Source organism: Rhea americana, unplaced genomic scaffold (assembly GCF_003343005.1).
Source record: "Rhea americana isolate MKP2758 unplaced genomic scaffold, rheAme1 scaffold_435, whole genome shotgun sequence".
Taxonomy (NCBI): Eukaryota; Metazoa; Chordata; class Aves; order Rheiformes; family Rheidae; genus Rhea; species Rhea americana.
Window position 1 is genome coordinate 292843 of NW_028186574.1, and position 65666 is coordinate 358508.

General features: G+C 45.4%; 5 protein-coding genes across 6 annotated transcripts; all 5 read right to left on the reverse strand.

Moving 5' to 3' along the window:
- Positions 1 to 7182: 7182 nt before the first annotated feature.
- Positions 7183 to 13795, reverse strand: LOC146589768 (keratin, type II cytoskeletal 6A-like). The gene is made up of 9 exons (XM_085315707.1): positions 13205 to 13795; positions 12378 to 12592; positions 10488 to 10548; positions 9880 to 9975; positions 9400 to 9564; positions 8622 to 8747; positions 8085 to 8305; positions 7701 to 7735; positions 7183 to 7576 (listed from the first exon to the last, which is right to left on the reverse strand). The coding sequence occupies exons 1-9, from the start codon at positions 13787 to 13789 to the stop codon at positions 7260 to 7262; spliced, it is 1821 nt and encodes a 606-aa protein (XP_085171833.1). The 5' UTR covers positions 13790 to 13795; the 3' UTR covers positions 7183 to 7259.
- Positions 13796 to 18940: 5145 nt separating this feature from the next.
- LOC146589769 (keratin, type II cytoskeletal cochleal-like) lies at positions 18941 to 23774 on the reverse strand. Of its 2 annotated transcripts, XM_085315706.1 has the most exons (10): positions 23076 to 23774; positions 22060 to 22280; positions 21431 to 21491; positions 20943 to 21038; positions 20662 to 20826; positions 20406 to 20531; positions 19810 to 20030; positions 19672 to 19706; positions 19135 to 19422; positions 18941 to 19089 (listed from the first exon to the last, which is right to left on the reverse strand). In XM_085315706.1, exons 1-10 carry the CDS (start codon positions 23772 to 23774, stop codon positions 18941 to 18943), a joined length of 2061 nt encoding a protein of 686 aa, XP_085171832.1. The 2 variants fall into 2 exon arrangements, with proteins under 2 accessions (XP_085171832.1, XP_085171830.1); XM_085315704.1 differs by having other exon boundaries at positions 18941 to 19422.
- A 4020-nt stretch (positions 23775 to 27794) lies between these two features.
- LOC146589770 (keratin, type II cytoskeletal 4-like) lies at positions 27795 to 34427 on the reverse strand. Its single transcript, XM_085315679.1, has 9 exons — positions 33876 to 34427; positions 32421 to 32635; positions 31249 to 31309; positions 30811 to 30906; positions 29935 to 30099; positions 29395 to 29520; positions 28729 to 28949; positions 28315 to 28343; positions 27795 to 28186 (listed from the first exon to the last, which is right to left on the reverse strand). Exons 1-9 carry the CDS (start codon positions 34425 to 34427, stop codon positions 27795 to 27797), a joined length of 1857 nt encoding a protein of 618 aa, XP_085171805.1.
- Positions 34428 to 44200: 9773 nt separating this feature from the next.
- On the reverse strand, positions 44201 to 49589 carry LOC146589771 (keratin, type II cytoskeletal 73-like). Its single transcript, XM_085315680.1, has 9 exons — positions 49131 to 49589; positions 48147 to 48361; positions 47764 to 47824; positions 47001 to 47096; positions 46246 to 46410; positions 46034 to 46159; positions 45551 to 45771; positions 45201 to 45229; positions 44201 to 44679 (listed from the first exon to the last, which is right to left on the reverse strand). Exons 1-9 carry the CDS (start codon positions 49587 to 49589, stop codon positions 44201 to 44203), a joined length of 1851 nt encoding a protein of 616 aa, XP_085171806.1.
- Positions 49590 to 55002: 5413 nt separating this feature from the next.
- On the reverse strand, positions 55003 to 59298 carry LOC146589772 (keratin, type II cytoskeletal 8-like). The gene is made up of 9 exons (XM_085315676.1): positions 58864 to 59298; positions 57998 to 58209; positions 57743 to 57803; positions 57218 to 57313; positions 56816 to 56980; positions 56370 to 56495; positions 55460 to 55680; positions 55311 to 55329; positions 55003 to 55161 (listed from the first exon to the last, which is right to left on the reverse strand). Exons 1-9 carry the CDS (start codon positions 59296 to 59298, stop codon positions 55003 to 55005), a joined length of 1494 nt encoding a protein of 497 aa, XP_085171802.1.
- Positions 59299 to 65666: the final 6368 nt, after the last annotated feature.

Genomic DNA, 65666 nt, shown 5'->3' on the forward strand with positions numbered 1-65666 from the left:
ACAGAAAGTTTTAACRAAGTCCTTCATTCACATGTGGATTTTGGCAGCAACGTTCGTAGCTACTGTTCAACGCTATCGCAAATACATGTGCTTTGGAGGTTTCAGCTTTGGTATTTTAGGAGGACGGAAACAAACAAACAAAATGAGGAAAAGAAAAAAAAAAAGAAGGAGGAGGAAAGATTGTGGGAATAGGAACGCTTTGAATCCGCTGGCTCTGTGGAAACGGAGTGTGCCGAGGTTGTTCCCCATCCACAGTTTATAAACCCGACYGTAGTGTAGTTTCCCAAAGATTTAGGCTTGCTTCAGGCAAGCTCCACGTATCTGGAAGTGTGACCCTGAGTGCTTGGATTCACTAGAGAAGTGCTCTGCAGGATTCCCCCTGCCCRGATCCACGCCAGGAGCAATCCGGACGCCCTGAGACACCCTGGAGCTTCCCTTTCTGAGCCTCGGGTACCTTTGCAGCCCTTCGTTTTGCATTTAGCATTGCAGGCAGATCAAGTGGAAAATGTGGAAAATAACTTCATTTTGAGGGGTGGCAAGCGTTTTTGGTCCTCATTGKGCTTCAGGTAGTTCAGGAAAAGATGATTCATACATACTTTGTTTATAGAAGCGGGATGAAATTACAAACACTTCCCCCCGAACAGCTTCCTCCCCTGTTATCTGCAAGTCTGAGCAGGTGCTGGCTGCAGCGCAGGTATAATGTAATATCGAGGAATCACCACGGTGGAGGGGCGTTATGCTTTGAACTACCTCTGTCTGGCAAGGCAGCATGGTTAATTAAACCCCCAGAAGTGCTTTGTGTCCCTATTGTTTTCACGGCTGCTTTCTTTCAGATGCGTTCCATTTATAATTTACTTTTAAAGAGGAGGAGGGGAATAAATAGCAATTATTTATTTTGGTGTCAATTAGAAGACCGGGCTTTTATTGTAAGCAAGGGCTGACTCCTGCAATTTTTGCTCAGCAGGGCTGTCTCACTGGATCCGTGGGAACTGGAAGTAAATGGATTGCGACCAATGGATCTGCRCCCGAAAGGTAGGGGATTACTGACCAGTGTTGGGCTTTGCCCACCAATTGACATATGTCATGACYTGCATGCATGAGCTTGACCTTTCCCTCCCACCTCCCCGTGGTGTGCTTGATTCACAGGAGAAATAAGTCGCAGACAGCAAAATACTTGGAAGTGGATGCAAGCTGCCAGCTTTCTCCTTAAATGCCTATGGCTCCTTTGGGAATTACTCTCTTGCATACTTTGGCTATCTGAAAAGATTTCTGCTCTCCACATAGTCAGTGGAGATCGCCACCAAATGATAAAGCCTCCCAAACTAAGAGGGATGGAAGGAAAGCCTCTGGGGACTGCTCTCCATCGCCAGCGCTGTGCGGGTAGACCAGGTGTCTGACTCAGGGTGTATAAAGTTAGCCAGCCCGAAACCCACCCTTGGTTACTAACAGCGTGATGCGTCAGGACTTTTCTTTTCCCCTCAGGCTCCTTTTACATATGAAACTTGTCTTTTTGGCCAAAGAATACGCCAACTGCGTTGGAGTCCATTGTTAATGATGGTAATACTACAGCTCCTCCAACCAAGTAAGAAGAAATTAATTTCTTTCCATTTCACACTGGCATTAGGGTGGAGGTGATGAGGTTGTCACTCACCTGGAAGGAATTTGAGAGGAGAGGTAATTACAAAAGGCAGAGAGGTGAGCACAAGGAGCTGTAGCTACAGGTTTGGGGTATGGGGTGATGGCAYGGGGGCCCCCACCCTGCTCTGTTGATGAAACACTGGGTTTCCAGGGAGCTCCTGGGGAATGTCTCCCATGCACTCGGCAGCTCTGGGCATGTAAATGAATTTGCTTCTCAGATGCAGATAACTGCTCTGATACGGAGTTTTCTTCCTCCTGATCGTTCCTTCCAGCATTATCCAGAGGATAATGTTKGCACTCCTTCAAGTAGTTTTTGCTCCTAATTCAAGAGAAGGGAGATGCGTTTGGGCCRGGTTAGAACCCCTCCGACGTGGCCAAGGCCAACGGTGAGGCAGAGCAGGCTCCAAAGCCTCTTTCTTCCTTTACACTCTTCCTTCTTCCTCCCAGGCTGAGCAGAGGGGACGGGCAAGGTTGGGCATGAGTCCCYGACCCAGAGGCAGGAGATGCCACTRCAGCAGGCTGTAAACCTGGAGGTAAGGTCCTGGCTGAGTTTAGTTCTGGYACCATGCTGATGTCAAGGTAATAAATACTCTTTTGAGAGTAAGAAAGCATTTTATGGCTATAGCAGGGCAATAAAGGCAACTCAGTCCCCCCGAGTGAGAAATTTGACCATTTTCTCTGTACCTGGAGAGTGAGCAGATGGTACCACCGACAGTTTTTTATCAGCTTCTCTCTGCCTTCTCTTGGCATCTCTGCTCTTTTCCAACATCTACCCTGGAAGCCCTTGCCTGGATGATGGGTATCCTTTCTCAGACAAGGCTGTTTTAAAGTGCCTCTGTATGTTTTCCTTGCAAAAATACATATATTCATAAAATAAGAGTGTGTCTTGCTAACTTGGGCTGGTTCACCTATGCTACCTAATCTCAGTTTAATTATCAGTAAAGTCAAGGCTATAATTTAGGTTAATTGCTTAAATTAAAGCCTTTGGGTTAAACTTGGGCTGCTAACCTAAATTCAAACCCTGCTTATTTTGACTGCAATTTACCATTTCATCCTGAGTTAACGAAGCTGGTCATCTTGAGTTTCCTCCAGGAGGGACCACACAACTCCGCAGTGTCCCTGTGCTGCGGGGATGGGAACCTCCGAGAGCTCCTGAGCGGGAGGCGAGTGCCCAGGAATCTCATTTCCCGAAGGGATGAATTAGGATGAACTCCTCAGAAGCTTTCCCATAGGTGTTGCCCTGTGATGGGTGTTGCAGTCCTTTGAGCCTGTTCCCAGCAGTATCTGGAGGCCAGTGAGCTATAACTATTAGATGACTTTGAAGTGTAGGCGTGACCTGCTTTCTCCAGATAATTATTTTCTGTGCTAGCACAGAGACACTGATGCAGCCCAGGGTTCTGGAATAACTTCGTATTCATTATTGCTTTTGTTACCAGATGCTTCATGCAGAAAGGGGAGGTTGTATTTCCCCCTATAGCTTGTAGTAAGTTAAAAGAGCCTCTGACCTTAGGTGGGTGTCAGCTGACACCTTCTTCCTCCAGTTCTGATGCTTGAATGCCGGTACCCAAACAAACCTAAATATCCTAAATTACATTGTAACTCTTTGTGAGCCCATCTTTAATCCSTAAGTAGGTCTGCTGAGCTAAGATGCCCACCAAGCTCTGCGTGGAAAGCAGGTCTTTCAACACAGGAGGTTATCACAGCAGTGTTGTAACGTGTCCTCCTTCCTCATGGCCCCAGGGTAAGTCTTTTCTCCTGATAAAGAGCACAAGGCACTGGAGACTGTGATGATGGAAATTCCTGTTGTTTCAGATCAGCTCTGAGCCTGCACGTGTCATATCCCACAGCTCCGTCCTGCATGCAAGCAGGTTTCCAGCATGAGTTTCCTTCCAGAGAGCAGTAGTGTTTGTACAAAGTTTTATTTCTCCTTATTAAAATGAACCAGATCCRCACAACGCCCTTGTTAGAGCATGCACCTGGTAGATAACGAGGATTATCTGTCTATCGTGGAAAATGTATCTGGTCATAGTGCTCCGAGCTGAAGAGACCTCATGGTTATTTACAATACACTGCTAAATGCCACCAGGCACTAGCACTTGGCGCTGCGCAGCGCCTGGCACGTGCTGGACTCCTGTCGCTGTGGACAGCAGGATATTGCAGCCCTGTTTAAATAGCGACGCTCAGACTGGAACATGCCTTGCAGATCRTAGCAGGGAATATTGTTCTGCAGCTGGTTTTGTTGCTTCTTGTGTACCTTCCCTGCAGCCATTTTCRTGCTTTTTCATTTGCAGGCTATGTAAACCATTTAGAAATAATAATTAAAAAAAAAAAAAAGAGTGTAAGCTCTTTGACAAAAATCAACTTTTGAGTCAAAAGCTACAGCATTTCTTGTGGAAATGTTAAAGAGGATGTTTCTATAGGAAATGTTGACATGCAATGTTGACTAAAAAAATATTTTTTAAATACCAGAATATTTGTTTATGTTGTCAGGTAAAATTATTTGCCAAATTTGACTTGAATTTGAGACTTCTCCAGGCTTCTGCAAATCTGAAATATAGAATTGGAAGATGGYTTTTTGCATCTCCTGTCTGCTTTATTGGAGAAGAGGTGACCAGAGCAGACTCTTAAAACACAACCTATGGAAACAGAAAAGAGGCTGACAGTTGCTCACTACATTCTTTTTGTGTTTTGGGGCATTTTTTTTGCCTTACTAGAGCTTACACTGAGCTCCATGCTCCCAGGAAACCCAGCTCCTGAAGAAGGGCGCATCAGTAGCAGAAGAGAATGATGGTGAGATGCTCCAGGAGAGATGGAGACTTCTCTGGGTTGAGGAGGCACAAGAGGTGCTGGGAAAGGCATTTTCATGTTTCTSTTGCTCCTCTTTCTACACCATCAGATTAAAGAGCTGAGAGGCCTCAAGGGATCTGCAGTTGACCACTGTCTCCTAGCTGGGGTTTCTGTATGAGATCCTCGCCCTCGGATTACAGGAGAAGGACACAACTGCAGCCTGTGACATCAGACTGATGGAGGCTGCCGAGGTGTCCAGGTACCACGGGATGGGTAAGGACGTGGCAGATCAGCTTATAACTGGGTTTCACTGCAGGTTCACTGTTGATTGTGATCCACACACATCATGGTACGGCAATGCGTTGTACGCATGTCTGTTTGAAAAAACAAAAACCTCTGATTCTGGAACAAAACAAAAAAATTAATAATAAAGCCCAGTTGGCATGCCCTGCCTGACACAAGGAGAATAGCGTCTGCTTTGCAAGCTGCAGCCCATTTCCTTAAAACAGCCTAAGAAAGATGGTCAGAAGCTTGATGACGCATGATATTTTGCTGATGCAAAATGCTACATGGCTGCAGCCCAGCCTACTCACCCTTGCACAAGACCTTCTCTGGTGTAATCAAGGTGCCTTGACTTTCCTAAGGCATCATTCTCCTGCGCACCAGCACATTACAACCCATGCACTCGCTCCCTTGAGGCCAGGCATCTTCTCCCACATGCTTGATTTAACCCCTAGCCCCACAGCAGGACTGCTGGGGCTTCAAGCCCTTGTAGTGTGCTTTTCCCTTGCTCTGGGCCCCCACCTGCTGGAGACAAGATGCTGAGTTGTCCAGCACATGCATGCCTCTGCTTTGCACTTGGGTGCAGTGGTATCCAGCAGGCACCAGCATTTCCCTGCATCGAGCCATGCAGTGTGTTCTTCATCRTGTGTGGTGTGAGATGCTTTTGCCTTGAAGCCAGACATGGCCAATGCCCCTTTCCTCTCTCCTGGGGATCTGCAGGGATGTATCCGAAATCGGATTTTGAAGGGGCTGAGAGCTTACACCACACCAGGGGATGGTGGCCAACGTGGAGATGGGGCTGCTTTCCCTCTGGGACTGATGTCTCTCATGGGCTGTAGATCTCATCCTCATCTAGTCCCCTGCTGCAATGGCCCCTTTCCCACTCTTGGTTTATGTTCCAGCTGCTGCCTTTGCCTCTAGGTTCCCACTTTGCACCTTGGTTCCTATTACTGCTCCCAGGATTCATGCGTGGTCTGAATTGCTGCAGGGAGCAAGAGTCAGGGGATCCCYACAGATCCACAGGAGGGAGCCTGGAAACAGCAATGGACTGCTCGAAATCCTCCATTAAGGCAGGTCTATAAAACCTCCCTGGTTTTATAGCTCCCTGGAGCTGGGTGGGAATTGGGAGACCGAGTGCTGTGGGCAGCTTGGAAAACCTGAGGTTCATTAAGTGCTATTTAGTGAGACACTTGCATGTACTAGGGTAACTTTGATGCACAAATGTAGCGCGTGGAGGGATATTTGGAGCTTCAGCCTGTGTCAGCCCCTCTTCTGAGTGCTGCCCTCCCTTTCAATTGCTTTTTTTGGTTACAGCAGCACTTGGCTTTCCACTCGCTTCCCCGGGGACTCTGTGTTGGAGCCCCTGTTTGATGCCGTCCTTGCCACAGTGCATATGCCAGACTCAGCTGTACTTGTCTGCCACAGGATTTGTCCCTGTTTGCATCAATACCCAGAGGATGGGCTGGCTGAGTGTCCAAACCGAGCCCCAAAAGTGCTAAACCGTGAATCCTTTGGGAATTACCTTCCTTTTCCCACTCCCCTCTGCTTCCTCACTCCGAAGCCTGCCGTGACTCAGCTTTTGGCTCAGACCTGGGGCAGCTTAGACTCCCCACGCCTCAGTTCTCCATCCATGCAAGCCTCCTTTCCACCCACCCTCAGCCTGTCCTAGGGCCACACCAAAGTCCAAGTCCTAAAATTGAGCTTGATTTCCTCAAGGCAACAGTCCTTTCTTAGGGGCTATTTACAGAGAGCCCCCACTCCAGCTGGGGACAGCACTCATCACTGACTGGGTCCGCGGAGAAGTAAATACAGTCAAAAAGCAGAAGATTTAAAAATGACGAATGCTCTTTATTGGACATACAGTACGGTAGGCCTGAAGTCAAGAGGCTATAGCCATGAGGACAAAGAGTTAGAAATCAGTGTGGCAATTCATATATGCAAAAAGCAATAGACCTTTCCCACAGGAATCTCAGGAAAACAGAAGGGGCTAGAAATATCTTTAGTTGCAAACAAAACATTTGGAGGTTGTAACACACGTTGCAGACWGAGTTTTAGAGCGTCTTGGTGCTATTTTCACTGCTGAGGACTTGGAACTGTGATTTCGCAAGGCTGCCGCTGTGATCTTCTCTGCAGAGCYGTATCCAGGCAGCGGTTAGCAGTGGAAATACCCTCCTGGAAACACCCCAAAATCTGAAGGAATTGGCTGTCCCCATTCAGCAAAGTGCTTCTGCTTCACGTTAAGTACGTGACTCCAGAGGGGACGTGAAGTCGAAATGGAAGAACAAGTACTGTGCTGAAAGAGGGCCACCGCTGGGGACCATCACACGCTCCAAAGTCCTGTCAGTGACAGAGGTTACAACCTATGTTCTAGCCAAAGGTGCTCCAGATTTTTGTGGTGGGTCCTTGTCTCACCCAGTGCCCCTAGGGACGAGGGTGAAGGTTTTGGGAGGGAGAGGATCTAGCACAGCTATTTACACCATTGATTYGTAGGGCAGCACTTGCTTTCAGAAGGTAGGAAACACACTGTCGTTCGAAACTTGGGCTTGCCATCTTTATCTGATGGTCTTTTTGCTAGTAGTGGTCTTGGAAACGATCCTCACRCTGCCTCCTGTGCTTGAGCTGATGCCTCGTCCGCTTCCGGAGCTGAAGCTGCTGCCTCCGCCGTAGCCTAGCCCCCCGCCGAGCGCTCCGCTGGTTCCCATGCCAAATCCGCTGCTGCTGCTCATGCTGTAGCCACTGCTGCCACCGCCGCCACCTCCGCTCATGCCGAGACCCCCGCCCATGCCGAGACCTCCGCCCATGCCGAGACCTCCGCCCATGCCCAGGCTGCTGCTGCCGTAGCCCATTCCGCTCGAGGTGCTCACGACGGCTGCAAGGAAACACAGCGTATACCTGCCTTAGACACTTCTGGTTCCCCAGAGCAAGGGGCACACATGTGGTTGCCCTTGTGGTGGGGAGACGAGTGACGATGGGTACAAGGTGGAGTTACTTACATACGCTCACGGCTCCAACTCCTTCTCCTGCGAGCCTGTTGGGAAAGGAAGAGGGAAAGTAAGTGATAATGCCAAACCACAGATAAGATGTGACATTAGCTGCTAGGACCATCTATGTCTTCTGTGGCCTTCAGTAGGGACTCTCCTCCGGTGGGGTATGYCTGCATCCCAAATGAAGGGTGACGATGCTAATGCTGGGATTCTTTAATGAAAAATGTGCCAAGAGCTGGACAAGCTCAGTCTTTCCTAGAAAGCTCACAGTTTAAAAATATCCTGATTTCTGTTGTCACATTACATCACTTGGCGGTCCAGTCTCTCTGAGCCCAAGGAGATGCACCCCTCTCTAAAGAGCAGTGCACAACGTGACCATACGCTTGAGCTCACCTGCTCTCCTCTCCCTCCAGCAGCTTCCTGTAGGTCGCAATCTCGATGTCCAGGGCCAGTTTGACGTTCATGAGCTCCTGGTACTCGCGGAGCTGCCGAGCGAGGTCTGCCTTGGCTTTCTGCAGGGCATCTTCCAGCTCAGCCAGTTTTGCTTTGGCATCCTTGAGGGCCAGCTCCCCACGTTCCTCTGCCTCAGCGATGGCTGCTTGGAGGTTGGCACACTGTGAGCGAGGGAAATGGAGTTAGTTGTTTACCTGGGTTGCCCCTTACATTTCTTTGCCTTTGCTGAGTTCATTTAATAGCTCATGACTTGCTTCCCCAGCAAGAAACTGGCAATTGCAGTGCATCCTCACACTGTGAGACCTTCTCTGATGTGTAAAGATAGAGAGAGCTGTGCTCCTTCTCATGCTGCCCCTTCCAGCCTTGATCCAAAGCCAGGAGCTGGCTCTTTACCGAGTCCAGGATCACCATCACCTTCTTCCTGCCCTCCACCTTGCAGCAGCTGCTCTACTGCAGGCTGGAGCGTCCCCATCCTACCTGTTTCTTCACACTCTCGATCTCATTCCGCAGCCTCTGGATCATCCGGTTGATCTCTGAAATTTCTATCTTGGTGTTGCGCAGATCGTCACCATGCCGCCCGGCAGAGACTTGGAGCTCCTCATACTGATATACAGAAAGAAGAGTGCTGGTTAGGTACTGCTGGACTCTGGGCCGAGGAAGGGTGAACAGCCTTCAGGGCGCTTGCCCTTTTATTCCCAAACCACCTGATGCTCACAAAGTACTGGTTTGGATTTTGGTTAAGGAGGGCCATCTCCCTCCAAGAAAGCTGTCCCCGGAATAACAGCCTTGGCTCATGGTTATCAATATACAAGTGCATAGGTTCTAGTAAATACAGTTTTCAGGACTCAGTAACATCCCCAAAGCTTCCTTGTATTCTTAACATGATACTGAGAACAAGGCTGTGGCACTGCACAGAGCAGTTATGGGCTGTACATAACCTGATCTGCTACTAAAATGCGGAGAGGGAAAGAGGARTGCTCTGCATCTAAGATCAGATGTCCCAGTGGCTCATTGTGAGCCCTAGGTCAAGGCATTTGGTTTCATCATGGGAAAAGTAAGGCTGTCCCTGTAAAGCATTGCAAGTGTGAGCAGTGGAGATCTGTACTCAAAAGCCTATTGCAACACATGTAGAAAGATAAATTCATCTCTAGAGTAACACTGGGATCCTTCCCCTGTTTGTCCTGCCTGCTGACAGCTAATGTGATGCCAATGAATCACAAAAATTACCTTCCTGCCAGTCGTAGTGGTTACCCACCTTGTTTTGGTACCAAGCCTCAGCCTCTGCCCGGCTCCTGTTGGCAATGTCCTCATACTGCGCTTTGACCTCTGCAATGATGCTGTTGAGGTCCAAGTTTCGGTTGTTGTCCATAGACAGGACCACAGAGGTGTCGGATACTTGCTGCTGCATCTGGGACAATTCCTGCAGAAGATGTGAAAAATTAAGTCAGTTGTTTGGTATCTGGAGTGGAAAACATGTAGACAAAAGAAGTCCTAAGAGTTCTCTTWGTCAAGCTTTTCTGTTGTTCTCTTRCGTTTTTCTCTGCTCTGTCTCTGCCTGTCTGTTCTCTTCTGTCTTACAGCTACATCATAACTTCAAAAAGGCAATTTTACTGCCTGTAAAGCACCTAGCCTGGTGGCCAGAGGTCGGTATTGCCATATAAGAAATTACCAGATATTGTGAGCTATATGTTGGGGAGCTCTAGAGGGTGCTAGCAGGAGGAGGTAGGCTGCTTACCGCTTCGTAGAGGGCTCTCAGGAAGTTAATTTCGTCTGCCAGCGAGTCTGCTTTGGCCTGCAGCTCAACCTTGTTCATAAAAGCACCATCCACGTCCTAAAGAGAAGAAAGCCAAAGACTTCTGGTGATCCCACAAGCCAAAAGGATCTCAGGACACCAGTAGGACCATCGCTCTGCTTCCAAGTCTGTTATTTTTACATTACTGTGGTCAAGGCATTTTTTAGTATAACATTGGGCATGTTGCTTGTGAGCCAAAACTAGGTTCTTGGTCAAAGGGCAAAGCTCTGACTCTTGTGCGTGTGACCAGGAGTTGGAACTGGACTGAGCTATAAAAAGTCAAATGTTTTGCAACTGGAGCCAGAGGACCTATCTTAAGATCACATGTCAGCTCCTCCAACCATGCCATATAGTCATTGTCATGGAGAAGATTATGCCCCTTCAGTGACTTGAAGAGGAGCTGGCACAGCCCGTCCTTGACATCCCAGCATCACATCTTCACACAAGACCTAACTGTGAGGTTGGTGGACCCCAACTCCCGTTGGCTTTGGTTGAACTCTGCATGCTGAATTCCTTTCAGGATCCATCCCCTAACTCCTGGTTTCACTCACCTTCTTGAGGACCACAAACTCATTCTCTGCACCAGTGCGCCGGTTGATCTCATCTTCATATCTGTTAGAATAAACAGATGAGAGGACTTTGGTGAAAATGAAGAGCAAAGCTGGCATGGGAAGYGGGGATGGGACCACCTCAGTCCCATATTATTAGTTGTGGCTCACAGATATATTCCTTACTAAGACTCCCAGTCATTTACAATCCAGAGTAGATGCAGATCAAATGATTATTGATTCTGAACCTACAAACRCTCCACGGTGTGAGTAGTCCCAGCTAAAATCAGCAGATACAAATCAGTGTCCTTAAAATGCAGCTAATGTTGGGGGCAGGTTTAGCTCAGTTGGTTAGAGCATGTACAAATGCATGCAGGATCAGAGCCCGTTCCAGTAGGAAGGCAGGAGCTGGTATTTTTGGTGACCTTTGCTCAAAGCAAAGTTATGCAAAGGCTTCCAGTGAAGCTGTGTTGCAATACCTACAAATAAATAATACTGGAACAATTTGATATTTGATGTTATAATAACGGTAGTAATGGCTCTGAATAACCCGCTGAACCATTTAATTGGAAAAAAAAGTCTGATTCTTGAGCCATGGTTTTGCAAGAGCAGATCATTATGCTTCAGATTATGCTTCTGCAGAACTTTTTATGGCTCTGAGCAATATCTTCTCATCAGATAATGAGGGCAGGGCTTAGCTAGAAAGTAGACAAAACATGTAAGCTGTTGAGGCAGAGACCCAGATTTTAAGGGCAAGTTTATGCCAGTTTTCTAACTAATATTGGCACAGGTATCCCTGCAGATGGATCTCCGAATGGACATAGAAAAAAGAGAAAAAACAGCAGTAGACTGGTAAATGACTGCAGACTTGAAATAAAAAACGATCTCTTCCCAGGTAGTAGCTCCAAAAGCCAGACAATCTCCTTGGTCATTTTTGGCCTGGTCAGTATCTATAAAAGACTATAATATGTATCAAGACCTCAAATGCACCTAGGTACAGTTTACCAGAAGCTAAGACATGGTGTCTGYCCACCATGTCAGCTTTAAATGCTGTTTCCCCCCAAATCCACCTGTTTGCATATTTAACKATGTAATATAAACATATTTCAGGCTTCCAAGGTGTTTTTCTCAAATTTGCACTTGGCCAGATCTGGTTGAATAAGCGAGAGATTTTTCTTGCCAGAATTTAGCCATGTAAAATTAGCTGCCTCACTTTAAAGACAAAGAAAGAAAAAAAAAAGCACCTAAAAGCCCTCTGTGAGCGGTGGAGGCAGACTGTATATCCTTAAAAGGCTCCATCTCACCTGGACCAGCCAGCTTATCGTAAAGTGGGATAAATTGCCTCCCCTGGGGGAAATCTTTTTCTCTGGTTTACTTTAGAGAGAGCCCAGACAAGGGCCTCAGAGGAGCTGAGCATCTTTCGGGTGCCCAGAGTTGAATGAGCCCAAGCACAATGAGCCTGGGTCTCTCTGGAAAGGCTGCAATTTCCTCTGCAAAAAGAGAAAAACATGTTGGTCTTTTGGGGGATTTGGGGAATTGACAGTTTATGGCTTTGTTTCAGCCCTTTTTGCATGCCCCTTATGCTCATGGGCTATGCATTTTGCCTTCTCCAGGTGTTTAGTTTCAGGAAAGTCATGAGATCTGCCTGCGATCCCTGTCACACTGGAGCGGCTTCCYGTGGGTGCATAAATTCTGCGCTAAATGCTGATCCTGTATGTAAGAAATCTGGCAGACAAGAGATGACTCTGAGACTGGGTTTCACTTCTGTATATTCATCTTTGCAAATCGGATAGGGAGTCTAGTGCAAATCCCAGGCATCCTCCCAAGAGATGAACTGCCTGCCCTGATTTTCACAGCTATTAATAATCTAGACTATGGAGCACGATTTCTTACTTGTTCTTAAAGTCTTCCACCATGTCCTGCATGTTCCTSAGCTCCGTGTCCAGCCTTCCCCTCTCTCCCACAAGACTGTCTAGCTGCCGTCTGAGGTTGTTGATATAGGCTTCGAAAAGGGGCTCGAGGGACTTTCTGGTGACTGTGTGACCCTGTTCCTGCAGGAGGGTCCATTTGGTCTCTAGTACTTTGTTCTGCTGCTCCAAAAATCGCACCTGGGAAAATAAAAACAGGCATATGCTTGAATCCACATGAGCAATGCACAAAACCCTCTGCCAGGAAAAGGAARGGTCACTCGATACACAAAGAGGAGAGGTGGAAAGAAACTGGGAATATAGGGTAGAAAAGGCTGGGATCTTCCCACAGGAATTTAGGGTACTAGATTCTCCAAAATATCAAAAGCACCTGAGATGCTTAGTGAGATCTTTTGAGAGCTGCTAAGCAGGCCAAACASCTGCACTTGCAGCTTTAGGCACTCAGCTTGACTGCCTTAATGGTTTAAACTGGTGGTATCCCATTGAGTTCTGCGGAATTTGCCCTTTTACACCAGCAGAAAATCCATCCAGCCCCAGGGCTGTTTGTGTGGAAGGGCAGACAGAGGGGGGGGGGATAAGCGAGATGCTAGAAAAACTCATCCTTGCAAGGAGGAAATTAAAGACAATTCTTAGTTTTCAGCCAGCAGCAATTTCTAATGTCAAATTCATGCTGTTTGTTGACTAGGATTAGCTCAAGCAAGTCCCCAAGTCCAAAGAAAGTTTCTTCTTTTTGTTCTTTCCTGCGGCACCTGAGCATATGCACAGACTGATGGTTTAAGACCAAATTCTCACCTTGTCGATGAAGGAAGCAAATTTGTTGTTGAGGGTCTTGATCTGCTCCCGCTCCTGTGTCCGCACCTTCTGGATTTCAGGATCAATATCCAGCTTGAGGGGTGCCAAGAGGCTCTGGTTGACGGTCACTTCATGGATGCCGCCCGGCGGGCAAACCGGGAACCCGGGACCACCTCGACCACCAAATCCAGGACCTCCCAGCCCAAATCCACTGCCCAGCCCATAGCCACCAGCACCACCTGCTCCTCCTAAGCCAAAACCAGCTCCTGCTCCACCACTGTAGCAAACACCGAATCCTGCTCCTCCACCAAAGCCGTATCCACTACCGGCTCCACTCCGTAGACCTCCACCAACTGAACTGTAGGAAATTCTTTTGCTTCCACCTAGGTTATAGAGACTTCTGCTGCCAAARCCACCACCAGCTCCAAAGCCTCCTCCACCTCCAGCTCTTCCTCCTCCAACTCTGGAGACAGAGACAGAGCTAAAACTGCTTCTGGCACCACTACTACCTCCTACGATAGCAGAACCTGAGCTAAAGCCCCTCATGCCCCCTCCAGTAGATGATCTGAAAGAGATCCGACTCATGGTGGCTCGTTTAACTGGAAATGCAAAGAGCAGGAGAAAAAAAAAAGTGGTGAATAAAAGCTGAGCTGCAGGAAAGAGCAGAGGGCAAYGGAGACAGAAACCCCTGTGATGGGAGAGCTTGGGAGCCTCCTCTTTTATCTGCTTGGAAAACTTGGCACGGGAATGCAGAACTTGACGTGCCTTGCAGCAACTTGCCTTGTCAAACACACCTAGGCTACGGTGAGGCGCTGAAAAATGCATTGTTTGCAGGCAAGAAAGTAACGGAGTGATAGAGCTCCCCCCTTCCTCCCCCCGCCAAAGCCTGCTGCTCTGAGTCACGAAATTAGAATTGAATGGGACGACTCACCAAGGTCCGCGCTCCAGAGCAGGATGCAACATGATTCTCCCGAGTCCTTGGGAGCTGCTTTTCCTTACATGAGCAAGGAGAATAAGTTTTGCGGGCTCGCTCATTTGAGTCAACTTTCTTGTACCAAAACCTTTGCAAGGTTAGGCTTAGGGTTTAGCACACTGGGCAGCTAAAAGGGCAGGATGGGATACGTGCGTAAACAGGGGCTGTGGTTTCCGAGGCCACCTGGTCTGGGACTGGATGTGCATGAACTYCAGTCAGCATTCATGGTCTGAAGCAAAAGGTGATGACTTCTCGGTGCAGATCTTTTGATTTATTTTGGCAAAGGGCTCTAAATGATCACGGAGCGGGGTGACAGCCGTGAGCTGAGTGACAGTTGTCTTGTGGCAGCATTTTCTGAGATCTTACCAAAAAATGATCTTCCYTAATTGCAGGAGAAACAGGACCCGTGAAATTAATTAACATGTCTTTCAGCGACAGCAAGGAAATCGCCTTTCCAAAATAACTCTAAATTATGTTAAGTAGCATTATGGGACTTATAAAATATTGAAGTGATGACTGAAAAGATTGTTTTTTGTCAGGTGCAGTGTTCTAAACCTCRGAAAGAAATCCTATTTTTACCACTCTTTCCTCCACCTCTATATTTACCCTCTAACAAGGAGCTTCCACGTCATCCCTGGCTCTTTGAGGTGCTCTGTGCAGGGGAATTCACCAGTGTTTGTTTTAGCTTCCTCCCACCCCCCTGAGATCGTTCAATCGGAAGATTTTGGGGAGTAACTTTGGCCCTTTGGGCTTGAGCTTTTGAGTGAACCATCTCCCAGGTGTGTCGATCCTCGTGGTGGGGCTGTGTCGTGCTTTAGGACAGCCTAAAGGTAGGAGCGCTGAGACCCTCTCCTCTCGTGTCCATGAAGAGCTGGCCACAGGTTATAAGAGAAGATATCTCCTCCTTCACATCATTCATCATTCAAATCATGTGCCAGACTCTGCCCAGCCTCATCCTTGTGTGACGAGAGCCACTGACCTCCAGCAGGCTACTTSTCAGATAAGATGATAGCGCAGGGCGGAGAGATGAAAGCCCAAGCAACAAAATCAAACAGATTCTTGCAGAATTGGATACGTGAGCAATAAGTGCAGGAACTTAATCCAAAATTAACGGCTTAAGGGTATCTGCAGCATCTCATAGCTTGTTTCTGTTGATACGTTTCCAAACGTCGTTTTTTTTTTTTTTGTGTGTCTGGGAACTTGAAAGAACGTGAGCAGAAGGTGTTCTTTCCCTTATTGCAATCACAAAGGGCAATGTTCACAAATATCCTTCCCTTCCAGCATTCCCATCCCTGTTTATTGCCAATAACGTGAGTCACGGGCACCTGAAGCACGTTCAGCCGAGCTATCGGGAAGCTGATGGTTGGGCGCGATGTTGCAATGCGCTCGCCTTGCTGCGGCGGAGACGTCTCGGCGGTAGCAAGGGGGTGCTCTCGCCTCGGGAGTGGAGACATGGGAATGTGCCGGCTCCTTTGCAACACGCTGCAAATGCGAAGTTTCACAGGAAAATTGCACCCACGCTTGCCTGACCAGTCCRCAAGCTGCTTTGGCTGACAGCAAGCCCCGATTTCACGTCTGATACGCCGAGGCAGGTAACTTCAATAATAGCATCAAATCAGAAGCAATCCCATAAATATTACTGATATTATGTTGATGCTAGAACTAAGTAAATTKTGTCACAAGCAAGGCAGATATGTGGAGATGTGTTTTTTTAAAGCTACTGGTCCTCAGCAGATATGAATTGGCACTTTTGTGCTGAATCCAGCGGAACAGGGCCAGGCATCCCCAGCAGGGGAGCTGCCTTTGACTTCCAAAGAACTATGCAAAGKCACATCTGGGAAAGGGAGCGCAGGCTGAAAATGTTTTAATTACGACAATGAAAAAARATTCCTGTTCGAGGCACTCATTATCTCTGCAGCTCTTCTAGGAAAAGCTGTTGCTGCAGACAACGGTAATTAAGTGGAATATTACAAAGGGTTTTGAAGAGCAAAGCAAAYGATGGCGCAAAACCAAAGTTCTTGCAGTATCTTTCAGCTCTGCAGAGCAAGGGAGGAAGTACGGGGCAAGCTGAGAGACTTATGAAGTTTGTAGGAGCTCAGCTGCCCGTAAGCACTTCTACTTCTCTTTTGGACCCTGTTATTTGCTTTTTTTTCACCCTAATCCGGCAGGAAGGCACTCAAAACCTACACAGTTCATTAAGGTTAGGCAGTCATTATCTAAATTAATTCCTCACACCTGTGTAACTCAGGCCAGTGCAAGAAATCAAGATGACTCAGTTTATTTTTTAATCAGTCGCTAATTTTTGGCTTATCTGTCTGCAATGTCTGCCATGGCAGCAAGGGCCTAGGAGAGCATTTCTCTGGTGTCTTTTACCGCTGCTCCTTGCGTTCCCCGGGTGAAGGTGGAGCTGAGGCTCTGCTGTGTCGCTGCAGCCCGGTTTCAGCACGGCTTTGCCGAAGAGGCTGCGAGCGCGCGACGGGAACCTGCTCGGTCGGCATGTGCTCGCTCGCTCTTTCCCAGTTGCTGCTCTGAGTTATGTAAAGCTGGGATGTGGAGAGGTCAAGGAAGAAGTAAACATCTCGCTCTTTGAAATGCAATAYGGCGTGAGTGTTGTCTGAGGGTTTTTTGGGGTGTTTTTTGGCTATGAGAGCTGACCGAAGTAGCTGCATCGTTTGGTGAGGTGCTCTGCTCTGGCTCACCAAAACGCAACATGAATTTAGATCGTGCTGAYAAAATCCTCCCCCAGAGCCCCTGTAAAGGCTCAATTTGCTTTGCCTTTTTAAGAAAACTTGCGTTTTGCCTGAGCTAGTGAAACCGGCCCAAACCTCCCTGCCGTGGAAGAAAGACTCTTTGGATTAGCCCCACAATATGCAAAGAAATGAATTCGATTCATTTTATTGCTGCTTAGCAGAAAAGTCACCCCCCGCTGCCTCCTCCTTCTCTTTCTCCCCTCTCTTCAATTTGTTCTGGGGTGACACACAGCTGATCTGGAGCTCTGGGTTGTTTTTTTTTTTTTATTTTGAAACTTTTCCCCCAAAGTAAAATGAGGAACTTCTCTAGTTCACTTCGCTCTGCTGAAGATCACTGCAGATTCATACTACTGATTATCTTTTGGAGTAACAAGAAGCAGGAACAAATAAGTTACAATCCAATTTTACTGGACACGCTCCAAAAAGARATAGGAAGGAAAACACAACATCATTTCAATATCACTGAAGTATAAAAAGCTGCAATTTTTTTTAATGATATTTTCACAAAAATTAAAAAGACACGGTGGAGTGCTAGAGGGATAAGTACAGCATTTAGAAATGGAAAAATAGACTTTGGGTGCTTTTATACTGGCACTGGTGTGCCTCTGGGCTCCTGCTCCCGACTGCCGTGTTTCCCAAGTGCTGGATTGAAACACGGCTCCACTTCTCAGCTTACCAATTGCATTTATTTATTTTTGGGGGGGCAAGAAAACCCACACACAGTGAAGAAGCTGGAATACCCCTGGAGCACTATGGACATGGACCTTCAGGCAGTTTGGTCAGAGCAATTTTCACTAGAGTGGACTTTKGCCTTGATTGCTCCTAGCAGCATGGGTCGGGGAGAGGCAATGAGACTTGGGCTGTTGGATGATTTCTGCACTTTTTAAGCCATTCCCACAAAACCTTAGCATAAGACAACAACAGCTCAGTTCAACACCAAACACTAATGCTTTGCCCCAATTATTCCRAAAAGAAAATAGATAATTCAGAGAACAAGCCCTTTTCTAAATGCTTTGGATGAGTYGTATGTGGTTCCTTTGACAAAACACACCCACGAGATTACCTGCAAGCTGGTTGGTGCGTGTTTGCCTGTATTTTGGGTTTTGAGCGAGTGCCACWATGGGGCAAACTTTCATTTAAGAAGAGAAAACAAAGGAACGTGAGTGTAGTTTTGGGTTCTTTTYAGGTAAGCTGTTTGCAAGCTCAAGCTGCATACCTGTGGGTGGTACCGTGTGGATGCAGTTATCTCAAATCACTTTCCTAACACTACGCTCTGAGTCAGTGGCCAGGCTTGTGAGGATGCTGAATCCTGCCTGACTTCAAAGACAGCTGCAGTTGCTCAGCACATCTGGAAGAGATGTAGTTTTAAAAGCTCGGCACTCAAGGTACCTTGAGGTGACTCCTAATGGGCTCCGTGCTCCCACTGTAACAGATGTTTTAAGAGGGGCCTCGTGCTTGCAAACCACTGCCTCGGTTCTTTCAGCAACGTCCCAAGGTGTTTCTACATAGCAGAAAAAAACCCCTRTGTATGATAAAGATGGGTTGCTTAACCTGAAGGAATGAGTGGATCATCCCAGCAGTGAAGACAAAGCAAGTTGGATTAAAGCCAAGTTCCCAGCCCATCCCTGGGCTCCAGTAGACCAGAACTGCAAATGTTAAACTGAGCTAAACCCCCAAGTTATTGCATCTTCACAGCTATTTGATCTGCATTAGTTGATGTCAGACAATTAGTTGCAACTACAAACAAGCTGTTCAGCCTCATTTAAGAAAAGAAGCGACCCCAATACCCTCCCATTCCCCACTCAGAAAATCACTCAGGCCTGTGTTTTCCTTTTGAACGTGTTTCAGGTCCTTTGAGAAATCTGCTTAGTGTGTGCTCCACTGCTTTTCCTGGATCGGGACCCAAATGCTTAACAACTACGGTGTGAGGAGCAGGAACAGGGGCAGGCGAGGGATGGCGGTGTGCAGGAGCGATGCAGGAGTGCTGGTTTTGTGGAGGGTGTCGTATCGGTTTTACTCGGGCTGCACAGCATTCTTCAGGCTTTGGCTTTTTATGCTTTTTTTGCTGGAGGAGGTTTTGGAGACGATTTTCACACCTGGGTTGGTGCCTTTTGCACTTCCAGAGCTGAAATTCCCTCCTCCAGTGCTCAGCCCGCTGCCACCTCCTCCTCCTCCTCCGTAGCCATGACCACTTGCGATGCCAAGACTGCTGCCTCCTCCCAGGCTAAGACCACTTCCTCCTCCATATCCACCTCCAAGGCCACCACCACCACCTCCGAGACCAAGTCCTCCTCCACTTCCAAAGCTGTAGCCTCCACCACCACCTCCTCCTCCGAGACCAAAACCGCTTCCGCCGCCTCCTCCAAGACCAAAACCGCTTCCACCGCCTCCTCCAAGACTGAAACCACTTCCGCCACCTCCTCCGCTTAGACTCAGTCCACCAAATCCTCCTCCTCCTCCTCCGCCAGCCATGCCAGAGGTGGAGCTGATCACAGCTGCAAGAAAAACAAACAGAGAGTCAGATATCTGCTGTGGCAGCCACCCAGTTCCAGAAAGCACCATAATTGGGGCCTGGACCCATAGAAATTTAACCTGACTTCTGTCCCCTATACAAACCATTGATACTTGTGGTAGGCTCTGAATGTCATTTTCGGAGCAATTGGCCCAAATCGCCCTTCTCCCAAGATTGCCTGCAGACTTTGTCCCCAGTGGACCCAAGACAAGATGAGGGCTGTGATACTTACAGTAACTGATGGGGTTCAGTCCCTCTCCGCTCAGCCTGTTGGAGGGCAGAAAAAGGCAAGGTTAGTGCGAATCAAGGAGGCAGGCAAGGAGAATGCAGTTGTCTCCTGTTCTTATTGCTACAGGGATTTTTTTCCCACCTGCTCTCCTCTCCTTCCAGCAGCTTCCTGTAGGTAGCAATCTCRATGTCCAGGGCCAGCTTGATGTTCATGAGCTCCTGGTACTCGCGGAGCTGCCGGGCCATGTCAGCTTTGGCTTTCTGCAGGGCATCTTCCAGCTCAATCATCTTTGCCTTGGCATCCTTGAGGGCTAGCTCGCCGCGCTCCTCGGAGTCTCCGATGGCTGTCTGCAGGGTGGCACACTGCAAGAGGATGAAATAGGACTCCTACTAATTGCTGCTTTTCTTTATGGGCAAGAATCACCCAAGGAATAAAAGCATTTTGGCCCAGCTATTAATGAACAATGATTGTGACAGAGCTTATTAATCTATGGCTAAGTCTGCAGCCTACACAGCACTGCTGGTGTTGAAATGCCAGGCWGGAAAGAATTGTATGATACCTGGGCTGAGCGTATAGAGTGGTACCCCTTTCTGGAGGCAATTCAACACGCTTCAATGAAGCATGCCATGGTCTAGAGCTGCTGAAGTCCCTGAATGGCAAGATAGYGGCAGATAGCAGAGCCATGTTACTAAGGAACTATAGAATGGGGCTCTTCAGTCTCTTTCTGCCTGTCCTACCTGGTTCCTCACGTTCTCTATCTCTGATCGGATTCGCTGGATCAGTCGATTGAGCTCTGAGATTTCTCCCTTTGTGTTGCGCAGGTCATCTCCATGCTTCCCAGCAGTGGCCTGCAGCTCTTCAAACTGAAGTTCAGAAAGAAGAGTGAACAGTCTAAGAAGCCCAGGTAGGCAGGGTGATGATTAACTGCTTCACATAGAAACAGCAGTAGCTTTTTTGCAGAAATGCATCCATGGCATCTATGAATCTGCTCACCTTAGTTTGGTACCAAGCCTCAGCCTCTGCCCGACTCCTGTTAGCAATGTCTTCGTACTGAGCTTTGACTTCAGCTATGATACTGCTGAGGTCCAGGTCTCGGTTGTTGTCCATTGACAGAATGACGGCAGTGTCGGACACCTGTGCACTGAGCTGAGCCAGCTCCTGGGAGGAAGCACACAGGGTCATCAGCCTCTTGCTCTTACCTTTTCAAAYGTCACGAATGATGGCACTGTGTAGGGACTGACAGCAGGACAGAAATCAAGAGAGAAGATCTGTACCGCATCATAGAGGGCTCGGAGGAAGTTAAGCTCATCAGTCAGGGCATCCACTTTGGCCTCAAGCTCCACCTTAGTCATGTAGGCAGCATCCACATCCTGGAAAACAGYAACCACAGTGACAGCTGCTGCATTCGGTACCTCCTCTTTGTCTCAGTCAAGAACTGGCCAGGCTCAGAGACTGGCTGCCCCTTTCATTGCTGCAAAGGTGCTGCCTGACTGGAGAAGCTATGCTTGGCACAACCATCTGAAAGAGCGCCAGGAGTGCATCTCTTGGCCAAAAGAAGTGTCTGTAACCTTGAAAGGGGATGAGGATGGGGTACAGATAACTTGACCTGGTACCTGGGGTTCCCAGCACTACTGACAACCTTTGCATCTTGCTCAGGCAAGACTGGGAGAAGAATTTACTTCCATCCTTCTCCAAGCCGCTCACTTTAAGACTTTCCCGGGATGTGTTGTTAGCTCTGCAACCATAACATCTTCCCACCCACCTTTTTAAGGACCACAAATTCATTCTCCGCTGCTGTGCGCCGATTGATTTCCTCTTCATATCTGCAGGGATGAAACGAAAGACGTGCTGGATCGTATCTTGGTAAGCAAGAAATGTTGCACAAACAGGATTGCAAGATTATCTGAGCTGAGGACAGGATCTGCAAATCAGSCTCTTGGAGGTTGCCCTACTCAAAGTTGTGAGCATCTCTTTTCTTGAAGGATTTTGACATAACGCATATGGAATAAGGAAGATAAATCAATCTATTTAAATGGTTTTCCTTTGCAAATGTGATCACAAGCTGTTTTATTCTGGCTGAAACTGCCTGTGTTGATTGGAAAAATGTTGATGGACCACGTTCCTCCTGCTGAGGGGGGTTCTGCAAGGGAAGGTGGCTTATGAGAGCTATATCTTAGAGGATGAATAGTTAGGCACCTTGTGATGGGCTGGAGATACTTGTCTCCTTCCACTGTCTGCCTTAGAAGATTTGATGAGTATCTCAGACTAGATATTTGACCTTGGAAAAGCTAAATTTAGGTGAGATTAATCCTACCGCATAGTGCTAAGCTGAATCATTTGCATCCTATTTCACCCTAGGGTGCCTGGATGTGCCATTGAACAAGCACTCACTTGTTCTTGAAATCCTCAACGAGGTCTTGCATGTTCTTCAGCTCTCCATCCATGCGTCCCCGCTCATTAAGCAGGCTGGCCAGCTGCCGTTTCAGGTTGTTGATGTAAGCCTCAAAGAGTGGGTCCATGTTGTTTTTGCCTGTATTGTTTTTTTGACCTTGCTCCTGCAGGAGGGTCCATTTGGTCTCAAGCACCTTGTTCTGCTGCTCCAGGAAGCGAACCTGAGCATTGGGAAGCAGAAGGTGTTTAGYGAAAGACACCTATGAGCATGCTGACAGACAGAATCAGTACCTGAAACTGATGGATGGTACAAAGCAAGTAACTCTCAAGCCAAGACCAGTAAGTCCAGCTGTATCTATCCTCCAGATTACCTAGGTCTGTGTTAACCCATCCAGTAGCTAAGCAAATCCGACATCAGTGGGCAGTTCTTTTTAGAAATTCAGCAAGTTAACGAGCAATCACTAGAGTTCAGGTGTTTCATCATTTGCTTTCTTTAACGTCCTTCAGTTTTCTCTTCTTTATAAGTGATATTTATCTTCCTTCTTTAAAAGTTAAAAGACACGTAATTAATTGCCCTTCCTTTTGCTCATATATCCTCCTTTTAAGGTCTTTATCCAAGTAAAAGCCAAGAAAGGACTTAACGTGAGTCAATGGGCAAAGATCTTTAGCTCAAAGGCAATAAAACTGGATGTATCACCTCTGCTATGATACCAAATAGAGAGAGTTGGGTTAGTTCTTCTGCAGTGGGTCTGGACATGGAATTGACTTACTCCGTTTGAGCTCATATATCTTGTTTCTCAGGCACAAAATCCAAACCTAATCCTCTTGTTACTAATCTCCCATGTCTAGTCCCACAATTATTTAGAAGTGTGTTCTCTTTTAATTGCTTTAATTGAGACATCCATGCAGGAAATATGCAATAGACTGAAGATTTATGAAGTCRTGTTTTTATAGATGGGAGACTATCTCACTCCCTCTCTATCACGGTTAGGAAATATTTTAGGCAGAAATCTCACCTTGTCAATGAAAGATGCAAATTTGTTGTTGAGGGTCTTGATTTGCTCCTTCTCATCTTTTCGCACCTGCTGGATGTTTGGATCAATCTCCAGGTTCAGGGGTGCCAGGAGACTCTGGTTTATGGTCACTTCTTGGATTGTACCAACTCCAGGTGGACCGACACCAAATCCTGCTGGACTTCTTCCACCACCCAGTCCTCCGCTGAAGCCTCCCAGTCCACCTACTCCTCCAAAGCCAAAGCCTCCACCACCTCCATGTCCACCACCAAAACCAAGCCCTCCAGCACTCCCACCAAAGCCATATCCTCCACCACCTCCACCTCCACCGCCAAGACCAATTCCAAGACCACCACCAGCTCCACCACTTCCCAGGCCAGAGCCRCCACCACCACTACTTCCCAGGCCAGAGCCACCACCAGCTCCACCTCCAAAAACAGCCCGGAAGCTGCTTCCAACACCAAAGGAAATTCTCTTGGTACCACCAAGGTTGTAGAGGCTCCTGCTGCCAAAACCAGCACCACCACCACCACCACCACCTCCTCCTCCAATGAGCCTTCCAAAACCACCTCCACCTCCTCCAGACCGTGCCATAGACATCGAACTAAAGCTAGCCCTGCTGCCGCTTGGAATAATAGCTGAAGCAGCGCTGAAACTTTTGCCTCCACCTCCGGCTCTCATGCTGTAAGTTTGACGGTTCATTGCAGCAGGAGATAACAGCCCGGCACAGTGAAGAAGCAGCAGACTGGGAGAGTGCAGTTCTCTGATGGAAGAGAGCATGGCATGGCCTTTTTATCCCTTCAGGGATCTGGGCTTGGTTGCATGGAAGTCAAGAGATCAATTTAGTGCCTTCATGGTTTTGACATGCCAGGCAGCCAGCTGTCTCATTGAACTTGTTAAACATTGACTGCACTCAAAAACACCTATTGGAGCTGGTGTGAATTCGCTCAGCTAGAAGAGTTATCTAACTCCCTGATTTCTGGCAGTGAGGGCTCAGCCATAGTGCAAAGCCTCTGTGTGCTTGCAGATATGCAAGACTCCCCAAGAAAGATGAGAAAGAGGAATATATCCTCGGATATTGGCAAAGCCTCTACACTATGTAAAAGATGCAACAGATCCTGCAGASTTTAGCAGGACATTTCTCTAAATTCATTTGAATGGAAGGCAGTGGCACTGAAATTGCTAAGTCTGAGCAAAAATATTCCATGGGGTTTCTTGACCTGAAGACAAAGAGCAGTCTGCCTGCTGACTGTCTGCATTGCAATATGGTGGCATTTCTGGCCTCTCAGACTTTGTGGAATTGTGATGTTTACAGTATTTTATCCTTCATATTTAAGACCTCAGTTCACTATCAGCATTTAGGTATCCTGGTGGCATTGCCTGCATTGTGCACATGACTGGAGCTTAATATACGCCTACATATTTGCAGGACAGGACTCTACATGCTCTTAGAAATACATTCATATGCCTGAATGCTGAAAAAAAACATTAAGTATGAGCTAAAGTCCTRCTGGCATCTCTGGAAGAAAAATTAAGCAAGTGCTACATGTTTTACTTAATATAGAAGCCCAAATATATGATTAACCCTGCAGAAATGCTGCCAGTCAAACTCAAACCAGGAGAGTTGGGCCACTCAAATTAAATTTCCCATTGCTGTGCCAGATTCCCAGCTGACACAAATTGGCTTGTTTCTCTTTGGAAAATGTTGGGCTAAATCTACCCAGGCTGAAATTCATGAACTTATATTGCCTTGATTATTTGCATAAAATGCAAACCCCAGGCGCGATGGGAAAATGAGATTGTCTTCATGCTTTCATGACCCCAAGAAAAGGCAGATTGTCCCAAAGCTGACTGACGGGTTTGGATCAGATATTAGAGCTGAGTGAATATAATGGGATTAAGGGTGTGGTTACCAACAAGAGAGAGGGAATTGTCATTGTAGGCTCCCACACTCTTCTTCCTTCAACCTACTGCCCACAAGGTATGCAAGCGATGTAAAGGCTGGGGAGAAAATGCACAATTTCTGTTCCTGGCTGGTTTATTGCATGCAGGGGTCAGCTAGGGCAGACTGGGGTTTAGAGGCTCACATCCAGAGGCAGATGTGGCTCTTTCACGCACCTCTGGCTATTCGGATCATCTCTGCTAGACTCTGAGGAACCACCTAAATGCACATTCAGAGTGATGCCCAACAGGATTTGACCCTCTGAGCCTATCTGGGCCCCAACTACCCCAAAAAAGTCCTCAGTCTGGAGCTTGCTCCTGGCCTTTCTTTCCAAAACAGCCTCATCTACATGATCGTCTTCAGGCAGGCAGCAAAAAATGCATGGGTTTTGCAATACTTGGAGGTTGAGAAGGGCAGGGAAGATTAAAGGTATTTTCCCAGAAAGAGCCAGGCACAAGAGAGCTGCTTGGCTGCTTTGGTACCCCAGGGAGCTGACTGGTTATTGGTGTGCAGTTATGGTTTTGCAGCTAGGTGATGACCAACATAAATAATGAGCTAATGTGGCACCAAGAGCCTTTTGTCTGGCTGTTTCTGCTTGTTACTTACATACAAATGAGATGGTCAAAATTATATGGGTTGAGACAGAAAAGCTGAAGACAACCATGGTGAAAGACATCCTCTCCGGGTGTATGGGAAGCCCAAATTTTGCTTTCTCCACAAGGGCTGATCCATGAGGGATTTCACCGCCTCCTGGCCTGGATAGTGGTGCTAAGACATGCTGCTTTTAGAAGAACTAGCCATCTGGTACCTGGTGATYGCATACACTAGACCATTTTACTTCCCATCAGAAAAGCCCTGKAGACATGGGGAGCCCAAACCCACCACGCTCTACGCAGCCTCTGTGATGGGAGAGCTGCGAAGGCGGATGCTCAGCCGAGRGGAACAGGCAACGGATTCATCACCATCCCGCCCACGTGGACAAGTTGAGCTGAACAGGGTTATTTAACTTTTTCTCCAGCTGGCGGAACAAAGCACGGAGGCRAGTGGTGAGTCAGCAGGGAAATCTAGGAAGTGGAGTGGGAAGTCAGGGAATAAATTATGACACCTCATCCTCAGTGTGTATTAATGGGCTAAAACACCCACCCACACTCCAGGCTGCTTCCAAACACAGCGGARGGAAAGAGGTTTCTCCGAAGAGGCGAACTCGGGGCTTTCAGGCCTTGYCCACATGAGCACTGGGAGGAAAGCAGCTGGCAGGGCTGCTAGGTGGGACGCGGCCGGTTTTCCCGGGATCCAGACGTGCCTCCAGCTGTGATGCAGGACTCCCTGGGGAGCGTCCCTTTGCAGCCATGAGCTGGGGAGCATTTCAGTGAGCACCGTCACGGGGTGTGCAAGCGCCGAGGACCTGAACGTAACCTAGCCCCGTCTCAGCACCCCATCTCTAATCCACACGGCACACGAGGTCTCGCCACGACYGTTGTTGATCACTTCAGCTGATGGGAGCAGAGTTTTCCCCTCCTTGTAAGGGATGCTCATAGGAGACTTCTATCTAATTCCTACCCACACTGATGTCAGTGTAAGTTCATGTATTTTAAAGCAGACAAGTGTTTAAAAGGAAAGATACATTTATTTTGCTTTAAAATGAGCCCAATTTTGTTAGAAGGTTTCAGAAGAGGGGTCTGGGATTTTTTATTACTACCTGAGCTGGTTCCCAATGATTTCTTTAAACAAGAGCCTAGCTGCCTGTGAGGTTCTGCCTCCAGAGATCCCAAACAGTGGGAGAGATCCCGAACGAACTGCAAATCCCATAATCGGTTACCTTTCCTAGCTAACTCTGTGTTTCCAGACTTCTTTGTGGCCACACTCATTTGTGGATGGAATAAAAGTATGCAAAAGCACATCAGCAAGGAGAGCAGACAAAGTCTGTGAAAACTCTATCAAAACTCTGGTTCTTGCTAGGTACAAACCGGACTCGTGGGGTTTTACATCCGAGAAAATAGCTACGCTTTTGCAACACTATAGAGGGAAATAAAACCCAAAAGACAAAGCATGAATTATGCATGTAGTTTATTGAAGGTACAGCTGAAAGTTTGGAGTTCTGGATAATAAGCAGAGGATAATCAGGTCTGTTCACTTATACATTAAAAGCATCAAGTCTGTCTAACTAGCACACACATAGAAAAAACAACGCATGCATTTAACTACAGAAATATAAGGTGCTCATCAGTTTGTAATTAAAATGTCCTCTACCAGACTTGATGTAGCAACTTGGACCACTTTGCATAACCCTTACCAACCCTCTCATTAAYAGGAGAAATGGGACTTTTCTGCTGTCATTAAGGGAGCTAAATAACAGCTGAAGCTCCATCTTGGAGAATTAAGATGTGGCTTTTTTTATGAAATTTGAATGACCAGATTTTTTGTCTTTTTGCAATAGCTGTACTAGGGAAAAAGTGGTAAGAACATCCCTGGTGAGAAGGCATCTAGCATAGAAGACTGATTTAAGAGCTGAGATAATGTGTGAACACAGCCACGGGCTCTCTGAAGTGAAAATCTCACTGATCTGAGATCTTGGGAGTAAATTTCCCCCAAGAGGGCTAGGCAAGAAGGGTGGTTTGGGTCATGCAAATAGCTTTTAGCAGAGCTGCTAGTACTAGTTGTGTGGGCATGGGCACTGCATGGTTGTGTGATTCCATTAGCTGTCAGAAGGTAGGGAAATACTGTTTTATTGCAGAAATGCTGATTATTTTAAATTGTGAWGTGTTGTTGCTCTCCAGCCTCTACCGGGTTGTTCTGACTACACGCACAGCTGTATTGTATCTGTTCCCGGTGGCACAGACCCCAGCCCCAGGAATGATGACACTTCCTGGGTTGCATTGCTCCACGCCAGCACACACGACGCTTCCCAGGTTGGCCACGCCGGGGGAGCACTGCACCGTGTCTGCCCCAGAGATCACTTCCCGACCCACGCAGCTCACCGCGCTCCTCGCCCCGAATCCGCCCCCTACTCTGGGCAGGCAGTCTACGCTCCGCGTGCTAAATCCGGTGCCACCACCAAAGGAGGAAACCACTCCTAATCCAGAGCTGGCCCCTCCTGTCTTCACTGTGCATTTGCCTCCGATTCCAGATAGGGTTCTGCACTCCCCGACCGTGCCACCACCGCTGACCACAGCTGCAAGAGAGAAACAGGTTCTCTCACTCCCTGAGCAGGCTCATGGCTCAGCAGAAAGCTTGGCTTATAAGGAAACTTAAAARCTTTTAAGACTCAAAAGAAACAAAGGAAATGCTTCATTGACTTACCTACGCTCACTGGGTTGCCAGTACATATCCTGTTAGGAAAGAGATGTGACAAAGAGGTATTAGGGAAATACTCCCAAATGCACCTGCAAACAAAGCTGGTGCCTCCTTAGAAACCCTGCAGATACTTCAGCTTTMCTGAACACCCAGGTTGCTGAGCTGTTGGTCCAGATTGCCTTCTGAACCACTGGGATTTGGGTCTCTAAACTCCATAGTTGTCTTAATATCCCATTCTTTACCAATCCYGCAAGCAGGAGACGTGCCTGGCGCGCTGCAAACCAGCTGCCCTGGGACAGTGGGAGGAGAATGGAGGCAATGCTGCCCTATGCACCATGAAGAGCTTCTCCCCACCACAGCCACCCCCAGCATGTCTGTAAGGTTTTGCCAGACCTCAGCAAAGGACACAGCTGCTCCTACCTGCTCTCTTCTCCTTCCAGTAGTGTCCTATATGTGGCTATCTCAATGTCCAGAGCCAGCTTGACGTTCAGCAGCTCCTGGTAGTCTTTCAGCAAGCATGCCATTTTGTCCTTGGCCTGCTGCAGGGCAGTCTGCAGGTCGATCAGCTTCTGCCGAGCATCTTTGAGGGCACAGTCACCTCGCTGCTCCGCATCGCAGATGGCCGTCTGCAGAGCTGCAATCTGGGAACAGCAATGAGCAAGAAGGTGTCTGGCCTTGATTTAGAGAGGCATCTCCACAAGGTTGCTCATGACCTCCCTTGTCTCACACCAGGAACTGCCAGAGAACCTAGACTTATACTGGAAACCTATATTTGAAATGGCCAGATATTTAGGATGAAAGGGAGTGTGTCAGCTGCACCCCTGTAGGAAGTATATAGTGAACAGTACTTCTGTTACAGCYGAGCCAGCTGGCCTCTGCTTATTTGGTGAGTGAGAAATAAATCTGCATCCTTGTATTTAGATGATCTTGGAATAAGAAGCTACAGAAAAAGCTCTGGAGCTGGAGGGAGTTTGTTGCAGCCAAGGTTCAGCAAGGTGGGACCTGGCATGGATAAAGCCCTTTGCTTGGGAAGCTGTGTGCCTCATGTGGGGAGCTGTCCATGCAGCTTTAAACTATTCATCCTACCTGTTTTTTCACGTTATCAGACTCGCACTGCAGCTTCTGGATCATCCGGTTCAGCTCGGCTATCTCGCTCTGGTTGTTTCTCAGGTCATCGCAGAATTTGCCTCTGCTGCTGTGGAGTTCCTCCAGCTAACAGTCAGGAACAAGATGATGTTACAAAGCTATATTACCCCTTCCAGGAAAGATGGTAACTCTGCAGTCACAGCAATGTGTGTGCTCCCAGGGAAATACCCAGCCATAACCTCACCCTGGACAAGGCCCATTCCAGGTRGACCCAGAACATTTGCCATTGGGAGGGGGATATTGTTCCTCACGGCTCTGCACAGAAGAGACCTCTCTGAAGCAATATTGTGGTCTGCYGTGTCTGTCATTATGGAAACAGTCCAAACACAATTTGCAGGGTTTGGGCCTGACTTCAGCAAGCTGCAATAAGTACACACTTTGRAGCAGCATTTCTGCTGCATCATGGGAGACAGAAATCCTCAAAGATTTTATGGGCCAGGGGCTTATATTGCCATTTGTGCTGGTGGTATGAATACTCACTCTGGTTTGATAGAAAGCCTCAACTTCAGCCTTACTCTTCTGGGCAATCTCCTCATAGCAGCACTCAACACTCTTGATGATGCCCTCCATGTCCAGGTCCCGGCTGTTGTCCATTTGCACAACAACAGAGGTGTCGCACAGTTGGCAATCCAGCTGAGCTCTCTCCTGCAAGATCCATCACATTTCAGTCCCCTACCCCCAACCAGCTCAAGCCAAGATCATCCTGCTAATGCATAAYGAGATTCTGGCATTCTGCAGTTAGGCGTCTGGTTTATTTATTTATTTAGGTGCAAGATATGGCAGCTGGGACCTGTTGTTATGGCATAGCATGGGATTGCTGTGTGCAATTCCCTAATGAAAGGTGGAGAATCCTAGTGTAGCAACTCTATGGCTACTTGGCAATTCCAGCTGCTTCCTTGTTTTTCTGGGCTGTGAATCCCTCAAGAGTGAGTGCTTTGGGCCTGRTTGTCTACAGATTTGGTTAAACTAGATGGAAAACAAAGGGGAAGCATTGCCTATGTGTTTTGATAAGAATGTGTTWCATTGTAGCCAAAAGTATCAGCTTCACCAAAGTATTTTGACTCATGCAACAAAAGTCAAATACTGAAAATATTTTGGTTTCGAAATGTGGAAGTGAAAAGTTTCAGTAGTTCCCAGGCACAAGTCTGATGAGACTTYTGGAGGCATTTTCATGCAAAAAATGCCCTTTTTTGCAGCTAGCTCTTCACAAGAAAATGCTTTCTGCTTCCTAAAGGGTGTKCAATAATATTGTTTGTAAGTACATATGAAGAGATAGTTTTTTGAATGTGACCACAGGATTAGACAATTTGAAACATTTTAGAAAACTTTCTTTCATTAGGGTTTGCTGCAACCTACCTCAGCATAGATGCACTTCAGGAACTCCAGCTGCTGCCGCAGCAGGCCTACCCTCACCTCCAGCTCCTCCTTCGTCAGGTAAAGACAGTCCACATCCTGGAGAGACATCATATGTTCAGTGAAAAGAGGTGAAGAAACAGTAACTGTGGCAAAGTCTGTTCTCTCTGCCAAGTTTGGAGGAAACCTCACAGCTTCCAACCTTCAAGACTATCTATATTTTCATAGCATGTTCTTAAAACCTGTGATTGATGGGGGTTCTCTAAATTCCTCAGGTGCCATCTATTTTGAAGCTACCTGCTTGGGAAGATGAACAGTCAGGCAGCATCATCACGTTGAACTGTGACTCTCCATTTCTTTCTCTGGCCCAGCACCTGGGGTTTGTGTCCATGCCACCCACTCTAATTGTCTCTTGTTGGCTTTGTCCACGGCATGACTTACCTTCTTGAGCACCACAAACTCGTTCTCCGCAGCTGTGCGCTTGTTGATCTCATCCTCATATCTGTTGGAGGAAAGGAGAGGGACAACCTGCTGAGTCCAGGAGAGCAAACAGCATCGAAGCAGCCAGTGCACAACATGGCAAGCAGGACTAAACCCAGGGCCTCTCCCTATGAACTGCGTTCTTCCTTTTTCATTTTGCTTTGTTGCCATTTTTTTCCCCTCCCTACTGGGCTTTGTTCAGCACTTTTAAATATTCCACAGTAGCAGTAACAGTCTCTCACTGATGCAGAGTGGGGGAGAAATGGCAGTAAATAAGGCTAAACCTCTACAATGCAAAACTGTGGGTTTCTGTTGAAGGTTTTTCTGCTGCTGCTGCTGCTGTTCTGAAACATTTGTCTCTTTGATCTGAATATGTATGGAGATATTGCATCCAAAGTGCCCCAAGGGAGGTCARGAGCTTGAGCAACCCTAGAAACTCCCAGTTGCAGTAGTGAAGAAAGCCAGCCTGCAATGGTCGGGTAATTAAGACTCAGAAGAACTTTCACAAGATGAATCTGACCTCATTGCTGGTGGTTCAGTAGAAAAACATGTCTGAGATGCTTGACTGTGAGATCTTTGGAGCAGGACTACTCTCATATCCTCTGCTGTATATCAGGAACCWCCAAGAGTCCTGGTTTATGGCTTAGCCATAAAACACAAGAAGCTTTTCAGGAATATTTGCATCTTAGATTAAAACCCAAATCCCCACATTCCCTCTGGGAAGACGGAATAACTCACATGGAGACAATGAAGATAAATGTGTTGGGAGGAGACAAATAGACTGAGGGTTTTGTGGGAATGGATAGCACYGGGGGAACAAGATTTGAGGGAGCCACAGAAGTATTATGTGGGAGATCTGATATGACAAGCCACRGCTGAGTGTAGGAATCACGGAGAGGGGAAGAGTGCTTCCCCACTCCTCTCCCTAAGGAGATACTGCAGCTGAAGAGCTCTCCCAGCCCATCACCAGCATCTGTGAGGCAGCAGCTGGACTCCAGTACAGAAAACCAGCCCAGTACTGGCGGGGTCTGCCTGTTCTTGGACCCCAGGGGACTCCTATACAATGCCCCAAAACACCACTCCAAGCCAGCAAATGACCCAATCTGCAGCGTCTGTCTGTGTGTCCTACTTACTTGCACTTGTACTCTTGAACTAGGTCCCTCAAGCACCGCTCCTCGTTTTCCAGCCTTTCTCGCTCCCCCAGCACACACTCCAGCTGCTTCCTCAGGTTGCAGATGAAATTCTCGAAAACTGGCTCCAAGTTTCTCCGGGAAGCTGGGAGAACATACTGCTGCAGCAGCTCCCACTTGGTGGTCAGCACTTTGTTCTGCTGCTCCAGCAGCCGGACCTGGGAAAGCAAGAGATGCAAGTGTCATTGAATCCCGTCGCATCCCTGTCAAAGCTGCTTCAGGTTTCTCCACTCCAAAAAGGAAGAAAAAGGAAAAATCAGAAATGCAAAGCACTGGTTTCTCAGTAGTCTGAGTGAAACCAGCATCTTCTCTCAGTTAAACCTGGTGTCACCTAGGACTCGAGTCTGATCTTGTATCGCGGGCTGAACAGCCTCAGTGTGTTTTCTCTGTGACAAGCACAATCTGTGTGACTAAAGCGCAGTTCAGCCAAACACACTCTCTTCCCCCGTGACAACTCACTGGCGAAGGATCCGCCGCCTTCTCCGATGGGTGATTACAGTAATTAGCCTTTCGCTGTGCTAAAAGCTGCATCCAGGATCTCATTTGAATGCATCTGATTTAAACACTAACCACGGATACTTATTACGCTTTTCATTTCTAGATTAAAGAGCCCTCTAATACTTGAGAACCTTTATATATGATAAATAAGTCATTTTTCAATGAGAGGAAGTAGAGTGACTCTTCTTACATACATTTGGTCTTTTTCAACAGCAGAACAACAAGGAAAAGAAAGATTAGACAGAGCAAAAGTTTTGAAAAGACATTCTCTGTAATGCACCTCTAAATGGCAACACAGCCCCTTAGCTTTAGCTAAAATATCARTGATAAATTACATATTTGTTTAGGGAATCACTAAACAGTTTCACCAATGGAGTGAGGGGACAGARAAGTTAAGCGCTCATTTTCTAATTCCTAAATTATAATTAGAATCTAATTTCATTCTCAGCTAACCATCTATCTTTCTACAGCTGTATAATGAAGCACACAAACTGTTCAAAAATACTAAAGCCTTTAGGAGTTTGTAGAATATGGTAGCTGAAAATTGGGTTTAAAGTTGTACATTTCTAGTAAGAGTTTCTATTTTTGTCTATTTACACTTGAGTGGCTTAGTACTTTATCTCACAAGCATTGATACATCCTATCAATGAAGCTGCTCCCATTTAAAGGACTGGTGAATTAGTGATCATCAAAAGTTAAAATAATTGTGCCATTGCCTTGGCTGAAGTCTAAAATCCAGACAGTCTCTAYGTCAGAACCACAGTCTATGTTCACTAGAAACCATTGCAAGAACAGGAGCCAGTAGAAAGAGCTGTGGATTTTGTCTCTCTAGAGGTGCCTCTCTGTCACAGACCAGATAAAGAAGAAAAATAGCATGTGCAGAGGGATTTCGAGGCTCACCTTGTCAATGAAGCAAGCAAACTGGTTGTTGAGGTTCTTTATCTGCTCTTTCTCATGGGTCCGCACTTGGCATTCCTCTGGGTCGACCCCTACGCAGAGGGGCTTGAGGAGCTCCGGGTGGATGCTGACGCCTCGGATGCCTTCAGATCTACCTCCAGTGAGTCCAGTGCTGATGCCACTGCTGTAGCCTCCGATAGCGACGCYGTCCCCAAGGCCTCTGTAGCTGCCCAGGCCTCCATAGCTTCCGCAGTTACCAAACCCCACGACAGAGCCCACACCAAAGCGGCCTCCACCGTAAGCTACACCGCAACGTCCCACGCCGGTGCCTCCGTAGACCCCACTGCGGCAGCTCCCGCCGAAGGAAATCCTTTGCCCTCGTCCCAGGTCACAGACGCTGCGGCTGCTGAAGCCACCAATCCCACATCTTCTTGCCACCGGCTGGCAGACGGAGGCCGAGCTGCTGTTGCCTCTGCCAAGGCCACAGACAGCAGACGCAGAGGAAAACCCCCTTCTTCCCAGGAGAGAGCTGGAGGTATAGCACTGTCGACTCATGGTGGCTTCGTCAAAGTGGATGTGAAGCGGTAATGGCAAAGCAGGAGAGCAAGAGAGGAGCGGAGAGTGAAAGGAGATCTCCTTTAGCTTCTCTGAGGGAGAGCCCTTCTCCTTATATACATTTCAGGAGGTGCCTGAGATGCAAAAATTTAATTTATCCACTGGGTTTGGTCTGCCTGGCAGCAAGGAATGGCTTCCAACATTTTAAACCCACAGCAAACACTTCTATCTCATATGAAATAATGTGGAAATTAAAATAAACTGCTTTGCTTGCAAGCTTCAGTTTCAGGACTTATATTTTACTTAATTAATCTGCTTCCTTATTGTGTAATTATAGTTTAGCAAAATAATTCAAGGGGTTTTTATTCATGGCTTGTTTACAGTTCGGTTTCACCACAGCGTTTAATTATGTTTCAGGACCTCCTGCAAAATGTCATGGCGATGCCGCCTGTTCCAGGGTCTCTAAGCAGCTCGGAGCCGGCTCTTGAGCAATGCCCAGTGATGATAGGGGAGAAGAAACGCGTATCTGTCAAGGCACGGTGCTGGCGTTGTTGAAGCGTCCTTGCAAGCATTCGATTCCTCCTCTCCGGGTACGGCCGCGGCGCTCATGGATGACTCGGGCGCAGTCGTGTTCGCCAGCTTTCCAGCTCGTAAGCAGATCAGGTTGGCGATCACAGTATTGATTGAGTTTGGTCTATGCGTGGTGGGGTAAATGCTGATGCTCTTGCGGATTTGGGGAGGTGCACATGAACTGCAGTCGCAGGTTTGACGTCCCCCTTAGAGCACGGCATTTCTGGGAAGCACTCGATTGCAGATGGCAAAAAGTGTTTTATTGTTGAATTATGTGCAGAGGGAAGGGGATAAGTGGGTTTAGTATCTGGGTGTGAGGGGACTGGCACACTCGGAGGATTCATGCAAGCAGCTGGAGATGGGAGATGAAACAAAGTGAAATGAAGTGTTATGAACAGGTTGAGAAAAGTTAGCCRGAGTGAACTTTTTTCCTCTTATTCCTGTGACACGCATATTTGATGCTAAGTTATTCTAGTAATATCTGTTAATGAGAAGGTACTTATCTTCTTAATTAAAATTCTCAAAAAGATTTTTTGAATTTGCTTGGAAACAAAGTATTTTTTTTCTGTCTTAACAAAGGGGTCTAATCACAGAATCACAAGTGATTGTGTAGCTTGTCTTAATAACTTTTTGCATTTTTGCTGAGGCAAAATTAACTGGTTCTGGGAGGATTCCTAGTCAGTCGTATTGTAAACTTGAAATAGATTATCTTGAATTAAAAATAGTACAAAGAGAATATTATGATTTAGAACATTTGTGGAGTCTCTCCAGACAGAGATCTTCCCTTTTTTTATATACATCTCATAACCGGGTGAAAGGAACTGTAAAAATATTATATATAATTATAGCATGTAGTAGTTCTTTTTGTAGATGCATTGGTCAGAGGATATTAGGATGCAAGTCTTGCAGTAAGATGTAATTTTATTTCTGAGACTGAGATAGCTGCAGAAAGCAGAGAAGTTTTGGGGCATTGCAGCCCTTTATGTCATTTTGCCCACAGTAATCCAAGCATCTGGACCTCTTACTAGTAAGTGCAAATTGGAATTGTTTCAGAAATTTATTTCATTTTTGGGCTGAAGTTTTGGTGTAAGTGTTGTAGAGAACAATCAGATGTGTAGTCTGAAAGCAAGGCTGGACACTGCCTCAAAATGCGGCACTCATGGGTGGTCTAAAGCATCGTTTAACCCTTTAGTAGGTTTGTACAGCTTGAGCTTTGGGACCTCTTTTCGCTGACAGGGACAGACTCTGTCTCCTTTTCATGACAAGAAAGATGGCACCCTTCATCCTTGAGAGCAGCAGCTTGCTGGGTTTTCTAGCCCTGAGAAACGTGGATCTGGCTGTGATAAGGTCCTGGCTTTCCTCCCTCTCTCTGCTGGGTGGCTCCCTGAAGTGCAGCTTATGCCATTTGAGGACTGTAGACCTGGATGATGCCCCGATCTTGTTAGAAAGGAGGGAAAATGCTGCTCCAGGGACAACTTGTCCATGTTCCGCCATCAACAAAGAGCTCTGCAGCAGGCTCTTCCCACACATGAAACACTGCTGGGCTGTTCTCTTGTGAGCTGAGAGCAACAACCCTGTGCTTCAACATTCGACTCCTCCTTCCAGCCCTAAGAAGTGGCTGCTTCCAGGTACCCAGCCTTGCACATCAGAGGGAGACAGTTCGGGGCAATGCTTGTGGTTTCATCTGCTGAGCTTTCAGAAAGCCCATCCGCAGTCACATGGTGGAAACCCTGAGCTCTGGTTACATAAACTTCCAAGGAGGCAACGTTCTGATGTGATTTGGTCTTCTTAAGAGTAGGCTTGCCATGGCTTTTATTTTGTCTGCCCCACATATGTAGAGTGCTGGTTCAAACCAGAAGCAAATGTTCTCTCGTTAGAGACCTTTTTCCCCTTATCTCTGTGCTTTATCTTTGCTGATTGCAGGTCCAATAATGTTTGAAGTGCTGTAGAAAAAAAATAACCTTCCTCTTTACATGGAAGAGATGAAACCACAGCTTTCAGGGTGACTGGATTCAGCAAAGCTTTAAAGCACAGCTTACATCCAGACTGACTGGGGAAACCCCTAAGGTCCTTGACCCAAAATATGCCTTGAACTGTAGTGGCTTCTATGAGACATAAAACCTYGGAGATTCTGTGTCTCCAGATGTATTGGGATAAATTAATTCAGCTTAGACATCTCGATCAATTGGGGCTTGTTAAGTCACTTGTGTGGCTAGGTAGATTCTAGGGGTTTTCCAGTCTCCTGCTATGAGCTCTCCAAAGGCACCTTTTCCAGGTCTCTTAACTGCAGCTTGATTCTTCTCCCAGATCAAAGCAAATAGTGGATTTGTGGGGACAGGACCCGATTAGGGGCGATGGTCCAGCCTCCCTCAATTGCCAGTGGGTGCCTTGCTCTCCTCCCCGTGACCCAGTGAGGATCACTCCACAGCCTCTTACACTTTWCACCCTCTGACTGACTCTATCCATGCTATTAAATAGTGTTCATGCTGCTTTGGGGCAAAAAGAAGGACAAGATAATTCCTGAGGRGTCCTTCCTGGCTTTTCCTTGAGCATCTGTGGTCATCACCAATACACAGTCAGTGCTTGCAATAGCATCTGCCAGATAAGACCTTGCCAAGACCTTTACCCTCCCCCTGCACTCTTTCTTCTGGAAAGAGAATCTGAGCAATAATAAACTGTAGGTGACTGATGGGCTGTTGTGGCAGGCTGGAGATGTTAAGCAAAGCTGACCAGAATATAGCTCCCAAAGGGAATGTCTCACCCAGGGGATATGGAAAGCTACCTACTAGACAGAGCCTGTGTCCGCTGGGATGCACCGGCCCATCTTGGTGCCCTGAAAATTCCAGGTGTTTCAGTCAGGGGAACTTTGTCACATTCTAAAGAGTTCTTCATTTGTGCAATGGAAAACATGGGTGTAGGATAGGKCTGCATATACCTTTTGGGCAAAGCTTGCACGTCTTTTGCTGGAAATGTTGACTGCAGTCAGTGGAGTGCCTGCTACAACACAAAACAGGCTATTTGGATTTTGAAAATCTCCATTTTGTATCAAATGAACTAAGCAGAGAAACTCTCCTTCCCAGTTCTTATTTACCATTTAGTTTTGCAAGAGGCAAATAGGTTTCGTACTAAACATCATGGGTGTTTGCCCTCTTCCTTTGTAAAGTTCCTCCTTTGCATAGGAATTTGCAAGACCTTTTGTGTCACCTGGCCCAGCTTCGTGCTAACACTGGGTGTCTGATGGTGTTTATTAGGGCTCTGAGTAATGGGGTGGAATTGGTACAGCAGTGGTGGTGCCTGATGGTTTATTAGGGCTCTGAGTAATGGGGTGGAATTGTATGGCAGTGACATGATGAAAGCACAACAGCCAGGAGTAAAATTGGGAGCTGCCGCTGCAAAGGGTGATTAACCTCCTGCCAAGTAAAGGGTATGAGTTTTGCACCGAAAGTGTTCTTCCTGGGGAAAAAGTGAGCTTTCCTGGTGTAAAACAGTCATGGGAATCACGTTGGATTTTGAGGTTGGAAGTGCTATATTCTTTTATGGGATGGTTGTCTCTCTCCCTCTTCTCTCCTACAATAAAAACTTTCAAAGCAGAGAGCATGTTCCTTCATGCACTGAGCCAGCCAGGGACTCCGGAAATGCCCTCCAGCAGCTGAGTGAATGGGGAGAGTGTGGGAGGAGGGAAATTCAGCCACTGAATTTCARCTAGTTCCCATCAATAGGTCTATAAATCCATGCCTCCATGTGTGAGCACGAGTATATATAATAATGATCACAGAACACAACTCTTTGGTGTRTGAAGTTACTGTAATAGAATTTATTTTGCAAACCTATAAACAGGCCTCTTAAAAAAATAAAAAAACAAAGGCAACATGCAAATATTGCATGCAGTTCATTGGCAGCAAAGCAAGAAATGCAGAGATTTTATCAGCAATGTACTGCATAGATCTAAATTTTGTGACTCTGAAAAGTGGGACAGTGGGAGAGATGTTCAGTAGAAATAAACCATATTTCTGGCCTTGTGAAAATGATTTAGCAGTTGAGATAACATAAAAGAGTAACAGCACTTCTAGCATGGGATTTTCTTACCAAATTCAGTTAGAAGCAAGTCACCAAGTTCAAGCTAGAGGCATGGGCTTCATTAACGGTAATGGGAAAACTTGGTATCATCAAGCAAAAGATTTGGCTATAAAATCACCAGTGTAAGAACAGCTGGAGGCAACGAGTCATGGTTCGCAGGGCCACAGGTCCATGGCTGGAGAGCAAAGGTGGTGTCCACACAGGGCAACCAAACTCAGTACAATGAAAGGACAAATCTGAACCAGAATAACAATGCTGGTTTTGTGAGCACCTGGCTATTCATAAAGCTTTCCACAGATGGACACTCAGATTAAGGAGAGTACAGAAGGTACAACTTCYAGAGGATGTACCTATTATCTTAATGAATAGTTAGAGTCACTTTTGTGATTCATTTTGGCATCAGCATACAAAAAAGACCTCACGATGTGTCATTCCAGAAGAGGTGGCTTGCTGCATAAGCTCTGTTCTTGTCACTTTGCTAGCTAAAGATATAATGCAATATTTGCCCTAGAGGAATCTGCAACAAGCTTGTGTTTATCTCAGTTGTAATACYCAGGATCACCTGCTCTGAAGTTACGTAAGACCCCAATGTCATCTCCTCTGGAGAGCAACCAGCTGAAACATTGGGCACTGCAGCMCTTATTTCCCCAGCAGAGCAAGCCTACATGGTTGCAACCTCCATTTCCAGAGGTGAACTCTCTGAATTGCTAGCAAACCACACATCCAGGAACAAAAGGGCAACCAACAGTAATGATTATGCCTCTGGACTCCTAATGCCTTCTCCCAAAGCACCTCTCTTCTGCAGCTTTACCTTCCAGTGGGCGAGATCACTGGGCCTCTRGAAATGTGAAGTCTCACTTAGATTTGACTGTGTTTCTCAGGTGGGTTTCTAAACTTCTTGGTCTTAATCTCTCTTTGCAAGAAAATGTTTTCTTCCATGGCCAGAGATGTGTCCACACTGAGCTTGAATTCCAGCTGTTGTATGAYAACTATCCACTGCACTGACCCAGACGAGGGAACTAGCGCTGCAAGAAAATGCAGTAACAGGGACTGAAAGTTAGAAATGGCACAGAAAAATGAAAAAGAGAAAGCCTTCCAGCTGCAAACTGCATGTTTTACATAGCTGTGCTGACAGGCTCCCTGACCATGCTCTGCTGGAGGATGAAAGGAAATTCATTACTAGGCAAATCTACTGCTTTCATAAGAAACTGCAGAGAGTGGGATCTACAAACTACAGGATTTCATTTTATGGCTAAACTAAATCTGCACTCACCCTGTCCCAAGCAAACTTTTTCTCATTGATTATCCTAGGGGGTAATCCACCTGCTGAGTGCAGCGCATGATACCAGGGAGCATTAAGAACTTGTCTCTCTCTTTTCCATGCAGAAATGGCTTGCACGTGGATATCTCAATGGCCAGAGCCAGCGTGGTGCTCAAGAGACATGTCCTTCCAGCTCATTCTTGTCTTCCTGCAGAGCGCATTTTGTTTCCCTCCTAGGCATTTTTGCAAAGACAGCCACCAGGACGCTCAGCCTCACAAATACCTGTCTGCAGATGAGCTATCTGTCAAAGGATTGATGGGCGGCTTGACTTTCCCTTTAATTAGTGAGTGTGACAACTGCGGCTTCACTGTCCTCATCTCAATTAAGGCTTGACAAACACCAGATGCGTGGTGCCCCTGAAGCGTCATGCCCCTTTCGTGTGACTACTTTCAAGTTAATCCAAGAGTACATGATAAAAAGAACGAGTTGCTCATGAGACTGCTACTGGATTTAGCATAATTGCCTGCTGCTCTGCATAGGTTTATCACTTTCTTCCCACCCAAACTCATGATCACTGACACAAGAAGAGCATTGCAGGGAGCTCCAGTCATCTCCAGGCATCTCCAAATGCCAACGTCTTGGATAATGAGTGCCCTGTTTTCTCAGTTACACTTGGGGGTCTTACCTTGACCCCCAAACTTAAAAGCATCTTAAAATGTAAAATGTTTATTAGGYTTTATCCTTCCAAAACCTTGATTTCTGCTCTGCTCTTTTGACCTTTGCRCTGAAACCAGTGCTGGGGTTTCTGAACCGTCTGTGCCTGTCTTTCGTCTCTTGTCCGCTTTCACAGTAATGGAGGTGTTGCAAGRCTTATACCTAAAGATTGAAAAAAACGTTAGTCAGGAGCGATTCCCCCTTATTTGCATCATTACTGGGGAAATGTAGTACTAATTGTATAATGTGAGCCCTAATCCTGCAGCTAAAGTCCAACCTGCAGTGATTCATCAGTGAGGAATATACCAACCTTGGTTTAATCTAGGAAAAAGATAAATCCACCTACAGAACTTGACCGTATGCAACTAACGTTGGGTGTAGATGGAGGATCCCCAGTGCAGCATGCGGGTAGCACACAGACCTACCTGAATCCTGAAGAATATCTGTGGGACTTCAATTGTATTGGAGAAGGTGGTGTTTCCAGGAAAACTTATGCTGCATTTCCTTGGGCTGGGAACATCATGCAAAGCAAATTCCTGTTTTGCCAGGCCGCAGAGGGAGTGCAAGCGAGGACAAAACTCACTAGTCAAGTCGATCAACAGCAGCTGATGAGAACTGACCCCGGGTCCCAAAGCTGTGGGTTTCTCCACCTTCTCTTTCCCAAGCAACTATCTTCTTTAGCAACAACAAAACCTGACGAAAGGTGGCCTCTGCTCAGCCTCTGAAAGAAAACCAAGCCTAGTACCTCTGGCTGTGGTTAGTGATGAGGTGGCCACGTCTCCTCATAGCCCCACTGCATCTCCTCGTAGCCCCAGGGAAGAATAAAGCTTTGAGCCGCATTGGTTCCTAGACAGCTGTACCACACAYGCTGCTTGGCTGTGGCCCAAAGTGACTTGTTTGAGGTTGCACTGGAAATCTGTGACATTTAGGTAATTAACTGGAGCTCCCTAATTTCTCAGCTGGGACTCTAGGTGTTGGACTATCCTYCTTCTCAAGTTGCATTTGCAAATACACAGTAGTGAATGCTTTCAGTTCGGATCGAAGATTCGCCACTCAGTTGGGCTCCAGCTCATCTAATTTTAGCCACTTTCAAGTTAGGTAAACTGTTGAATGAGGCTTTCTCCRTTCGACAATGAGAGGAGAGGTGCTCATGTGGTGGACCGCCCTTTTCACATTCAGATGGTCAAAGCTGGATGAGAGGGTTTCTACTCTTAACATAGAAATGACACCTTAATCCCCTTCTCAAAGATGCTTATCTTCCTCCCTGTGTTAGTCTTTAATATTCACAGGGTTTTAGGTTGCAATTAGAGTTTTGCCCTGTGAGAGTGGGGAGATTAATGGTGCCGTGTGACCTGTAATTCTTCATGTGCTGGAGACAGGAAGAAATTTGCTGTGATAATARTGTCTGTGAATCCTCTGGGTGACAGGCAGGGTGTATTTGCCTGAGTACATGCTGACATCTAGTATGGTGATGTCTATTTGCTCCTGCCCGGGGCTCCCTGTAGAGCCAGGAGAAATCTAATTGGTGCAGCCAAGAGCAGTAGTAGAGTAGTAGAGAGCTTAATGCATCTCATGCTAAATTAGGTGTCTATGTTTAGTCAGAACTAATCTGACCATGGCAATGTTGGTTTCTTTCAATGAAACAGGCCTTCAGTGACTAGCTTGGGTGCTGAGCTTTACACAGGAAACTTCCAAGCCGAGGCAAAGTCAATCTCACCTCATTATGGCTAACAGATCTTATAATTCATCCTTTACCCTTCAAGTCATTTGGGGAATGTCAATTTTTGTTTGCCCTAGTAGTGGCATTTAAGCAAAGGTTTCTGTGTCTAGAACACATGAATCTGGTGAACAACAGCCCCAAYCACAAGGCTGTTGAGCCCATATAGGGAGGACAAGGTCAGCGTTGGCAGTCTATCTTCATTTGGTTACTGTGACACAGAAGGATCAAACAAATATGTTGTTCGGAGGTCACAGTGGTAAGTAAAGCTATGAAATGGTAAATTCRCCAGAGAAGAAGCCAATGTTCAGAATGAGAATAACTGACAAAGAGGTTTCTTGCAAATTTTGATAACAACTGTTGCTTATGTAAAGAGCTTGTTGAGCTCTAAAATACCATATAGGTAATTTATAGGACATAAATAAAACAGAATAAACACCTCTGGATTTTCCTGGAATCTGAGTCCCACCATGCTTCAAATTTTCTAAAGAGAATCAAAAGGTCTGGTTACTCCTTCCTCYCTTCATGGACATTTAGTCTGTGAGAAAGCACTTCAATCATTTTGTAATTTATTTCATTAAATACTGTAGCTGAAAAAATTCAGGGACAAAATATTTACATTCAGTGCAGTTTATTGAAGGCATAGCGAAAAGCTGGAAGTTTGAGARGTCAATGAAAGAAACTCTGGTTATCTGAACACGAGATGTCAAACCCAGAACTGTTATGCACAAATAACTTCAAGAAACTTCCCTTGGTTATTCTGGGATGGGAGTGAGCTCTTCTAAAAATCAGCATGCTTTGAACTAGCCACCCCTGACACGCAGAAGCGAATAAAAGCACTATGTATTCATCTGTAAGCAAATTCCACAAAACCCTATGGCTGCTGCGTAAATACAGGTGCTTTGAAAATTGAAATTGCCTTGCTTAAAATTGGAGCTCAGATTTGCAGCTTGGGGTTTCTTTGACAAGAAGCAAAGCATGCTCTTTGCAATGCCTTCTGGAGAAGGTAAATCATCATTCTCTTTTCTGAAATGCTTTGGGAGGTGCTGCAAGAAAAAGAGGTGTCTTGTGAGAGAGAGTACCWTTAATGAACCTGCTTGTTTGGGGAAAAGCCAGAGAGAGGAGGCAGTGCAACAAGCAAATCCTTAAAGCTGTGATAAGCTAGACAGTATAAACTCGAAGAATAATACTATGTTGAGCACCTGTTGGAGAAGCTTGCTAGAAATGGGTCTTTAGGTTTGGGGATTCTGAAAACCTAACTTGGTGGGGTATATGTGTGATGCTAATGACGGCTTCCACGTGSGAATGGACTCTTCATTGATGTTACTCTTAGTGGGCAGAGAATTTATTCTGCAGCCTTTCAGGTGCAGGAATCATGTGTCTAAGCGTTGCACTCTGATGTTCCTGGTTGTGCCAACTCCATGGCTGTTGGCCTATGGAACAACACAAGGGTCTCTGACGACCCCAAAATTCCCCACCACTCCATTATTGCACCCTGCAGCTTCAGGGCTGTTAGCCACAACGACCGGAGGGCCACTCAACTGCCTAATGACACAGCCTTGATTTCCAAAGCTGACCACATCACCAGCTTGRCAAGCTCCAATTCTAGCATTCAAGCCCCCACTTCCTGTGCTGATGACAGTACGAGCTGGGTAGCCCCCACTTYGGGAACTAAACCCTCCACTTCTGCAGTTGACCCCTCCAGCTTGGCAAAAGACATCTGGGACACACTGCTTGGCCACAGAGCTAATGACTCTTCTTGGGTGAATCCCGGCGCTCCGGGAGCTGAACCCTCCATTCTGGGAGCTTTGTCGTCCAGACCGTCTCCCCAGGGAGCCGTAGCCACATGCAGCCCCACTTCCAGGCAGCATCCCACAGTCTTCGGGGATATTGTAGCYRCTGCTGACCACAGCTGCAAGACAGCCCACAGGATCAGTTATTTGGAGAAAAAAGCTGTAACATTCTCATAGGCAAGTTGWTTCATGAATGGCAGAACCAACCAAACCTGATTTCCTCTAGGTTTGTCCAACATACCTGAGCCCCTGAGCCCTCCACATCCTCCCCCATGTCCCAACACATCGCCCAAAGAACCTCCCAGTTCCCACATTGCTCATCTGTCTGGCAACATTTTCTCTCTCTGATCCAATGCACATGTGTGCATTGCCTGATGAGCTCGCTGTTGTCTCTAAAAGCAGAAAAGAAGATGAATTTAAACTTTCCCACTCCACTCTAATGTCAATTTTCTTGAAATGTAGAGGTACTTGAGATTTTGGAGGAAAAAACTTCACTGTCAAATTGGGTTGAAATGGAAAAGGGGATCCATGGCAGAGGGAGCCAGGACAGACAGATAGTGCTGTTTTTTAAACTGCCTTTCCTGAAATGAACCTAAAAACACTGATACCTGGAGTGATTGTAAATCTTCAGATTACTTACACACGCTCACTGGGTTCCCCACACATATCCTGTTAGAAGACAGAAGAGAAAGACATGTTATCCTATTAACTGGTTGCACATCTAGAAACTTGAAATTACTCATAACTGGCARCCACATATCCAACCCTCTTGGCTCTTAATCCCTTGTTGCAACATGTCTCACTATCCTTAGGACAGGAACTGCTTTTGCTGGCACAGGGGGTGGACTATATAGCCTCTGGTCCTCTCTCCAGGCCCAGTTTTTATGAGTCTGAGAGTATCCTGGAGCTGGTAAATTCACTTAGGCACTGGAATCATTTGGGCCTGTAGCTCTGACATCCAGGGGAAAAGGAACAAGCTCTGTCACCCACCTGTTCTCTTCGCCCTCCAGTAAAGTCTTATACGTTGCAATCTCGATATCCAGGGCCAGTTTGACATTCAGCAGCTCCTGGTAATCCCGCAGCATGCAAGCCAGCTCATCCTTGGCCTTCTGGAGGGCGTTCTGCAGCTCAATATGTTTCTCCCGGGCATCTTTCAGGGCACAGTCTCTGCGCTGCTCAACATCACAAATTGAGGTTTGCAGGCAGGTGACCTGTCAGAGGAGAATATAACAGTGTGGGTGTCTTCAGTGCCTTATTYCCTAACTCATGGGCATTCTGCTCTTGGATTAATCAGCTCTTTCATGTATAAACTGAGAAAAAGCATTAACTTTTCTGGAGCAGTTTCTGGATTTGGAACTTAGTCTAGAGTAGATCTTTAGTCTACTAAGKGCTGATGAGTTATCCTCGCCCGTATTTCAGCCATCCTGTAAGATGCAGCCTCTTCTGCAAGCGGCACCGCTGGGTCTCACCTACCTGCTTCTTCACATTCTCAAGCTCACACTGCAACTTCTGTATCATCCGGGTAAGTTCTGAAATCTCACTCTTGTTGCTTTGTAGATCATCGCAATACTTGCCCCTTTTATCCTGAAGCTCTTGAAACTGGAGTAGAGAAACATAACAATCATCAGTWCAACCCTGCAGCCCATTAAGTAGTCTTGCTAAGACCCAGGTCATTACATACTCACCCTGGTTTGGTAGAAAGCATCAACTTCTTCTTTACTCTTCTGAGCTATTTCTTGGTACCAGCATTCAACATTCTTAATGATGCTTTCTACATCCAGGTCTCGGTTGTTGTCCATCTTCACGATGACCGAAGTGTCACATAGCTGGCAATCCACCTGAGCTCGTTCCTACATGTCGAGGAATAGCTTAGTCAACTGTTAGCAATTCTCAGACTTTGTAGTGAAGGAAGGGCTGGAACAAAGAGCCACGCTGCTCAGCTGACGGATAGAGCAAGTCAAGAAATGCCCCTCAGGTTGGCTCAGCAGAAAATCCTCCCTGCTGGATGAGTTACCACATGTCAGCTGCTGACCTACGTGCTGACCTGCAGCAATTGTGTCCACATCAAGGGCAAGGAATTTGAGTGACTTAACCTTTAGCATCCTGTCATCTTCAGCTGTTTGATTGATGTTAATGGTAGAATTAAGTTGGGAGTTCCTTTAGCTCTAATCAGACAACTGCAGTCCAGAGTAACTATACAGACTCATCTCGTCCTCCAGAGGTAGAGTTAGAACACAGCCAGTTTCTATCTGGAGCTGCGTTAAGAAAGAGGGATTTCTCTGCCTATCCAACATACTCATGTTAGTTTTACATCAATCTTGTAGTTTCATGTTTTCAAGTATTCAGGGCTCTGTCCAACAGGAATTTCAATCTGCAGAAATTTGGACTACCTGAAAGATGAGACAGCACTAGACTCAGGGGATGGACCAGAGGAACTCACCTCCTCAAATACACATTTCAACARCCCCAACTGCCTTCTTAACAGATCCACCTTCACCTCCAGCTCTTCCTTGTTCAAAAAGATACAGTCTGCATCCTGAAAGAGAGATGAGGCACATTCCAGACCAATCTCACTAAAAACACTGGAGAAACACACAGAGGACAGATGCGGTGCCAATAAAAAAGGAACCTGTTTCAACAAGATTCAGGAGCAGAAAGGTGTGAGAGGCTGAGTCAAGATGCCCTGGTGTCTTCTAAAGGAAAACAAAACCATTCCAACGTGACTTAAAGGAATTAGCTTATTTATTACTTAGGATTTAACTACAAACTCAGCAGTGACGAATGAGTATTTAAATATAATTGTTAAGTACTGTTCAATTGGTTTCTCACTTTCTGATGTCCCAGTATAAAGGATCTGAAGAGGCTGTCAGGAGATAACCAGTAGYTCAGACACCAAGCATTTCAGTGTAACCTCTCCTGCTGTGTCCATTCCAAATGGACCCTTGCATGAAGATTCAAGAATGTATTTGGGGAAACAAAACTACTACTGCAATGCTAATGCTGTTASCCTGGAGGATGCTTATTTTTAATTTCCATTCCCATCTCCCTCTTTTTCTGACCTTCGTTTCTTTACAGGCCTCCCGCTTTACACCCACTATAACACATTTTCCCAGGCATCTTCCAATAATGTGTATTTTCAGCCAGGCCTGATGCCAGGTAAACTCATGATAGGTGTAATCATCAATCTATTTTGAGCTTCTCACCTTTTTGAGTGCCACAAACTCATTCTCTACAGTTGTGCGCCTGTTGATTTCCTCTTCATATCTGTTGGAAAAAGAGCAGGAAAGGGCTGAAGCAAGCATTACCATCAAACACACAAACTCTGCTCATCTGGAAAAACAGCAATCATTGCTTGCTCTGAGATTGCCATCAGGCACTGTAAGACTAGCATCTGGAGACCAAACGTCAGACCATCCAAAGATCAGAAGCTTGTTTATGAACAACAGCATTAACAATGCAAAGAGATCGCAAGTGAGACAGAAGAATCTGACATCCCCAAAAGGGCTTTGCCACATGTCTAGAAGTTCCTTGAGACAAAATATAGACGTGAAATGACAACAGCCATAGGAAACCATAAGGCCCTTACTTGCACTTGAACTCCTCCACCAACTGGCTTGTGTCACACTCTTCACTTTCCAGTTTTTGCTTTTCGCATAACAAGCGGTCCAGGTGCTTCCGTAGGTCGCAGATGTAATTCTCAAAGTAAAGTTCAAGGTTTTTCCCTTTCTTTGGTAGAACATATTGCTGCAAGAGGCCCCATTTGGTCTCCAGCACTTTGTTCTCCTGCTCCAGGAATCGGACCTGCAGACCAAAATGTAGCAGTTCTTCAAATAAAGAAAGAAAAGCAATAACTCAGCATCTGATTTAACTGTTTGCTCTCACTTTGGATCCAGATAAAGTGCATCTTTCTGCAAGTGTAAAAATAGGATTTTTTTGGAAAATGAGAAGTGATAGGCCATAATGATCACAAATTATCTGCCCTTATTTAAAATCTAAAAGTTAGATGTCTAAGTCTGAGCTAAATCCCTTTCTCATCAATGAAAGGAAATAAAACTCCTTGAGAAGGTGTCTATGATTTATTCCAGGATGAGATTAAAAGTCCCTAGCTGAAGGGAGCTATTTATCTCTTCTCTCTGCAAAGGTGATGGCTCAGACTTCTAAAGTTTAGGTATCTGAATTACAATTAATCTCCTCCATCTTTAGAAAAGTTTCTGGAACAGTTGCTATATTTAAAGATGGGTAAACCAAATCAATACAGGACAGAAAAATGAGCTTGACAAAATCATAACTTATAGCTGAGCTAGAACAAAGTTGCAAAGAGAAATCCAACCTTGAATTAAGGCTGTCCAGAGAAAGGTAACTACAAAAAAGTTCAATACTGGTATGGCCAGAATACAGATACCAGCAAGTACTAACAGAGTTTCTCCAATATTGAAAATTACAGCCTGAAAAAACATAGCTCTGTGGGAATCCAGATCCTTGCACAGACGTAGCTCAGTGATGCATGGCGTCAGCTGAACTACTTTTTTTTTTCTCAAAGAAACATAAGTAGGGATCAGATTGCACTCACCTTGTCAATGAAGCAAGCAAACTGGGTGTTGAGGGTCTTTATCTGTTCCTTCTCCTGACAGCGTATTTCATGTTCCAGCGGGTCGACCCCAACACAGAGGGGCTTTAGGAGCCTTTCATCAATGCAGATACCTTGGATACCAACAGCCTTGTGATCTGGGTAACCTCGCACGATACTATATCCCCTAGGACCACAAAGGCCAACCCTTCCTCCAACACTATCATAGCCTACACCTCCATAGCCAAACTCCCCATAACATCCAGTACCACAGACCCCATTCACGTAGGAAATTCTTCTGTTTCCACCTAGGTTACAGACACTCCTGCTACTATAGGCACCAGCCCCACATCGGACAGGTTGGTAGGCAGAGGCTGCATAGCTTCGACCACAAATCTCAGAAGATGAACTGAAGCCTCTTCGTCCGGGGACAGATCTCACTGTAGGTGCCTGTCTGCTCATTGTGGCTTGCTTGAAGGCGAAATATGAAAGTTTAGGGAAAGTTCTTCTGCAGGAGAGGAGCAGCGATCCCGCTGAAGTGACACAGTTGATGCTATCCCTTATATATATTTAGGAAGCTGTCCTTGATAGGATCAGGACATTAATTTAAAGTGCTTAAGGGTTTGGTTTGCCCGGCAGCAATACATGCTCCTCAAAATGCAAAACAACCCAGCAAATACTAACTACTGAGGAAATAAAAAGGAATCTAAAAGTGCTCTGTTTGCAAGTTGGCTTAGAATATATTACAGTTTGAAGTGCTCCCCTAACTTACACTAATTATAGTTTAGCAAACTTTTTTGAAGAAACTCTTTGTGATTTGTTTGCAGTGTGTCGTTTGGGGTTTTGTGTCTCATGGGTTTTTGTGTATGATGGCACATTTTGCAGACTTGCACTTTGTGGGGGTAATTTCACAATCTCTCCTTTTTTCTCTCACCAGACTCACATTGGGTGCAGAAATGTAACTGAAGGTAATCTCTACAGGTAATCAAAATGGAGTAGTAGTACATTTCAGGCTAGTGAAATTCATCTCATTCAATGAGCAACAGTTAAATGTTGGTAGCTTTTCCAAACACATTCATGGCAGTCAATGGAGAAGCACCTTCAAGGGAGAGAAAACCACCTTTGGGTCTGAGGCTAGGGGAATTGGGATGATTCATTCTCCATAGGTAGTGATCTTTCTCCATCAACAGAGGACATCTCAATGAGTAGATTAGACTGGGCAACTGAAGTGGTGATTCACACCGGTAAGACAAAGCTCTCTCCTAGTCACCAGACCAAGGAGTTGAGACACTGAGCCTGTCTGCCAATTGTCTCGAATCTTTCTTGAGACCTTTTCCAAACTGAAAATTGGAGATTCCAAACAATAAGACCCTTTCAGCTCTTGGAGAGCAAAATGGTCATGAGAGAAAAAGACACACTCAAACAAATGCCCTCAGCCCTTCCTGACTTGAGGGGAACTGTACACAAAGAAGTCTGCAKACCATACATCTTACGTGACCGTATCTGGAGACAACTGACAACTATGTTCACTCATCCTTGTTAACCTCTTCTGAAAGCATTTTCCAAGATTGAGGATCAAGCAGTGCAAATCACAAAAATAATGCTAAACTTAGCAGGCCATAGGACATGACTGCCACACTGAGATGCACCAGCTATTAATTGAATATATGATTGCAACATATGTGATTTTGACAGGTTGTTGGTACAAATGAGTTGTGTTAACAGATGCTCTTGCCCTGTACAAGCAGGATAATTCAACGTATTTCTAGCATGAGTTTCAGCTTGCATCTTTGTTTGTAATATTTTAGGTTCACAGTTCATACTGGATTGCCAGTACAACTGCCAGTATCAATTAATACATACCTTTGGCAAATACTAGCGAGTTCAAGCTAAAGCTTGTATGATCGTAAGTTCCCAGAGCCTTTAAGTTCTGCATAAAGATTACCAAAAGTGAAATTCATGTCTGGCTCCAAAGAAACAGTACAAAAGGCAATTGTTTAAGCCCTTTCACTCAGCAAGAAGTAATATATGTTTTGCACAGGAAGACTGTGTCCTGAATCGAAAGTCAGACTGTAAGGTAGTGAGCCATTGCTCCCTGTCTGCACCCCATTATACGTGTAGGCTGTGTGGGAGATTCTTGGAACATATCATAGACAACAATTAATAGTCTGTGTATTTTGAGAGAGGACAGGGAAAATGAGAGAGTACTTTGAAACAAAAATTACATCTTTTTCACTCAAAAAAGGGGGGGATTCAGTATCTTTCATCTTTTGGAGGAGAAAAACTGAGGCAGAAATGAAAGAAAATATTTTGATGGGTGATGAGTGAATCATTTCTGTCCACTTGCAATCTCTCCCTTTGTCAGCATTCTTCTCCTTGAATGTGTTGCTGAAAAYGGAATTTGTATGAGAACATGTGAAGTTCGCTAATCTGTTTGTTGCCTCTGGAGATGAATCTGAACTAGGTTTTAAAATATTTTTTATGTGATATTCTCAAAGAGCCATGCTCTATCTCTGTAATTAGACATAGACATAGAAAATTCATTCCATTCAGACAGGACAATAGCAATGACCTATCTCTGCGAACAGCATTTAGCAGATACAATGCTGGATGACRATATGTATTTTTGTACACATAATTTCATCAACTACATGGACTCTTGTCCGTATTGTTCACGCAATGTTAAAAAATTGATTCGATTAGCATATCCTCATCCCCTTGTATTCTAAACCAAGGTGGTCCAAGGCAGTTCAATATGGTATTCTTTTTTCTCTCTTTAGCCTATATCTTGTATACGTTAGAAGCAGAGACAGAGATTTTCAAAGGATAATCCTCATAAAATTCATCAAACACTGGGCCTGGATTCACCTCCCTTTCCTACTTCAGCCATCAAACTARCCATGTATTCTAATTTCATCTTTGAGACTGCCTCTGCGGCTAGTGGAAAGAGATAGACATCTCCAGACAGTGATTCATCACATCCYAAAATAGGCAGCTAAGGCAGGTGGGAGGAATCAGCCTCTGGAGGTACTTACCTCTCTCYTTATTGACTACCAGAGGCAGTCTAGACAACTAGACAACTAGACCAGGCGCCCAACTTCTGGATGGTAAAAGTTAAGTGAAATTAGTCCCACCCTTTGGGCACCAAATTTCTTTAGCAACTTTGAAGTCTTAATGACTTCACATATGTGCGTAAAAACATCACATGCTTTCCTCAGTTCCTGATGTATGCATATCGTATCTCCATGCAGTGATTAGTGCCTGTAAATCTGAGGCTTGCAACAAAACAAAGGATTGTTTTGATCTTTTTCATSGTGGTGTCTTCCTCCCATAGAATTGCATAGTGGAAATAAACGTGGGAATATGGGAATTCAGGGCCTTGTATGGAAGAGCATCRCACCATCTGTTAAAGCAAAGAATTTAGAGATAGGAAAAAGTGTACTCTTGAAATGTTGCAGTTGGTACTAGGTTATGGCAGCTTCCCTATAAATCTACACTAGCTCTCAGCCCTTCTTGCTGGAGTTGCATTCTTGGGCAGAAAAAAWTCCCTGAGCCCTAGAGAGGGAAGGAATTGCCCGTGGAAGTTGGGTCAGATTCAACTGGCAGGAGATATGCTCTTCCTTTTGTTATGTTAAAACACTAGTGCCCAAGCCATGTTTGATTTGATTTGCAACATACTTGTGAATTTCTGATGAAAAGCCTGGCTGATTCATGAAGCATGATGTTGAGAGAGGCTAGTCATGGGTTTAAAGGGAAACCCCTGCTAAGATAACTTATCAGATCAGGGTCTTGAAGTGATGGGGTAGGCTGGTGGAGGCGAGAAAGCAATGCAATTTCTGTCATTACATTAACTTAGTCTTCTCTTGCATAAAAAGGGACAAGAATGTCCATTTTTGATGGAAACATCATAAGCTTCATGACATACTTAAAGCCCTCCCAATGAATATTTATGGTTGTCCAACTGGTCTTCTCTACATGCTTTTAAATCTTTCTTGTGGTTTTCGTCATTAAGGCTTGCACCTGTTTGCTTTTGTGCTGCTCACGTTTCTTTGGGAAATGGCTTCTTACGACATGAGAATTTGGAGGGAGAGAGAAAGCTTTTCCATTCTGAATCAAGACATTGGCTTTGGCCAGCAAAGACCTTCCCTCTGGATTCCCCTCGCAGTTAGATCTGTATCAGTCTGACTGGCCTCTATCTGGTTCATTTCTTTGCTCTGCAAGTTGCTTTTCATGAGTTTAATCACAAAACATTTTGTTGACTTATGTTGCGAACTCGTAGGTTTCTTTTTTCATCCACTCAAACATACAATAAAATGTCTCCCTTTGATCTATTTTGAAATTCTAAACCAATAGTCATAGTTTTCCAAAATGATGCTGGAAAAGGGCAGCCAAGCACATTCCTGAGCTTTTCCCTGTAATGACCCTATTTGCAGTAGATTTTGAACTGGTGTAAAATGTGTTTTATCATAGTATCTCAGTAGTAGACATGCTGTAAAAATGCTTGCAAAAAACTGAGAAAGCTTCTCTATGAATCTTAAAACATCCATTGAATGGCACTGAGTAAGAGCCAAATTTGGTGCAAATCAGCATAAATTAGTTGACTTTAAAAGACTTCAGTAACTTAMACAAACTAAAGACTGAATCTACATCACACTCTGGGCAGCCCTGGCACCTCTGCCTAATTATTCATTAAAAATTCTAATCAGCACATATATCTGATCACAGCAGAGAAAACCCACTTGTCCAGTTTAGCACTAGGGCGTTCCTGTATTCTTGGGAAATATTAAAAACCAAGTAGCAACACTTTCATATTCCATGCACTTTATTGGAAGTAGAGCAAAAAAAGTTTTAGAGCTTTTGAGTCATCAAGATACAAGTAATGGAGCTCTAATTGATGCGTATGTCAAAGCACAGACTTTGTGTCAGGACACTAAGCAAGGAAGCTAATGGGAATAAAAGCAACTTAATTACTCATTGCTGACTACAGAAGGTGAAATGTGGTTTTTTTTTGGTTCCTTTATGGCTTGCCAGCCTACATATGGATGACCAAACTGGTCTGAGACTGCTAACAAAGAACATCACTAGAGCCCTGCCCTTGCTTTCCATGACCCCACTGTCTCACCAGAACACCTCTCCTGACTTGCCAGAATTACTTCAGGTTGACTTTCATGAAATGGAGAGTYCTAAAGAGCTCATTTCCAGAAACACTTCCTGGAGCACTCTAGGGAAAGGATTTTGAACTAAATGTTTGTTTTGCAGCTAGCAAAGGTTTCATCAGAAAAAGTAAGAAGATAAAGCTAGTGGGAAGCAGGAACTGACTGATAATATSATAGGTGTCCTGAGACAACCACAACCTTTAAAGGAATAGCATAAATCCAGAGGAATATGTTTCAAGTATCCTTTTTTTGATGTGATCCTGGTGGCATTTCTCTGATGTGGTTTCATGATGCTACAGTGTTCTTCTTAGTATACCTCTTCCTCTAGTGGAGAGTAGTGCTGAGGACATTTTTACCATTGAAAGTGGATCAGGGCTTTCATTTTTATAACAGTATTCTRGTTCTTACATTCTAGCTCTTTCAACTCTTAGTCCTGAACTTCAGGCTTCAGATCCGGCTGTTCCTGGGGCACAAAGGCCCTGTTGAAATCCTCACCCCTGGTCTACACACCCCTTGCGGGTGAGCTGAGTTTCCCGAGCTCTTCACAGCTCTGCAGCTCTCTCCACACATCTCTTTGGTCCTGCCACAGTGTTTACCACTAACCTGCAGGGCTGAGCTCTGGCACAAATGGCCTCCACTTCTGGAGCTAAACTCCCCACTCCTGGAGATAGAGCTGCAGCTGGGAGCTCCAGAAGTACACCACCTGCCTACAGATCTGGTTATGCCTCTGGAGGTGAATCCTCTGTGGCAGGCATTGACATCTGCAGGAAGCGATGCTCTACCAACACCACAGAAAGACCAGYGTCTTCTGGACTGTCTACCAGCAGGGCCAGGTCCACATCCCAGGCCAGGGATGATATTGCAAGGGGTGGTGACCACTGTCRTGGGAAAACATAAACTGAATCATTCAGGGAACAAATCTTGTGGGGAGAAYATGGCCTTCCTGCTCCCCTTGAATAAACAGAATTCACTTTTTTAATGTTGTAAGAAAATGAAGTAAAACTTGGAATTACTTACACATGCTCACAGGTTTCCCAATGCATATCCTRAAGGAGGAGAAAGTCATATGGTTATCCATCACGTAACTAGCATTTCTAGCATTTTCTATCATTCTTGTCTCTGCTGGAGAGTCCCAAAAACTGCACATTGCCCACACACGGTTGTAATYGTGCCCACCTGCTCTCTTCGCCCTCCAGTAAAGTCTTATATGTTGCRATCTCAATGTCCAGGGCCAGCCTGACATTCAGCAGCTCCTGGTAATCCCGCAGCATGCAAGCCAGCTCATCCTTGGCCTTCTGGAGGGCGTTCTGCAGCTCAATATGTTTCTCCCGGGCATCTTTCAGGGCACAGTCCCCACGTTGCTCTGTATCACAAATTGATGTTTGCAGAGAGAATACCTGTCCGGGGAGAGATAAAAGTCCTTATATTCTCTGTCCTCTCGCTTTTAATATTCACCGTTAAAAGGCTAATTCTCTCTCCTTTTAAGAATGGCAAATTTGGAAGTAYTGATGTCATTTTTAGGAAAGTCAAATGTCTCTAAAATCAAACATCACTTCTCAAATACTATGGGAAGRCTCTGTGCATCTCTGTACCATGAGACTATTCTAAACTTGTTTAAGGATACCAATATTTTGTTCTAATTGGAACTAATAAAGTTTTCCATTATTTCCTGTTATAAAATACATAATGAATCAGATGGACTGAAAATTAYACCACTTACTACGGGTGCTGAATTACTGATGAGTCATAACTCTACCTTACTTATTGGATGCTTTGAGTCTATGTAAGAAGCATTGTCTCCTGCTAGARTTTTTGCTGGAGCAATTGTCTGAGTTGCTGCAGCTAATCCAGTGAGGTAATTTAGTGCAGTTAGTTCTTTGCAATAACCAAAATGATCCAGCAGAAAATAGTCCATCATATAATCCTCCTTCCTTGCTCAGCACTGTTAAGATCTTAGCTAGAGCAGTRGAAGCAGTCTGAGGCAGTGATCTACATTAAGGACGAAAGGACTGCCTGAGAAATCTAGAAAACATGACTTGGAATCTCATTTCCAGGATATCCGGTGAGTAAACATGGCCCATCATACCTGCTTCTTCATATTTTCAAGGTCATGCTGCCATCTCTGGATCACAAAACGCATCTCTTCARTCTCTTGCTGGTGGGACTTCAGTTYGTTGTAACTTCTCCCCTTTGCCTCCTCAAGCTCTTGATACTGAGAGTAAGAAAGGAGAGAGCTGGCAGTTCATGCTGGTCATACACGTAACACAGGAGCCTTGCTTCTCTTCTCAAGGTGAATTGAATGACCCTGCTGTTCCCAGCATGACTGAATCCTGTCCTACTGCACTGTATATGTGTGAGGAATATTGTCCTGACCTGGAGACTCCATACTACTCCGAAGTTAACTTAGCAGAATGGAAAATTAGGTCCGTAAGTTACATGGTCATGATATAATAAGAAAAAGTTCCACTGTCTTTGTGCTACTATTTCTGACRGTAACAGAATTATGGCAGGTCACTGGGTGCTAGAGCTTACCTTAATTCTGTACAGTGCATCCAACTTTGCCTTGCTTTTCTGAGCTATGTCCTTATACCAGCAGTCAACACCCTTGAGGATGCCCTCCATAGCCAGGCCTCGACTGTTGTCCGTTTTCACAATGACGGAAGTGTCACAGAGACGTCTGTCCAGCTCAGCAATTTCCTAGAAGCCATGTGAAGTGTCAGGAAGCTGTCAGTAGTCTTCCCTCCCTCGATTTCTCATCTCACACCCTAGTGGAAGCCACAGCTCATGAGCAGTGACTAGACTTGTAGCKTGAGCCCCATTGCCTCCAAGAGAGAGACTAACGGATTGGTTTCATCAGGCATAAATCAATATAGACAAGGAATGGCTAGTGAGAATGACAACTGCCAAGTAAGAACAAGGTAGGAGTATTCATACCTGAGCAGACACACACTTCAGGAACTCTGTCTCCTGCTTTAGGGTTTCTAGTTTTGCTTCCAGCTCTGCCTTGGTCAGATAGACACAGTCCATATCCTAAAAGAGTTCTCAGACCTTTAGAAGTTAAAATAATGGCTATACAGAGACCTAAGGCATTTTCACTATGTTTTTYGAGTAAGATGTTTTGTTTAGAAAATATGATCTGGAAGGTCAGATATCCCCTGGACAGCAGCAGTTGAGGGGTCCCAAAAGTATATACAATGCTGCTTGCCTATTGCTTAAAAATACCATGATTTGACTGTTAGTAATAATGAGCCATCATTTTAGAATTGAATATAATTTCTGTGCTAAATGGCAGAGGCTTGATACTCTCTGGTAATTCTCCATGATACATTTTTTTCTGAATACTTATTTGTGTAATAACTTTTAATATTCTCTAGACCTGATTCTTATCAGGGAAGGGACAGATGAGAGGAACTCCTTGCATCTCTAAATCCAACCCCTCCATTCATCCATATTMCTTACCTTCTTCAGCAGCATGAACTCATTCTTCGCAGCTGTGTGTCTGGTCACTTCCTGCTCGTATCTGTCAGAGAAGAAAAGAGACGGGTTGCTAGGTCATTCTGTGGCTGGAGGCCTTATCTGTTTGGGTTTTAGGGGTCATGGTGCTCTTGGAATGTAGCTTTTTGATGGAGAGAAGGCTATCAAGACCAAAAAAAAAAGTTCAGTTAGAAAGGCTGCCTGAGCTCACCTCCCTCTCAATAGTTTCTGCTCACTTACTTGCATTTAAACTCTTCAACAAGCTTCTCCATTTTGTTCTGCTCAGGCTCCATCTGCCCCCTCTCATGCAGCAGTGAGTCCAGCTGCCTTTTCAGGCTGCAAATGAAGCTGTCAAGGACATGCTTGAGGTTCTTCYGAGATGGTATGACCTGCTTTAGGAGGAGGTCCCATTTACTGACCAGCTCCCTGTTCCGTTGCTCCAGGTGCTGTACCTGCAATTAGAAAGCAAAGCCACACTCTTCAGACACGTTCTTAGGTGCATCATATGAGGACTAGATGAATGGGAAGGAATTAGGCATCTTCTCTCCTAAGTCAGTGCTCTAGGGGCTCATTATGAAGGGGACAGGGACAAAAGGGAGGTACTGTGATCCTCATAATCCAGGCATCCTAAAGCAAACAAGGCCTGCTGCTTTCCTGTTCCCCAGGGCAGCCTTAGGCAGCACAGCCTTCGCAGCAGCTACAGAGATAGTGAACTTTTTAAATACGTTTGCATTGCAGCTGGATGCTCAGACAGTGGAAATCACCATTTGTCAATAGAAGACTATGCAACTTTAAAAGGCCTRGCTGTGTGGAGTGAGTGCAACAACGCAGAAGCATAGTAGAAAACCTTGGGGGAACAGCTCCCTCACAATATTAAAAAAAAATACAGATGTAGCTTATCTAAGCACAAAAATAACCAGATTAAACAACCTTATCAGCTAGGCCTGCACTGGCAGAGTTCACAGGAGCTCATGATACTGAAGCCATGCATGAAGTCTCATGTAAACTGATGACAGAAGGATAGGAATCGAAGACCTCAGCCCAAAAGGAGAGTTTCCTTCAYACTTAAACCTGATTATTTCTTCGAGTCTCCTCTCAGATCTCACCTTGTCAATGAAACAGGCAAAYCGGTTACTGAGGCTCTTCAGCTGTTCTCTTTCCTGCATTTGAGTGTGCTGGATTTCAGGGTCAATCTTCACACAAAGAGGCTGCAGGAGGTTCTCACTGACRTGCACTCTGCAAAGACCTTCGCTTTTGCAGCTCCTACCGCAGAGACCTACCATCCTCCCGTGACTCCCACTTTCCTTGTTGAAGTGGACATCCCTGCATCCCCGTCCTCCATAGCCAGAGGAAATCTGTTTATGGCCATCTGCATTTTGGATGCTTCGGCTGCTGTAGCTCCAGACTTCATATCCTCTCTCAAATGGTGCAGCTGAGGGGAAAACGCTGCTTCTGCAGCAGCTCAAGCCACTCACAGCAGAAGATGATGAGAAGTACTTCTGTCCATGAAGACACCTTCCAGCTGACAGTTGCTGGCTCATGCTGGTATGGCTGGAGGAGGAGAGAATCAGGAAAATCAGACTGCTGGAAGAGAGCAGAGCATGCAACTCAAACAGGGGCCCCTCTGCTCTGACAGCCCTGAGCGTCTCTCCTTTATAYACATCTCAGAATCTGGGCTTGGTTGATACAGAAGAATAATTTGGGGTTTTCATGGGGTTTGCCTTGCCTGGCGGCAATTCATGGTTTTCAATATGCAAAACAATGTGTAACACTGAACATTTGTGAAATCCTATAGAATTTTACTGTTTTTAAATCGCATTGCTTGCAAACTCTGCTTGGAGGACAGCATAGGCTGGKTTTTTCTGAGTTTTTCTATTATTATTTTAATTTGTTCTCCTTCCTCTCATTAATTATAGTTTAGGAAATGGCCTTAAGAGCATCTCCCACTCTGTTAAGGACAGATTGCAGAGGAATGTTCTGGTGAACAGCAAATTAGAACTGAATTTTGCATTATCTGTTCTCTTCACAGCCACTCCCTTGAGAGTCTCCAAAATTCTGCTTTTCACAGAAGAACAAAGGCTGTACATGTCCACAAGATACATCAGGAGGCCCAATATTTGGAACCTGGGAATCATAACTTGGAGTGGAAATGCAAATTTATCTGTCGTGATCAAGAGTGCAAGATACTGAGGCATAACAGCCTCAGTGAAATACCATGACCGAATAGGCAGGATTCAGCTCTCTTAACTTTAAATGTTAGGTCTGAGCTGATGGACAGACATGTCTCATTTTTATCAGATGCCCACTTCAGAATAGGAGGATTTGCTCTCTGGAGAGCCTTTCTCTTCTTCATTGACTACAAAGAAAGTCTAAAATGACCAGCTTAGACTTAGATGTGTGAATTTTAAGTGTATAAATTAGTGTAGCTGTACCTTCTCATTAAGTTTTTAGCTCAGATTGTGTAGAACACGTGAGAAAATGAGCCTCTCTTGAAGAGGACAATAAATATCCTAGAAAAAAAGGAACCTCAGCCACAACTATGTTAACTGGATGCTTGTTAATCTTTAACTGGAGACCACAGCAGGCTTGGCCTTGGTGGGCAGACTGTGACTGCACCAACCACCAGTATCATGAAAAAGTATATGCATTATTATTCCAGCTACTATATGGCTATTCTCTGTTTATATTCTTTATCTTTGAGCTTGTAATTAAAACTCTTGGGATACTTAAAGGCAAATAAAAAAAGATTTATTAGGCTTGCTTGACAGATGGTGAAGAAGAAGCTGATAAGTTTAATATATTTGCTGAGAACCTCCCTATACTTCAGAGGTGGAGCCAAGATTGCAGCTCTGCCCTYGTGGCTCCTTTCCAGACTCTCTTTCATAACAGAAATGTGAAGAGTTTCAGTTTAGATTTGAAAGAAATGGCTTTCTGCTGCTCTTATGCCATCATTCTCGTTAACTTTTCCATTGGCTCAAAACTTAGTCAGTGTTCTTGGTGATTAAACTTTTAAGGGTTTCAAATTCCCAAGAAAAGGGTAATATCTCAYTTGCTCATTTCTTTCCTGAGTTTTACAGGGACTTTTTTTGCTCCCTGGGATCATTTGGGGGGGGGGTCACTATCTTTCACAACAGGCTTGATGAAAAGCAAATCTGCTTACTGGAAACCCTGCTAGTATTCTGTCTCCAAGAGTGGCTGCTGTCAAAGTGYTCCTATATCTTATTTGCAAATAGTCTGCACTGGAACATCTTGCCCATAGCCCAGCGAGAGAGATAATTGATGGTATGAAGCAGCTGGAAAGACAACTAGCTTAATTGCAGGTTCTTGACAGCACTATCAATTACACCTACACACAGAGGAGCAGGAATGATTGAAGCCCTGGGCATCTAACTTGCCTGCTTAAATATCAGCAGAGTCCACGGCAATCCCAGCTGGAATAGCAGGATTGGAGCCTAGGAAGAGGGCACTTTGCCTGAAGCTGCTCTGGRCCTGTTCTCATTTTGTTTTTCCCGTTTGTCTCTCCTTCATCTCCCATCGAATCCCCTGCCACTTGAACGGCCCTGGAAATGTCGAYAGTGCTCCTGCAGGGTTTAAGGAGCACACATTCCCCTCCCAACTTCACCTCATCCTACTCAGTTTGCTGCAGAAGCCATAGGTTTTCCATGCCCTTTGACAGTGGATAGCCTCTTTAGTATTAAAATACACCATATTTTTTTCCCATTTACTTCCAGTTAATGGGACTCAGTGTTTTTGTGTCCAAGAACTTGTTTGTTGTGGCTCCCTTACAAGAAAGCAGATCTGTGTGTGTATGTGGGCACAGGGGAGAGTAGAAAGGGGAAAAGGTCCCAGGGTAATCACAACTCATTAGTTTTTTTCCCCTTAATCACCAAGAATTTTGGAAAGAGTCTCAGAAGCAAAGATAGAAGGAAGCCCATACAATGTAGCCATGACTAATTTCAAAGCTTTTTGCCAAAGCAAATGAGGAGAGAACTTTTTGTTCTGAGTATCTTTGCATGCTAAAGAGTGCTGAAGCCTCAAACTTCTTTAGTCAGGATGGGAGAGATGTCTCCAAGACCAGCTCTACACCTCTGCAGCACAACTTTATTTCCCCCACTAGGTGGTGGTATCTAATGCATCTTGAGCATCCCTGTCCTGATGGGTTCTTGTTTGGGTTCTTGGTGCTATAATGCATCTGTTCACAGCTAGTCCAACACTCAGAAACCTCTCAGGATATGGTTAGCAAGAGGTGGCTCACATCTGTAGAGGGYAACCTTTATTTAGAAGCCAGGACAGTATGGGAACAATAAGGCCATCCATCCACCTGGAAGAAGCTGAGGTTTCCCATGGATTTGTGCCCTGAAGTTGACTATGAGCCTTGGATATTTCATAAAATGCATATACGCCCTCTAATACATCTTCTGGCAGAAGGACAACACTGAGATACAGACTTCCAACAGTTTTAATGACAACTGACCTACTGTCATCATCTTCGTTACCTTCATCTCCTTCCCTCCTACCTGAAATCTTGCTCTTCACCTTAGTACCCTTGGAGGTTCAAGCCATGCTTTGGCACAGGGTGTCAGTAGACACCTGATTTCAGTGTTATATGATGAGCATGTTTACAGTATTGTGCTGAGTGATGCTACCTACCTCAAGGCATTTATGATACTAATCTGAAGGTCTCACCTTATGATCTTTTCCTCTCATGACTTCAGCTCAGCACCTGAACCTCAAAAATCAAAAAGTCTCTGGGTACATCCTTAGCTAGTCTATCTTGTGGTATTTCACATTAAAAACAAACAAACAAACAAACAAAAAAAAGCATGATCAATATAATTGACACATGCAACTTATTGTTGAGACAATTAGAAAATAGCAGTGGGCATGTCATTCTGCATATAGACATTGCACCTCTTTGAGCTACTTTCAAGTCTTTTTCCAGCTCAGATCCATACTGTCCAAAGAAATGAAACTTGGTCTTATTCCTGACAGAATGAGCTGAATATACAAGCAGGAGTTGGACCAAATACRTGCTGAAGGAAAGAAACAGCAGCTATCAAGCATCTTTAAAAATACTATATTTTTAGATGTCTGGAATCTGTGGACAGATTTTTCACTCCTACTTAAACAGAGGCAATTTTATACAGAAGGAGGTGCCAGAACGCTCATCCCAGAAACTGGAGATATCATTATAGCTTAGCTGACAAGCAGAACAGGTTTTGGTATACCCTTCCAAACCATTCCTTCACAAAAGTTAGCCTTGCACTTAAAGCTATGTACTACCAGAGTGTAAACAGTACTTAGAAAGACTTAGTGGAAATGCTGATCAAGCTCTTYTCGGGAGTTTTGGGTTAGCAGTCTTTTTTCTAAGCTAGTCTCCCAAGCTGCTCTTACAGTCAAGTGAAACGGATGGTTTGTGTGATCTCTAGAAGGTGATTCATCCCGTACTAAAGTAGCTGCACAAATCAAGTCTGTTGAATTGCCTCTAGAAGTGCTGATTTTTCTCCCCYGACTCTACCTTCCTCCTCTCAACATAAAAAGAAATAAATAAAAGAAGGAAAAATCAGAACTACCTTCTAAAGTTTCCAGTTTTCTTGGCAGTGGTTGGGGTAGGAGGAAGAGAGGGGAAAGGGAAAGAGTTTGGTCCTGGTTGAGAAGCTTTGTCCACTGTCTTAGATGAAAATGTCTTTGTGACAGTGTAGCTTATCACTTGGATTCTGAAGAGTTGAACTGTTTCAGCAAACTATGCAATAACAAGCATTAACAAGACGAATAAACTATCTCAGCTCTTGTAGGGTAGCTCTGCATGGCATTTTGCAAGCACAGGCAGGCTCACACCACCCAAACACTGAACCTGTGARATGTGGGCCAGGGCAGACGAAAACCCAACCCAGGCTTATCTCAGCAGGGTTAGTTAACATCATCTCCAGATGATGTTCCTTAACACAGCCCTGGAATAGCAAGTTGGGTCTGACGATGTGCAGGGCTTTCTGCGTTTGATGAGAGCAATGATAAATCAGTTTTGCCTCAATGAGTGTCTAGAACTCACCAYATGAAGAGTAGCCCTAGTTTCTTCTAGACCAAAGGTTTCATGTAGCCCTTTGTGGCTCCCTATGAACCTTCTGTTTTCATGGTTCCATGGTGATGTGCAAATGGCTCTCCATAATGGATTTCCCACTGAGCTGAGCATCTCATTTCCCAATAAGGAACTGCTCACTGGCGCCCATCCCAGGCTGCCACCTCCAGGATTCTTCACAGTCTTATTTCTCTGAAAAGCAATTTAGAAGCTTCTATCTTTCCTCTGACTGGGAGAGAGGGATATGAAATATTCCTAACTGGAGTGTCACAACCCGTGTCATCTAGGTGGTGTGTTGCTAAATTAAGATGACAAAGTTGCACTGAGGTTCTTGAACAAACTYCCAGGAATTTCAGTTTCTCTATTCTTCATTAGAACTTTTTATTGAATTTAGAGTAGCTTTCATGAAAATTTAGAAAACTTCTAACTTCTCCTGCATAGAAGTGACCGTTAAATAGAATATTTGTTAAACATGGCTGACCAGTGGCTAGATGGACCCATCCAACTGTACTTTGGAGCCCTAGGAGAAGACTGGGCTAGGAATGAGATAAAGAGACAATATTGTTCATAGACATTCTGTTCTTTTCTAAATCAGCAAAATACAATGCTAGCAAAATTCATGTGGATGATTTGACCTGTGCCACGATTACTTAATGAGTGACWTCAGGAGGGAATAAAGAAAGTGAGATGTAACCATGTGTCCTGGTTAATTGGCTAGCTTAGGCCAATGAGACTTGTACTCTGAAGCCTAGGTTCCACCAGCCACAGATGTTAGTTCTTAAACACCTTCTTCCATGTTTCTGTTAAAAATTTCCTGAGACTGGATCAGTTCTCTATAAACTAGATAAAATACTGCAGAGCATTCTTTCAAATATCTGATGCATGTTTCAGAGTTGTACCCTCACAAAAACACACACACACAACAGGCAGGGTTTCAAGCTTTTAATTGACCAAGAAAAAAGTGCAAAATATAGCTTGAGCACTGAAGTGCTCAGCATTCCAGAAAATGCCTGAAGAAACAATAGCTACAATCACAGTATCTTCAAGAGAAAGTATAGGTCAAAAGAAGATGTGCCCATGGCACACTGATGGGTGAATTCAGGAGATGGTATTGTAGAGAGAACAGAGCTCTGGACTATATACGACCCACCTAGACTAGGAGTGACTCGGTTAAGAGGAAACCCAATCTTGCATCCACAAGAACTCCAGGTTCCTATTAAAAGTGACAGTTGATCTTTGAATGCAAATATTGTTTGTGGTAACGATCTCTAGATGAACTGCATATTCTTGAGTCACTTTCCGCACCAGACCAGCACATCTTTTTCTACAAAAGATTTCTGTTTCTAAACCTGCATTCTCCAGTACCATCTSCAAAGCTAGATGTCTCAAGTTTACAGCATTCTACTTGCCCTCTTCATTCTGCTCCCCTCCAGAACTCACTCCAGATCGATATCCTCTTGCTCCACAGCTGTATCTTCCCTCTCCACATAGGAACCTTCCACCACTTGAGCTTCCACCTACACCAGTACTATAACCTCCCCCGCTGGAGCTAGACACACCACTGCCAGAGATGGATTCTCCAACACTTGAGCTTCCTCCGCCTCCAGACCCATAACCACCACTTCCTGGCCCATAACCTCCTCCGCCAAAGCTGGACGCTCCACCACCTGAGCTTCCTCCTTCTCCTCCAGAGAACGACCCTCTCCTTCCAGAGCTGCTGCTTCCAACAGAGCTCAGACCCCCACTGCAAGGACTACATGTGCCACTTCCAGGCCTATACTCTCCTCCTCCTACAGAGCTACCTTCGCCTCCATAGACGGACCCACCACTGCC